The following is a 68906-nucleotide window of genomic DNA, read 5'->3' as shown; positions in this document are numbered from 1 at the left end:
TCAAGTTTGGGGGGAGTCAAAAGCTATACGTGGATTTTTAGGGGGCCTGGGTGGCTCAGTCGGTTGAGTTGTGCAGTCATTGTTTTCACCTTGGGTCCTGACTTCGAGGTCGTGGGATTGAGGCTCATGGTGAGCTCCTCGTTCAATGTGGGACCTGTTGTCTTTCTCCTTCTGCTCCTCCCCAAATGTTATTAAATAAATCCCCGCCCCCCCAAAAAAAAGACTTTCCAAAAAAGAAAAGGTACATAGATCTTCAACTACGTGGGGGTCAGGGCCCTAACCCCTACATTGTTCGAGAGTCATCTGTATTCCAGATATTAACCTCTTATACGATTTACAAATATGTTTTCCATTCTATATATTATCTTCTCACATTCTCACTAAGGTCCTTTGATGCACATGTTTAAGTTTTGATGAAGTCCAATATATTTTTTCTTGTGTTCTGCATGTTTTTGGCGTCATAATCTAAGAATCCATTTCCAAACCCACGGTCAAGAAGTATTGCCCCTATGTTTTCTTCCTAGAGTCTTATGGTTTTAGCTCTTGTGTGCAGGTCATCGATCCATTTTGAGTTGGTGCTTGTGGGCAGTGTGAGGTAGAGGGTCCCTCTAGCTGTGTCAGGCATTTCTTTTTGTTGTGGGAGTTGTTTGTTTGCATCTGGCCCACTTCCGTGAGGAACCCAAGGTGACCAGGCAGTAGTCATGTTGTCAAGATCAGTGACGTTTCCAACGTCCCCCTGTGGAAGAGTGTGTCCTCCACTCCCACCACCCTCGTCAACAACCAAGACGGCTAATTTGCCAGAGTGTGACCTGAGGTCATGAGGACAAACAGCACGGATTTCTCAAGTTGGTCCCTAAGATAGAAGTTGAGAGAAGCCACTCCAACATCCGCCCTTTGGTTCCCAGACCCATGTGTCTCAGCTGCTGGGAAGAGAAGACCAACCTGGGGTTTAGCACATGAACTACCGTCTACAGGATGGCCTCCCAGCTACCTGGGTTTTCCCTTCACGGCCTCCTAACAGGCCATTCCGATTTTCTATCAGGCCAGCTGCTTCTGGGTGAATCCTGTGGTCACAAGCCCATTGTCTACCTCCTTTCCTAGCAAACAGATCCCCAGGCTTGAGCCAATGGTTGAAACTCATGCCAATAAACCCGGCGTCTGTAAGTCCTCGGATGGTCACGCTGGTGAAGACACTACGGCAGGGAAGGAAATCTGTATCTAGAATAAGTGTTGATGCTGGCGAAGAATAACCACTGTCCCTCGCGGGCAGAAGGAATCTGATTAACTTCACACCGGTGGCTGGTCTCCTTAAGAAATGGCGTCACATGGAGGACCTGCATAGTGGTTTATGTTGCTGGAGAAAAGGTATTGAGCGGTCGCAGCAGCCAGACTATCTTTAGTAAGAAGGAACGCATGGTGTTGGGCCTGCCGATGGCCTGATCTTTGCCACCTTGGCCATGTCAATCAGGAAAGCGTTTATTGCCCAAGCAGTGAGGTGGCTGATGATAGAGCCGCAGGATGAATCATCTTATCTACCTCAGTGTCGAGAGTCTCCTCTGCAGGAGATGTTTTCTGACTAACCCTAACCCTAACCCTAACCCTAACCCCCAACCCGAACCCTAACCGCTAACCCTAACCGTTAACCCTAACTCTAAACCCTAACCTGAACCCTAACCCTAAACCCTAACCTGAACCCTAACCCCTAGCCCTAACCCCTAACCCTAACCCCTAACCCTAACCCTAACCCCTAACCCTAACCCTAACCCTAACGAGGGGCGGGGGGAAGGGTGAACCCTTAACATAAATCCAAAGATTGGTGCACGCGTTCCCATTCCCATAGATTAGTATCACTGATTTATCCTTTTGCCTCAAGCTTCAGTATAGCCCAGCACAGTGCTGTTACTGAGCCTGTGCTTATTGCAGTTTTTGGTATTTTACTCATCATGGGTGTTTTCGTATTAATTTTGACTTAAATGTTATAGTAACATTTATCTTCACTACTGATAAATTTTTCACCCAAGGTGTATCCCACCCTTGTCCCAGCCTGAGGGCAATAGTTTATTTTTACTTAACACCTACGTATGAGCCAGGTCCAAGTTTCCTCCTCCTCCATCAGCAGGACACAGGCACACGCGTCCTCCACCCTACCGGATGCCTACACGGCCCTATCTTAGTGCTTTCGGGCTGCTGTAACAAAACGTCGGGGACAAACATTTATTTCTCACAGTTCTGGAGGCTGGGAAGTCCAGGGTCACGACGCCAGTAGTTTCGGTGTCTCGTGACTGTCTCCTATGGGTTGCAGACCACCAACTTCTCCCTGTGTCCCTACCTGGTGGAAAGGGCTAGGGAGCCCTCTGGGGCCTCTTTTATAAGAGGACTAATCCCATTTGTGAGGACTCCATCCTCACGGCCTCCCAGAGCCCCCATCTACTAATACCACCACCTTTGGAGTTTAGGAATTCAAAATATGAACTAGAGGGGCAGGGAACACAAACATTCAAACCATAGAGGCTCTAAGTGTGAGCTGAGGGAGACCTGTCATTGCGTCAGAGACAGATGATGTAAGGGTCTAGGCCTCCTGTTCACACAACTTCTATGTTCCTACTAGACTTCTTTGGGCCTGATCCCAAATACACCATTTTCGTTGCATGATGGATTGCTGTGATTGCTATTGTGCCCTTCCAATCAGTGACTGGTTGAGTCTGGCCATTGCCAACTCATTGGTGTTAGTCCAACGGCACGGTCGCTGCTCTCCCTTTAGTCGGCGCTAAGTCTCTGGCCGACCCAGCTGCACAGCAGGAGCTGGTTTTCACACCAGAGTAGTTCTCTGCGGCAGAAGGAAGCGTCTTTCTCCAGAAAGCTGAAGGTCTCTACTAGGACGACTAGGACTCTCCCACTGGGGCTCGCCAGAGACAGCATGGAACCCTTCTCCGTCATAATGGATACTGAGTCTATCACCTTTGGTTCCTCTGGGTCACGCAACCTTAGTAGAAGAGCAGATTGCTGAAGAGCCTGCTCTTGCTCTGAACTCCCTCAAAACGGGCAGGCCTCCAAGTCATCTGAGTAATGGATTTGGAGAAATATGTCCAAGTGTGCCTCTCCTGGAATCCCAGGAGTGCACCCAGCTCTGTGCTTCTTTCTCCGTAGGAGATGATCCAGCATTGCCACTGCTCATGCTTTACCTTAGAAGGGAGTCCTGCCAACTGGCAGGCCAGTGGGACCTCTAAAAACCTCACCCATACGGCAGTGCCCTGAATACCCCCCACCTTCTGCCCTTGGCCTGCAAGTGTTGTCTTAGTAAGACATCCAGGGCTTGCCACCTGCTGCTCACCAGGTCCACTTGGCCTAACGCCATAATGGACACCATCGTGCTGTTCAGACCATATCGCGGTAGAGAATCCCGAGGTATCATTTTAAATTCATGGCATTCTGATTCTTAGTTTTATAAAATCATTTTGAGGACAGGGTCTATGTAGGATTCCTTTCTGGTTTCCAGCCCTTGCCCAGTCCCTGGCACATGGCGAAAGGGTCAGTAAAGGTTAGTTGCTTGGTTGGTTGCTTGGTTGCTTGGTTGGTCGGTTGGTTGGATGAATACATGAATGGATTTCCATCTCTTTGGAACTTCTCCCAAGACATCAGTAGGTTCCCACAAGGTCAAAAGAGCAACTTATGGTAAAATTTGAAGATCTATAGATTAGATAACACTATTATATCAGCAGTTATTTCCTGATTTTGACAATTGAACTGTGGTTGTATAAGACAATGTATCTGTTTTGAGAAAATATACCCAATAATACTTAAGAAAGGGGAAGTAGATCAGCAACTTATTCTCAAGTGTTTCGAGAAAGAAATGATACTATATTTCTATCAATTAAGAGAGAGTGATAAGATAGATGTGGCAACGTGAAAACACTTGGAGAAGCTGAGTGAGGGACAGATAGAAGTTCTTCGTTCTATTGTTGCAATTTTTAATGAAATTTGAGATAATTTCAAAATAAAAGTTGAGAATAAATACATTAACAATTTAAATTACCAATCTGATCAGTCATAAATTATCATGCTCATTAAAATCAAAAGCCAAAACAAACAATAAACCTGACTCCTTGGGACATATTTGTTCACTTAGAATTGGATGGAAAGCTTCAAACAGAAGCCGCTTAAAATGGACGCCTGGGGGGCTCAGCCGTTGAGTGTCTGCCTCCGGCCCAGGGCGTGACCCCAGGGTCCTGGGATCGAGTCCCACGTTGGGCTCCCCGTGCGGAGCCTGCTTCTCCCTCTGCCTGTGTCTCTGCCTCTCTCTCTGTGTCTCTCGTGGATAAATAAATAAAATCTTAAAAAGATAAAAAAAATAAATAAAAATGAGTAAAAAATATGATTTGGTTATTGCCCTCAAAATTGAACCTATCAACTATTTGAAAATAAGTTTGTTTTCAATAATTTACTAAATTAAACTAAAATCTAGGTTATTATGGCCACTATGCTCTAAATATTAGGGCAAAGGATGAATTGACTATTTCCTATTATAACTTTTATATTTTATATTATTTATTTCATTATATTTTATTTATAACTTTTGTATTGTTGTTCCTAACTGTCTTAGTTTTAGGGAGAGAAGGCTTTTCTGGCCGAAGCGCATGATGACATGCTGTGGCCCCCTTAGCTTACGACTTCTACAGGGTGATCACAAAAATATCATTCTTTTTAAAAACATGTGAGGTTTCAACTATTTGATATTTGAATCATTCTCCTTTGAACTCCTACAAGTCAACATTTTTGTCGATTTTCTTTCTTTTGATCCTTATCTGATCTAAGTTGGCCAGAGGCTCAGGGCTTTCCACATGATCCCAGAAACTCTCCAACAGCATTTTCATCAACTTTCACAAAGTCCTTGGTCTTTGTCAGGATTTTCAGCCCCATTCCACAGACAGTTTGCATCCCACCTCCTTTCTGTTGGTGGAAGTTTCGAACATGCTCCGGTCGGAGCCGGGTGCTGACGTGCCGGGCAGGGAGAGATTCTGGTGTCGAGACGAAAATGAAGTTGGGGTGATCCGTGTGCACACAGCGGCCTCTGCTTCCCTTGCCTGTGCCCCTGAAGCCACGGGGGTGAGGGGGGCCCTGCGCGCTCTCTAAGCGACGGAGCAGCCCCGACTTACCTTCTGAGGAGTTGGTAGGAAGCTTGGCACTCACCGGGCTTCCTAAATCTATGGAATCGGGGACCCCATGGGGTCTGCTGGAGACAGAGGGCGAGACAGAGACCAGCAGCTTTTCCAATCAGATGGTTCTAACCATGGATCAAAATCCTCCTTCCTGGTTCCTGGGAGTTCCTCAATCTTTTTTTTTTTTTTAAGATTTTATTAATTTGGGGCACCTGGGTGGCTCTGTGATCAGCTCAAGTGGTGATCCCGGGATCCAGGATCAAGTCCCCCATCGGGCTCCCTTCAGGGAGCCTGCTTCTCCCCATGCCAGTGTCTCTGCCTCTCTCTGTGTCTCTCATGAATAAATAAATAAAATCTTTTTTAAAAAAAGATTAATTTATTTGAGAGAAGGAGACAGCACAGAAGAAGAGGGAGGAGCAGACTCCCTATGGAGCAGACAGCCGGACACGGGGCTTGATCGTGCCTTCAGCTCCATCCCAGGCCTCCTGGGTCACGCCCTGAGCCCAAGGCAGAGGCTTAACCCACTGAGCCCCCCAGGGGCCCCGTGCGATCCTCAATTCTTAACACTCAAAATAAGTGTTAAGTGAAGGTTGGGGCCTTTCAAAAAGTGGTTTTGAAAAGGGAGGCCGGGGAGGGATGGACGGGTTAGGAGGGTGGAAATGCCCCCTGTACGGTGCCAGAGTAGGTGCAGGTCAGTGTACATTTGCCCAAACCTATCGAGTGAACAGCCCCAGGAGTGACCCCGAGACCGTGGACTCTGGGGACGACGACGTGTCAGCACAGCTTGGTTCACAGTGACAAATGCACCCCCGGGTGGGGGCGCGCTGACGGCGGGGGGTGGAGGGCGTAGGTGGGAAACCTTTACACCTTCCCCCAATTTTGTTGTGAACCTAAAACTGCCCTAAAGAGCTAAGTCTAACACAGAGGGGGATTTGTTTCAAGGTGATTCGGGACTTGGACTTGGGGGCCAGGATCGTCGCTGCCTCTGGTTTTCCCAGCCCTGGGCTGTGGGGTCGGCTCCCGGCCCCCCGTGTGCAGCTCCCTGACGGAAAAGCAGTTACCGCCTCTTACCAAGGACCCCCCAGCCCTGCCGTCCCCTTTCTCACCCCCTGGGGCCCTCAACCTCATCTTGGCCCCTGGGACCTATGGACCCTCTGAGGCCATCTGGGACCCTCTGCATCCATCCCAGGCCCCGCCCGTCCGTGCCCCTGGTCCTTGTCCTGGAGCCCGGGGCCGCGCTGAGCTCCTCGTTCTCCGGGGACTGCAGGGACGGGGGGCGGGCACAGGCCCCGTCCCGCGTCCCAGGCTCACTCCATGCCAGTCCCCCAGCCTCCCTGCTCAGGACACCCCAGCGTCCTCCACCTTTTCACCCAAGGTGGCACCCCTCGCCCACGTAGGCCTCCTTGGCTCCCCGGAACACAGCCCCGGCGGGCTTCCTGTGCTGGGCCCAGCAGGCTCCGAGGTGGGCCTGGGGGCCGGCCCCCTCCCCGCAGGCACCCCGTCTCTCCATGCGACCGACTCCTCAGGCTCCGCAGCGCACGCCTGAGCCCGGGGCTCCCTGCGCAGGGTCCGTGCCCCTCGGGAAGCAGGGCCACAACCGTGTCACGGACCTGGAGCCTGTCGTCTGTGCGGCCACCATCCTTTCTCCTGGACGCCGATGGCCCGAGGAGCCAGACCGTCCTTGCCTTTGGGGCAAGGGGCCCCCCAGTTAACAGGACGTTTGCTGCTTCTAATGCATCTCCCTGGGCTCCAGTGACACTGGGGACAGTCCCGGGCACGACAGCTGCAGCCACGTGGGCTCTGGGGGCGCCCTCCTCCGAGCCTCAGGGCTGACCAGGGCCCCCCTTTCACGGATGCGGCCCAGGGTGGCTGCAGGGGTCTTTCGCCCAGAGCCCTGCGGCTCCAGGCCCCCCGAGCGCTGTTGCAGGAGCTCTCAAGGGCCGGAGGGTCCTCGTGCAGCCACCTGTCACCCTTTACCGGCCGGGGGGGACGCGAAGCTCGGAGGGGGAGAGGATTTCCCATAGCGGCTCAGCTGGTCGCGTCGCTCAGCCGGTCCCCCACCTGCCCGTTGCCCCCGCCCGCTCACTCCTGGCAGGTGCCGGTCTGCACCCAGTCGCCACCCTGGGGTCCAGACTTCAAGGTGTCCGGCCGAGGGGCCGCTGTGCCGCCCAGGCCCGCCCCTGGGAGCCCCGCGGGGGACCCGGGCGTGTGCAGGCAAAGCCCAGGCTGTCCTCGGGCCACCTTCCCCAGCGCGACCTTTCAGTTAGGAGCAGAGGCTCCCTCTTGTCTTGCCTTGAGGGGCAAAGATCAAGTCTAGGCCACAAGGACTTGCTAGGAAGATGCCCTTTGATTGCGGTTGGGGCTGAGGTGCCCCCCGAACCCCCTTGCGCAGGTCCTCCCCGGGGACCCTGTGGCCCCCGCCGCCCCCGTTCAGGACGAGAGGGGCCCGCTGGCTCCTCACAGCCCGTGAGTGCAGGTTATTTGACGAGGTCCCGTCTCATTGCTCCTAAAGGCCCTGCCCACGGGACAGAGCCCCGGAGGGCCGGGGGATGCGGGGACTGTCCTCGCGACGTGGAAGCTGCCGGGCTGAGGGGCCGGCTCCCGGGGAGAACCAGGCCCTCGGTCCCTCACAGTCCAGCATCTCTGCTACGGCGGCTGCGCGAGTCTCTCCCGTCGTCTCTCATCTCCCCCGTGTCCTGAGGGTCGGGTGGGGGGGGTCAGGACGAGCTGCGGCAGGAGGGGCCGGCCGGGCCTGCGGGCCCCACTGGGTCATGGGGCTTTGTCCTGGATGCTGGGCTGCCAGGCGGGGTGGGGGCAGGCGGGGCCTGCGGGGGGAGCTGCCCCCAACAGGAGCAGGGGCTGGGGGTGGAGGAGCCTGGGGGGCTGGCCCCCACCCCATTCATATCTGAAGCCCTAACGCCCAGTGTGATGGTCTTAGGAGGTGGGGCCCTTGGGAGGTGCCCGGGGTAGCTGAGATCACAAGGGTGGGCCCCTCCTGACGGGATTAGTGTCCTTATCAGCGGGGAGCCCAGAGCTGGCCTCCCTCCCAGTGGGGCGGGTGCGGCCCGGAGCCCAGCTCTGCGCTTCTGCCTCCGAGGCTGTGGGGAAACACGGGCCCCCCGCCCCCCACCGACATCTCCGGGCGGCACCCGGGCTGGGCCAGGAGGGCCAGGAGGCGGGCTGGGGGCCCCGGCTGTGAACAGCTGGGGGGCCTGGGCGGAGGCAGCCGGGGGGCACGACACGCCTGCTGCTGTGGGCACAGAAGAGAAGGGGGTCAGGAGGGACCCCCAGGTGTCCGCTGGAGCCCCAGGGAGACGGGCTGCCCTGCTGTGGGGGGCGCCTGGAGGGCCGCAGGCGGAGGCGGAGTTACGGGGGGAGGGCCCGGTGGTGGGGCCGCTGGGGCTGCGCCCGGGAGCCGGGAGAGAGCTGTGCTGGGTTACGGGGCGCCCTGCTGCGGCCGCCCCCCGGACAAGCCATGCCCGTCCCCCGCCTCTGCACATTCAGGCTGTATCCGTCCTTCGAAGCCACCGTCTGTCTCCGCTTCTGTCCTGAGCTCCCCAGGCCCCACTCCCCTCTAACGTCCGACCCAAGGGCTGCGTGTGCGCCCCCGGGATGGGGGTGAGCTCCTCACCCGTGTCCGAGTCCTGGCAAACGGTCAGGTGCCGGGCAGACACACGAGGAGGGGCGTGGGCAGCTCCACGAACACCCGAGCTAGGGGGTCACGGTCGCCGGAGCATCTGCTGAGCCGGAGCACACCAGAGGGGTCCGCGGCACACGCAGGCGCACGGGAGGCACGCGGGCTAGGCACCCCTGCCGCGGGGAGGCCGCGGGCACAGCCCCAGGACAGCGCTCGCCGACCCCGGCCCCCCCTAAGAACGGGGCAAGAGGAAGGATCCGGACGGCGGGAGGATTCAGCGTCGTAATTCCAGAGGTTGGCACTTGGCTTAATCAGAAAATATTTGCCAACCTATTATGAATAACAATATTTGCAGCTTAAAATGCTTACCCTCCGCAGCCCCCGCGTGGGAAGATGAGCTTCCACCCGACAAAGACGTGCCCACCGCTGCCAGAGCAAATTGACACAGGGAGCTTACCGCCTAATTGTTGGCGTCGCTGCCGCACCTCCTCCCTCGGGGCCCTTGGCTCACCCGCCTGACACGCGGGGGGTGCAGCGGGGCCCCCGGGCCAGGGGCTCAGAGGGCCCCCAACCCCACCTCCTGCCAGCCCACGCACAGCCCTCGTGTCGTCGCGGGGTCCCGGGCCATCTTTCCCACGTGGCTTCAGGGACGTGGTGACCGGCACGTGCATGGCCTGCAAGGCCCCGTGGGTGTGTGGTCGGCGCCATCCGCCGACGTGGGTGGCCCGGCCCCCGGAGCTCTCAGGCCCCGAGTGTGTGCACACATCCCTGGAGGAGGGGCCTCTGTCCCCGGGGAATGGCCAAAGACCAGCCGGAGCCCCGGGGACACAGGGAGACGTGTCTGCGTGCCACTGGGCCGGGCGCAGGCACGGACCCATCAGGGGCCTCCCGGGAGCTCGTGGCAGGAGTTGCCGGGCCCCGTCCCCACCCTCGACCCGAGCGGTAGGCGCAGAGACAGGTCGCTGCCGTCACAGAGCCCACGTCCTGCTTGAGGGACGTGGCCGACGCACAGGACGAGCCAGATAACAGTGGAGGCTCCGGTCAGAGGCTGGGGAGCAGGGCACCTTGGCACGGGGGTCCGAGGAGACCTCCTGGATGTGACGCGGGGACTCGGGGAGCTGAGGAAGGGAGCTGCGCACAGGGACCGCCAGGGCCAGGGCCAGAGGACGGAGGTGCTCCCGGGGATGGTGGGGAGCCCAGGAGCCCTGTGCACTGGGCCTCGCCTGCGGGGCTCCCTGGGCCGCTGGGCACAAGGGCCCAAACCTGCTGTCCACGGGGAGGCGGAGGCGGAGGCTGGGCCAGCACCCCAGGGCCTCCCGAGACCCACACAAACAGACGATAAACCTCTGCAGGGCCGTCCCGTCGGGCGTCTTAGGCCTGAGTTCCCACCCGGAACGTCCCCTTTCGGTCCTCAGCGGGCCGGGCAGGACCTGGGGGTCTCGTCATTCTCCAACCTCAGGAGTGAGTACGGCCCCGGCCCTGGGGGAACAGGGACCACGGCCCGTCGTCTTGTCCGTCGTCGCTCGTTGTGACCCGTCAGGGGTTTGGATGCTCACGTTGGCAGACCCGACCCCGCCGAGGGCGCCCGCAGCACCATGGGAGGCCGGCCGCTCGGTGGCCCCACGGCCCCGGCACATGCGGCGGTGGCTGCGCTGAGGCGGCAGGTGCTCGGGGAGGCACCGCGGCAGGTCCGCAGGCCTCGACCCGGGCCGCCTGGAAGCAGCGTGGACGCTGCCCCCGTCCCCCCACCCCGGGCAGCGGCTGGGGCCCTCGGGGTGAGGCTGGGCGGCGGGGCCACTAGGCAGGTGGCCCGACACGGACGGCCCTCAGCAGGTCTCGCACTCGTGCAGCTGGGAGGCCGCCTGCGCCCTGCCGGCCTCGCTGCTGTCGCTCGGCATCGACGGGCGCACTTGAAACCCCTGCCGTGGGCCCGGCTCAAGGTCACGGGAGCAAAGTTTGGAAGGAAGAAGTTTCAAAGTAGAGCTCTGGCCTCCGCAGCACTTGGCAGCAGCCGGCTCGTGTCGCGGATGCACCCACCCCCCCGCCGTCAGCCGGTCCCCCCACCCGGGACCCGGAGCCCACCCTGGGGGCAGGGACCCAGCACGGATTGGAGGCGCGTCACCCCCACAGCCAGCACGGGGCCTGGCACACGCTTCCATAGTTCTTCCCTTGTAAAGGACGCTCCGTGTCACCAGGTACAGCTGGGCTCGCGGGTCAGGCCTGCTGCGTGGCAGCGGCGCTCCTGGGGACACCTGGCGCTGGGGACGGAGTGGAGGCTGTCACGGGCCTCCCGGTTCTGCGTGGGCAGAGGGACCCAATCAACGCGGGCCCAGCGGGTGGGTCACCTCCATCACCAGCCTCGGGCCTCCACTGGGCAGGACCTCAGGACCTCAGATTCTCTTCGGATTCGCAAGATTCTCCGAGACTCACCCCGTCCCCTGTCCTGAAAGACGCATCCCGGGTGCCCGGCCTTGCACGCTCGTCCCCGGCCAGCTCTAGACCACGGCCACTCCCTCAGCTCCCAGCCCCGTCCCCCACGGCCCCCTCCCTGCAAGGCCACTGTCCCCCGGCCGCCAGTCCAGGCCCTTGAACAAGGACGGAGAAGGAGCAGGGCCCAGGGCACAGTGAGCGGCGGGGCTGGGCCTCCTGCAGGCGGGTTTGGGCAGCGGGGCCAGACGCAGGGAGCGGGGAGCGGGCCTGTCCCCGGCCGTGCCCGGCCGACGGGTCCTGCACTGCACAGCGGGGCCCGCGGGCCGCAGCTCTGTTCCGTACGTTTGCATTCTGATTATTTCATACCCGGCCTTCTGATGGACTCATTTACTGGGAAGCTAAAGATACTCTTAAATGCCTAAAAATAACCCCGATCTGCTAAAAATTCAGCATTTCTCTCCCTCGCCTCCACCAGCTGGGCCTGTCTGCTTTCACTCCAACACCATCAGGAGCTACAAACAAGATTTACAAAAGCGAGCAAGTTTACACGGGCCTGATTAGCAGATTCTCTTTTCTCTTCAATTTGCCAAAACATTTTGGGGATGTTATTATTGAGACACTTTCTTTTCTTTCTCTCTCTCTCTCTCTCTCTCCTTCCTTTTTTTTTTTTTTTTTTTTTTTTAAATCATCTCAGGTTTTGAGACTTGTGCGCCTTTACTGTAGCGTTCGGGAGGACTTTGGTCAAGAAAGCAGGCTTCCGAAGTTCTCGCCCGCTGGCCGGTAGTTTCTCCCCCTTCGATTATTTCAGGAACTCTCCTGGGTCCCCGTGGGCACCGCGCGGGTCTGCCTGAAGGCCAGTTAAGAATAAACCTGCTAAACCGATAAATTACATTCACCCTCATTTCCAGAGGAACCCTTTTACATAAATATCCGCCACGGAAATAAATCAGATAAATTAATAAGAACTCTCTCCTCCCCCCTCCCCCCCAAACCAAACACTGAACAGTAATGGTTATCAGACCAGTTAAAAGAATAAACCTATTAAATAAATAAATTTGCTCTACACCAATTTATGTCACCGATGTACTTAAGGGGAAACCTTTTAAAGGAGGAGATTTACGGTGCGCACACACAGATCTCCACTGGGTATGTGTAATTACGCATAAGAAAGGCATTACTTTTAAAGTGGATGGATGGGCGATACTTTTTTGATTTACTGTTAGAAACAGAAAAAAAATGGTAATGGCATGAAATAAGCGTTTGCAAACCCATTTCGGAAGACGGGAAATGCTTGATTTACCTCGGGCACCCATCATGTTCTGTATCTCAGATCGAAGTAGATAAATGGCAAAGGCAAATGGATATTTGGGGGGAAATCTATAGCCTTTCTGTCAACTGTGCGAGTTAAATGTTTGGAATAAAAACGCAGAGAGCGTCTGTGGGAGGGGAAGCCGTGGTCCAGCAGCAGCCCGGCCCCCGGGACGGCGGGCTTCCCCGTGGGCCCGGCCCGGCCCCTGCCCTGGCGCCGACTCTGCCTTCACCCGTGTCAGCGGGGTCGCAGATGCCGCATTTCGCACCACGCAGAGATCAGTACGTGGAACTGGCCACGGTGTCAGGAGCCACGTCTACACCCAAAGAGAGCATTGAAGCCAGCCCAAACCTCGTTCTCCTAAACCGCTGCCCGAGTCGCTCCGGGTACCGCCCCCTCTGCGTGTTTTCCCTTCCGCTCACGCGGCCGCGAGGGGAGCGCCAGGCGGGACCCGACGGCCGCCTGCATCTCGGGGTCTCAGGCCCGGCCGGGGGTCACTGGCTGGGCCACTTGGTGCCTCTGAATTCCCGTGTGCGCATCTCCAAACGAGTGTAGGCACCCCGAGCCCGCGGCTATTAAATGGGGTCACGAATACAGGGACCGACCGTGCGCAGCGGGCAGAGAATAGGGACAATCGCTGCGCTGTCGTCACCACCAGGGACTCGCTGACCCGGCGACACTGGGCTGTGTGTCAGCCCTGTCCTAGGCGACCCCGGGGCCAAGACGCTGCAGCTCGGCCTCCAGATGACGCGTGTTCCTGGGTGCGACAGAGAAGGAAGAAATGTTCGGGGGTCTCTGTGTATCCACACAGGCAGGGGAGGCGGAGGGGCGAGCCGCGTCCACGGGGCAGGATCGTGGAGAAGGCAGGAGGGCCTGTGGAGGTGAGGCCGGGGGGTGGCAGGCCGTGGGCGTCGGGCCAGGAGGGTCTCGGGCGGCCTCCAGGAGGGGCTCCCTCCCTCCCCGCAGCCCCCCAGGCAGGCTCCCTACGGCGCCCCCAGTCCCCACCCGTCCTCGGAGCCCCCAGCAGCCCCGGGAAGGGTCCCCATGGGGCCAGGGCCCTGGGGCCGGGCGGGGCCGTGCCGTGAGCTCCCACGCAGGCCGCAGGTTCCAGGCGGTGGCAGATTTACGCAGTCGGATGCGCTACCATCCTTCGACCGGGTGAAGAATAAATCCGGCCGCGCAAAACGTCGTTTTTATGGGTATTTACAACCAAGACACTTTGTAGACTAAGAACTAATATTTCCCGGGGGGGATTCCGGCTCTCGATTCTTGATAACCGATTGGAAATCGGCTGCAGCCCCGGGTCAGAGGCTCCCGGGCGACCGCTGCGGGGCCTGAGTCCCGGCCCCAGGGATGCGACGGGACAGGCCGGCCGCCCCGGGGTCAGCCCGCAAGCAGCACCGCCGCCCCGGACGCAGGATGAGGAAACCCGGGCGGAAGGTTCCAGCAGTTCTGGGAAGGGCAGCGGGGCTGACCGGGCCTCCAGCTCCGCGACACTGGCAGGACCGCCGCCTGTCACAGGTGGGAAGGCCCAGGCGACACGGACATCCGAGCCGTCAGAGAAGCACGTTGGCGCAGGTCATAAGGAGGTGCAGGGCTCCTGTCCCCGTGCCCGGCCACCCTCACCCCTGCCCACCGTCCCCCAACCTGAAACTCCCCTCCCGTTCAAACAAAGAGGGGACAGGAGGTGAGGAGCTCGTGGCCCCTGGGGCCGCCACACGTCACAGGAGGGGAAGGACCCATAGAGGAGCCGCGACCCCAGGAGGCCGCCCGTACCCCCAGCCGCCGGTCACCTCCAGCGTGGGGACAGGTCGGGGCCCCGCAGCGCTGGCTGCTCCCCTGATGGCAGGGAGGACCATAGCTGCCGCCCGCGGCCCCGGGGTCTGGGGAGGGCCGGCAGGTGGTCCCGAGGCCACCGTACCCCGGCATGCAGGCCCCGGGCACACGCCTGATTACCTGGTTAGGGTCCCCAGCCTCTCACCTGCTGGAATCATGACGCGTCTTAGGATCGCTGGGCGCCTGGTCCTACTTCTTTGATTCCCCCAAACCCGGTGTCACCCAGGCTGTTGTACAAGCAACGACACAAAGGGTCCCTGAAGCCAGCTGGCACTAGGCGGGGGCCCGGGGTTCTCACATAGCCAGAAAGCAGGGGCCGTGTTGAGGCACCGTGAGGAAGGGGCTCGGCCTGCAGGGGCTGGGGACCGGGGAGCCGGGGGGCCGGGGAGCCGGGGTCAGTGGGCAAGGAGGAAGGGCGCCAGCCCCGCTCTGCACCCGTGGCACCCTGGTCCCGAGGCCCAGACGGGAGGGCGGGCTGTAGGCCGGGGCCGGGTTTGGGGTCTGCAGGTTCCAGGAGCGCGGCCACCACACCACACAGTCGTTGGCACGGGCGCTCCCCCCCCTCCAGTGGTTCTGGGAGCAACAATCCAGCAGATGCACGGACTCGGCCAACGCACGACTCTGACAGCTTGAGCCTGAAACCACTTTAAGACTCACAAATGTTGCCTCAAAGCAGAGCCCTCTCCACCCAGTGCGGGGGCTCCCTGGGCCCCCGGTGGGGCCGCAGCAGGCCCGGGGGCCACCCCCCAACCAGCCAGGTGGGGCTGGGGCCCACACAAGGGGTCCTGGTCCCGGGGTCGGGGAGGGGGTGTCCTTGCACAGACCGTGGCTGGTGCCCTGGGTTGGGGTGGAGGAGGAGGCGGTCAGGGAGGCAGGGGGCTGGGCCGCGGCCACAGGGCGCCCAGGAGGAGCCCGGCCGGGACGCCACCGCTGGGCTGAGAGGCAGGGCTCCGGGAGGGCCTCGACACAGTCCTCGGGCCGATCCTGATGGACGGTGAGGGGGACCCACACCCCGGATACAGAGGCCGCCTGGACGTGGACGGGGGAGGAGTCACGGATGCTGCCCAGCGCTCGGGGCGCAGAAACAGGACAACTGTACGTCCAGGACAGGGCCCAGTCCCTCCAAGCGACGAGGACACATTGAGAGACCAGCCGCGTGTCTCGGGGGACGTGGTTGGGGGCTGAGGTCGGACGAGGCAGCGGGGCGCAGGCGGGACCAGCCGTCCCCAGCGCTGCTAAGTTGTATTTATCTGAGACAGAGAATGAGCATGAGCGGGGAGGGGGGGGAGAGGGAGATGCTGAGCGCGGAGCCTGACCCGGGGCTCGAGTCTGCAACCCTGACAGCCTGACCCGAGCTGGAACCGAGGGGCAGAAGGTCGACCGGCCGAGCCACCCGGGCGCCCCCAGGTCTCCCCGTGTTCCAGGGTCACTATGAAGACACGGATTCCCGCCTTGCTCGCGCGTCTCGAGTCACTGCAGCCGCCATCCCTGCCGCTCCCATCGTGCTCTAGCCTCGGCCCCTAGGAAGCCAACCCTCCCAAAGTCCCCTCCCTCAAGACGCCAGGGACACGGCAGGCCCGATGGGCTATTTTTCTCTAGGCACCCGTGCAAAGCACTTGGAACTATTAAAATATAAGCATCGTTCGCCCGTGTGTTGCCAAGACTTACCCTGAGCACCCAAGAGGCGGCCGCGCACCACCCGGGGCTGCAGGCAAGGGGGACTTCAGGGAGGAGGGAGCCGCGGACTCCCCGGGATCGGGGTTACCTGCTGGGGGAGGGGGGCGGGGAGGGAGGGGTTCGGCCTCATTCTGGAAGCAGGTTGAACGGGTCAGGGCCGGCCACGAGGGAGGCAGTGGCCCCCGTGGGCTCCCGTCACCGTGCGTGAGTGAAGGGCGGCCTTCATCGGGCCTGTCCCTCCCCGCGAGGTTGGAATCCCACCTGGCCGAGGGGACGCGCCCACACAGACACGGCCCCGTCCCCGACCACGCTGGGCACCTAACAACCTGGAACGTCCTGCCCGAACAGCCCCAGGCCTGCTCCTGGGCCCCGAGCCGACCTCAGGACTGTGTTCCTCTGGGTCGGCGGGGGCCGTGACTGCCTCCCGGGGCCCTTCGGCCGTGTCTGCACACGTTTGGTGTTTGCAGCTGGAGGAGGGGTGCTCCTGGCATCTGGTGGGCAGAGGCCGAGGGTGTAGGGTGTTTACACCCTGCGGTGCCCAGGGTGGCCCCTGAGAAGGACTCATCGGCCCCAAAGTGTCAGCGGTGTCCAGATGGAGAAGCTGTGCCCTGGGCCCCAGGGGCGGCTGAGGGGTGGCGTCGGGGGAAGAGAGCCAGCATCCCGCGGGCGGCGGCGCCCCTGCACGAGGGGGACAGCACAGCCCGGACAGGGGTGGGGGCCCAGGAGGCCGGGTGGGAGGCCGGGCCCGACTGCTGAGTCAGAACCTGGCTTTCGGGGTGGTCGTGCTGTTGGACCCGTGGCGGCAGGTGGAACACGGAATGTGTGGAGCTTTGGTTCCAACCAAGCCGCAGCCGGCAGCGCGCAGCCTCCGCCTCTGCCCTCGCTCCCGCTGAGGACCTGTGAGGTCCCATGAGGGCCCCAGAGAGCTGGGGAGGGGCGAGGGGGGCCGCACTGGGGGCCCCGGGCCGGGGTGACCTCTGGGACCCGGTTGCTCATTGGGCGACTGCTTGCTGATGCCCAGCTGGGTGCAGGGGCCGTGGCAGTCCAGGGCGAGAGGCCAGGGTCAGCACGAAGCCACCAGCGACAGCCCGCGGGGGGGCGGGAAGGACACAGCGGGCACCTGGAGAGCCAGGCCCCGGGCCGAGTGCACGTGGGCACCCTTACCCCGTGTCCACAGCTGGGGGGTCTCCCTGTAGACCACGCTTGGCACTGCCAGGGTCACCCTGAGGGCAAGTGGTCACTGGAATCCGGGTCCAGACACACAAGGCCGTAATCTCCGAGATCGCCCATGTGCCCATTACAGAGATAAGGAAACCAAGGCTCCGACTTGCACGGGGCCAGGCACAGGGGGCGTGGCGGGGCCCGGCCGAGCCAGATCAGCCAGTTTCCATAGCATTCCTGCCGCTGCCACAGGCCTCCCCACCCAGGCTGCCCCGGGCGCGGGGGGAGGGAGCCTCCACAGATACCGGTGTTCTTGTGTCTTTGAGAGCCGGTCCTGCTTCTGTTTCACTAGACTAAAGAGCACCCACTAGGGTCGCCCTGCCCCAGCTGGGCCTGTGTTATGAGCCAGCATGGAGCCCAGGACGAGGGCCTGAGGGATGAGCAGGGGGCTCGGGGTGAGCCTGTCGGGGCCTGACTCTGCAGCGGGCATCCCGGGGCGACCATGAGGAAGGGCAGGTGCCCGCCTCTGCACCCACCATCCTCGCCCACTGGAAGGCCCTTCTCTGCCTGGTGCCCGCCCCAGACCCCGGTTTCCGGGACCCTGGCCCACTAGTTCAGTGAGGCGGGCTGAACTACCACCACGGGTCCTCCGAGGGCCCGGTCGGGAGACCCGCTCAGGAGGCTCCTTTTCCTGGAGCGCTGGCCCAAAGCATCTTCCAGAAGAAAGCAGCCCGGCTGGACCCCAGGGCCGGGGACAGCATCCACACACACACACACGGGCCCCATGGGAGCTTTGAGACCAGGCTTTCCGCCGTCGCCCCTGCTACGTGTCCTACCTCCCTGACCAGCTCCCCACCTCGTGTGCTGCTTTGCAAAAATTAAAAGCAAATTCCTCACGGGGAGCCGTGTTTCAAGCTACAAAGACCCACGAACCTCTGCTCTGCCCCCTGGGGCCCTGCGGGGAGTTCTGAGAAGTCAGGAGTCCCCCCGACCCCCACCCCCCGCCCCTGGGATAAGAACATGAGCTGGGCATGAAGCCCACGGACGAGAGGGTCTTGCGGGCCAGGTTGGGAGTAGGAGGGAGCAGCAGAGCTTTGCTGCAAAAGGTAGAGGCTGGGCAGCCCGGGGGGCTCAGTGGTTGAGCGTCTGCCTTCAGCCCAGGGCGTGACCCTGAGGTCCCGGGATCAAGTCCCGCGTCGGGTCCCTGCATGGAGCCTGCTTCTCCCTCTGCCTGGGTCTCTGCCTCTCTCTGTGTCTATCATGAATCAATAAAATCTTAAAAAAAAAAAAAAAAAAAAGCTAGAGGCTGACTCTGGATCCCCTCGGCCGGGACTCAACCCTGTTTTCAGCTGCGTGGCCCTGGGCAAGTCACTAACCGCTGTGCCTCAGTTTCCCCCTCGTACAGAATGAGGGCGCTAGGAGTGCTTGTCAGGGAGTTCGGCAGGACGTCACGGGAGCGAGTGCTGGGCCTGCAGGTCCGCGTGGACGCGCTCTGGGCGCTCAGCGTGACGCTGGGGCCGGGCCTCCGCCTCCGTGGAAGGGCTCGGCAACCTGGCCGCAGGGGGCGGGGTGCGGCCTCCACCCGGGCACGCGGCGGGCTGAGCATCTCAGAGCAGAGGGCCAGGGCTCAAGCTGCAGAATGCGGGGCTCTCCAGGGCAGAGGGGGCAAAGGAGGCGGGGGGCCGCCCCGCACCCCCACCCGCGCCCAGCACCACTTCTCTGCCTTCTTTTCTTTTCCTCTCCTTTTTTAAGAAGAAAACTCGTCTTGCTACAGTCTGCGGCAGCCCGTAAAAGCACGTTAATCTTTAACGTGTTAGCAAAACAGCCTCCAATTTGAATACCGGCTCTTCCTCCCATCTGTGGTCGCTCGCACAGATTTCCCCCCCGAGTGGCAGGATGCCTCATCCACGCGCCAGCCGGCGGCGGGCTCCCTCCACCGCCGCAGAGCCTCCCCCGAGGTGAGGACCCCTCTCCCAGATGCCCGCCTGGCCCCACCCGCAGCCTCCGCGCAGCACCGAGCCTGGCAGGGGGCTCGGGCCCCACCCAAGTTCGCGGCCGTGGGCCCCCGGGGCTGCGCAGCGCACACGGGACAGCTTCTCCCCCAAACCGACTGCAGGGCTCCCGGCTTTGCCAAGGAAAGCTATTGGAGAGGGGGGGAAAAAGAAAAAAATAAAATAAAACAAACCCAAAAGCTATCATCCAAAGTCGTCTTCAGTTCACCTACGAGAGGAAGGGAAAGAGGATTTAAGAATTTAAGAATAAAAGTTCTTTAAACTGAGCAAATCCAGCTTTATGAAGACCCTCCCTCCCGGCCCCTGTTGTTTCCATTTTTCTCCTTTGCACTTAAAAATCACCGTTGGGGAATCTGCAGGTCTGCGGCGGGGGCGGCGGTGAGCGCAGCAGGGTGGGAGCGCCCGGCTGGCCGTGACCCCCAGGCCCGTGGGCCGCTGCCCCCCGTCTGCGGCCCCCTCGGCACAACCACGGCGGAAGATGTGGTCCTCGGGAAGCATACGCTGCTCCAGAGCTTGTCAAGTGGCAAAGAATCAAGGAGGGAATAAATAGCAATATTTTATAAGTTTCAAAATGCTATTTTAGCACAACTACCAGAGCAACTATAGCATAAATCAACAGAGACACCCAAAAGTATGTTTGTACAAGAAATGTAATAAGCTGGTATGAAAAACAGTGTCAACTGGTGCAGATGGCAGAAAAAGCCAATATTCAAATGTATGCTGTTTTACTAACACATTAAAGATCAACATTTTGCTACCTGCTGCTCATGATGGCAGGATTAAAAAAAAAAAACACACACAACACACACATATAGTCGCGCGCGATACCCTAACCCGGAGAGCGAGAGAGTCTTAAAGAAATCGTCAGGCACTTTCTATACTTCATCTGGTGGTTTTAAAGCTTCTGTGGTTCGGAGAAAAATTTACATCTGAAAATGCAGCTTTCCCCCCTCTGCCTGATGTTTGAGAAAATTAGCCAAGGCGGGCGAGAAAGTGTCAGCGCACCCCCCGGAGGTCCCGGGGAGCCGGAGCCACAGCGGCGGGAGTGGTGCCACCCTGCACGCGGGCTGCTGCGCCCCGGCCTGTGCGCCGCCCCGGGGCCCTTTCTGGCAAGTCGCCTCGGGGTGCCCCACCGGGCGGGGCGCAGCAGCCCCGCACTGCAGACGGGCCAACCGAGGCCCAGGCACGGCAGACAGATGGCCGAGGCTCGAAGGCCTCCGGGGGGGTCCGGGGGGGTGGCGGATGGAGCCGTAAGGCAGCCAGCAGGTTGCAAGGGGCCTATGGTGTTTGCTCTGAAGCCCTTCAGCTGGGGGTAGGGGAGCAGCCCGGGCTCAAACTCCAGCTCCGCCCGACCTGACCTTGGGCAGGTGACCTCATCTGGAAGGGCGCCCCACCTAGGCTGGGGTGAGAACAGCGAGACCCTTCCCACAGGGGTGAGGCCTGCAGAGCGGGGAGCCGCCCGAGCCAGCGAGCGAGCGCGTAGGGCGCACAGGGCAAAGCGGCCACTGACAGAGGGGGTCAACGACCCGTTATTTGGGGCTTCAAAACGTCCTGAGGCCAGGAGACGGTTCACCTAAAGATCCAGGGTGTTTCCTGCCTTGGTAGTCGCACTCAGAAGCTCTGGGAACCCAGAGCCGGATCCGAAGGCTCCGCAGAGATCACCCTGGGCCCCCCGACGGGCCCGCAGCCGTGGCAGGTGCACTCGCGGGACGGGACGGGCGACCAGGAGGAGGCGGGAATGCAGACGGGCCCAGAGACTGGAGCGCCGGCAGCGGGACAAGGCAGGGACGGGGCGCAGGCTTGCTCTGGGACTTCGGCCTCCAGAACCCAGACAGAGAACGCAGTTCCGTGGGTTCAGCCACCCAGGGGCGCCGGGGCGGCTCGGGCAGCCGAGGGTCTGCCTTCGGTCCAGGGTCAAACCCCCAGCGGGCCCCCTGCTCGGCGGGGAGCCTGCTTCTCCCTCTCCCTCTGCTGCTCCCCCTGCTTGTGCGCTCTCTCTCTCTCTCTGTCAAATAAATAAATTAATTGAATTAAGAGAAAAAGCCACCCAGTTTTCACCGAGGGTGCTCTGTTAGGGCAGCCTCGGAAAGCGCATCCATGGGAGGCAGCTCAGACGCCCGCGGCCCCGCTGTTCCGTGAAGTCCCCTTGGCTCAGACTCTTAGGGGCTCCCGTGGCCACGTCCTCAGGACCCGGCCCGGCCGCCAGGGTCCCTAAGCCCCGCCTGCCCTGCCGGCCCCGGGACCCCTGCGCTGGCTCCACGGGCCGGGCCCTCTGCTGCCTCGGCCTGGACGCTCTCTCCTCCCCACCGCACCTCCTCCGGGCAGCGGCCCCGACCTGGAGTCTGACCTCGACCTCTGCTGCCCTGACCCCACGGCCCCAGCACCCAGCAGAGGTGCTCAACCAGAGCCGAGTGCACACACAAATTCACGCGCAGACACCGGTGAACGCAACAAGGGGATGCCGCGTTTACACACGAGGTTGGCAAAAATGGGAAAGTAGGATAATAGCAAGTGTTGGCGAGGGTCCTGGGCAAGTACGCCAAGGACGGGAGTGTAAATGGGGACTTTCTGGTGCACTTTTCAGTGTATTGAACCATTTTAAACAAATGTGCTCTAGGATACAGCAGTTCCACTCTTCATATCTACCCTGGACTATCTTAGAGAATAAAGAATGACATGCACACGACAAGACTCTATTCCTATTTTTACTTATTTTTGTTTTTTTGGCAAAATCGTCCGACAAAGTAATATTACCCATCATCTGGGCCGTGGCTCTGTGATGCTGTGATCTATAATGAGAAATAAGTATTTGGTCTCTGTCCCTGTCCCAGAGAGAGCGCCTAAACCCTGGGAATTTCCCAGGTGATGAGAGCTTTAAAGGTGTCTTTATGTTCCTGAGGTGACCTGGGGAAGGCCCCCAGGTCACCCAAGGATGGGAGCTGGTCGCCAAGGGGAACCAACCTTGTGATTTCAAGGCTGCGACTTTCAGCCCCACCCCCCTGACCTCCTGAGGTTGAGCCAATTCCAGTGGCGGGTGATTCAATCCATCATAACTATGCCTTGAAGCCTCCATAAAAACCCAAAGAGCTTGCAGGCTGGCGGACACGTGGCGGTTTGGGGGCCGTGGTGGGCTGGGAGAAGACGGGAGCCCTGAGCCCCTTCCCCGTACCTCTCCCTAAGCACCTCCTCCATCCGGCTGCTCCTGAGTTCTATCCTTTTATAATATACCCGTGATCGAGGGAGTAAAATGCTTCTCTGAGTTCTGCCAGCCGCTCTAGCAAGTGGATCCAACCCAAGGAGGAGGCCGAGGGACCTCCGCTGGGGCACAAGTGCAGGAGACAACCCAGACATGGGCTGATGTCTAAGTACAAGGGGACGGCCGGCTCTGTGGGATCTGCCCCGGGGCTTCCAGTAGGTAGCGTCAGAACTAGGCTGAACGGGAGGGCACCCAGCTGGCGTCAGAGCGTTGCTTGATGCTGTGGGACATCCCCCCCCCAACACGCACACGCACACGCACACGCACACACATTGACATTGGGAATTGGGTACAGAACCGGTTAGGTCCACAGCAGAGTGGTATTGCCCCCCACCACCACCACCACTACCACCGGCCATGTAACAACGTCGGGGGGTATTTTGGTTGTCACCACTAGGCAGGGGGTGTGACCGGCACCCAGGTGGAAGCCAGCATGTCATCGTCCCACAGAGCTCAGGACGGTCCCCACAACACAGAATCATCCAGCCCCAAGAGTCAGTAGTGCCAAGGTTGAACCACCCTGCTCTAAAGGAGGAATAAAACTGGAAACACACAAGTTAACCCGGTGACGGAGGTAGCAGCCTCTGGGGAGTTGGGGTGCGGGTCAAGAAGAACTTTAACCCTGTGGGTGACGCCTTCCCTTTATTTCCTAGGATACATATGTACGCTGTCGTATAAATGAAGGACAGGGGCAGAAGGAAGGAGGGAGGGTCAGAGGGGACCACGGCGGCCCCAGGCCTGGGCTGCCCCTCCACGACCCAGGGCAGCAGAGGCACGACAGGGGTGTCCCCACCCTCCAGTCCAGAGGCCTTGGCTCGGGGCAGCTGGAAGCACCCAGGCCCTCCTCCCCTGCCGTGACGGCCACGCCAGCAACATATTAGGGTTTCAAGTCCTTATAATGAAAGTGACTTTTAGCAACTTGGCTACGTGTTTTTAAAAACAGCCTCTTTCACTGAAGCATCGTCACCAGCAAATTTGTCACAGCTTCCACACCAACCTCCCGTCAGCTCACGGCTACAAAGCGCCGCCATCCTCATGGGCCCCTGTGGGATTCCCCTGACAACTGGCGGGGAAGGGGTGACATTGGTGGGGCCATTTGAACACTTGGCAGAGACGCGGCTTTCCTCTCTGATCCAGCAGGGACTGAGACCTGGGCCGGGGACGGCGCTCGATGTTTTATTACCGTTTAAGCACTTGCTTGAGACCTGAATCTGGCCTCCTCTCAGGACTGATGGGGCACGGCAGTAAGGCCAGCGTCCCTTTGACCCCGTGCGCCCCACACCGCTCCAGTCTTACCCAGCTGGTGGGGGGGTCACTGCTGGATTTTTATCCTGTGTGTGTACATAGGTGTATGTACTTGGTCGATACAGGTGATGGGTTGTCAGCTCAGAGGGATACCTAGTCAGAGAGGGGTGGGCCGCAGACACAGGTGGATCCAGGTGAGAGAGAGGGAACAGGCGGCAGATAGATCGATAGACACATAGACTTGCAGCAACTTTCCTGGGGCTTCCCTCTCATCGGTGGCACCACATTGTTCCTCAACTTGCCTTTTCCCCCCAGCACGAGCCTTGGAGGTCTTCCCGTGGCCGTGGCCGCAGGCGTGCTGTCAGTCACGTGTCCTGAGGCAGGCCAAGGGCGAGTGGGGGCTGAATTCAGCCTTGCTCTCTGGCCTAGAGGCGGGGGCACCTCTTTGTAATGCACCTGCTCGGGGGAAGCTCCTTTCCAGGAGCCACACAGGTGTCGCGGGCTGGCCAGCATGTGAGGGCTGCCTGGTACCCAACAACAAGTGGGGGCTTCCACTTTGAGTGGGTGACCATTTAGGGTCTTCCTAATGGATTGTCATAAAGGATTCCACCACAAGCACACTTGTCCTTGCCTCCTGGGATGCATGTGCCTCTGCTTCGAGGTCCCAAAGCAGCCACAAATGCCATGTTTTTTGAGCCTCCCCTACCCCATGAGGAAGGCAGCCTGAGGACTGCAACTCATGGACAATGAAGGAAGAACCTGAGCCCCGAGGAGCAGAGCCTTTCCTGAAGTCGCCTGGTGAGGGAGAAGAAGCACTGGACCAGCCCCAGGCACCAAGTTTGGGCCACCTCCTCTGCTCTGGGAGGCAGCCAGAGCCACAGGCCCAAGCCTGGGACCCCTGCACCAGCCTGCCATGGTGACTATCTCAACCTAGCTGGCCCTTCCACTGCCCAGGACCAGCTCCATCCATGTCTCCTTCCCTCTTACCTCTCCTCCCATCTGTTCATCCATCCCTATCTATGCACTTGTCTATCCATCTAACTGCTCATCCATCTATCTATCCACCCATAGCCCATCCATCCATCCCTATCCATCCATCTATGATCCATCCATCCATCCATCCATCCCTAACCATCCCTATCCATCATCCATGATCCATCCATCCCTATCCATCCATCCTTATCCTCCATCCATGATTCATCCCTCCCTCCCTCCATCCATCCATGATCCAACTCTCTATGACCCATCCATCCATTCATCCCTCCAGCCATGATCCATCCATCCATCCATCCATACCTAAACATCCCTATCCATCATCCATGATCCATCCATCTACACATCCCTATCCATCCATCCCTATCCATCCATCCCTATCCATCCATCCCTATTCTCCAACTATGATTCATCCATCCGCCCCTCCCTCCCTCCCTCCATCTATCCATGATCCAACCATCCATCATCCATCCATCCATCCATTCATCCCTCCATCCATGATCCAACCATCCCATCTATCCATCCCTAACCATCCCTAGCCATCATCCATGATCCATCCATCCACCCATCCATCCTTATCCAACAATCCGCTAAGCGTAATTCACAGAACACATAATTACTGAGTACCTACCGTGTAGAAGGCACTATTCTAGGCACTGGGGCTAGAGCAGTGAACAAATAGTCCATGATCCCTGAGTTCAACAAGCTGATATTCCCAGGACAGGAAGGTCACAATAAGCAAGATACAAGAGCAGTAGGTCCCATGCAGAGGAGACAGTAAGTGTCACAACAGATGGGGAAGGCAGGGAGCTCAGGGAAGCACGTTCTGGGGAGGGATGCCTCCTGCAGGGGGAGGAGGGGCCAGTCATGCGACACTCTGGAGGAAGGCTGTCCCACGGAGAGGAACAGCAAGTGCAAGGGCTGGGGTTGGGACGTACTCGGTGCGGGCTGGTAAAGGTGTGCAAGCTCTGTGACTGAGCCGTGATGGGGAGGGCAGTGGGCTGGTGGGTCCAGGGCCCATGGCGCTCAGCAGCAGCCACACCTGGAGCAACCTGGGAGATGACACCAGGTGTTGCCCCCGAGGGCCCTCCCACAGCCTCCGGAGTCCTGGGCCCACTGATCCCGCTTCACCCCCAGCCCCAAGTGGTGCGGCAGATGGGGGAGCATCGTGGGTCCCTGTCCCTGGGGCCCTACAGGGCCCAGAGAGGTCAGGACCTGTCCCACCCCTCACCCTCCAGCCCTGTGTCCTATCCACTGGGCTGTTGCTCTGAACACACAACAATGGCAACAGGACATGTGCAATCAGGGCCCCAAAGACCTTCCCCCAAACAGACCCCTATCCTCACCCTTTGCACGCCCATTGCTAACGAACCGGGTGGCTGGTGGGTGGGTCAGCTGACATGTCAGACCCAGCTGTCACCCGCCCCCAGGGTGGCCCCCATCCAGCCACCCCCCTCTCCCACCTCAGATCCCTCCTGGGTGCAGGATGGAAGCTCCTGAGGGGGAGGCTGGGGTCTCGGGCTCTCAGTCCCCGTGCTCCCCAGAAACCCGTTCTGAAGCAGGAGTGGCCTCCCACCAGCACCCCCTGAGTCCCAGGCCTGGCTTGAATTCCTCCCCCAGGGGCTCAAACCCCGTCAGGGTTGCCTCTGCTTGGCGCACTTTTTTTTTTTTTTTTTTTTTTTGCTTTTGAAACAGGGTTTTAAGTGACTTTGAAATCATTGCCAATGTTTAAAAATTGGGAGGAATGACATTAAAAAACGAAAGATTCCCTGCTTTTCTGAGAAAATAAAGACCTGGTGGCGCTGGCCCTGCTGAAGCGCGCCGGCCGCCGTGACACCTGGCAGGGTTGAGGGGTGTCCGCCCAGTGCCCTCTGGGGTCTGCACCCGCCCCCGCTCACCCCTGGCCCCGGGCACGGGGACCGGAGGGGGCACGTTCCCAAGCCTGGCGTGTCGGACAAGCTCCCTGCACCCAGATGGGACCAGGCAGCAGAAACTCTTGGATGGGCACATTCTTGGTTCGAGCGTCCACACCATCTTGCCCCTGCAGCTGGGAAGGAAAGGCGTCAAAGTCACCAGAATGTGCACTGACGTGTCTGAGAGTCCCCACGTGCCCTTCGGGATCAGGCTGGCACCTCCGCAGGGCGGTCACCGTGAGCCGGCCGGGCCCGTGCTGCCGGCCGTCACACTCCCTGTGGATGCCGTGTGGCCTCTAAGGCGGTTTCCAGGCAGAAACCGGGAGGGGTGCGCCCCCTTTCCCGCCCAAGCTGCAGGTCCCGGCCTTCCTGCCTGTCAGGTGGCCCTGCTCGGGGCCTGGAGCCTGGCCAGGTGAGGAAAGCAGGGGTCCAACGTCCCGGGCCCGACCGTGCCCGCGGCTGGCTGGGCGCTCCTCCCGGCCCTGCTCGCCGCCCTCACCGCGCCTCTGGGGCCGGGGCTCCCTGGGGCGGGGAGCTGGCCCTCGGGGCTATTTCTGGGCCCCCAGGACGCGCTAGATACAGGAGAGGGCAGCCTGAGCTGGGCGTCGCCTGTGGCTCATGAAGACACTCTGCAGGCAAAGCAGCCCGAGGGTGCTAGAGGGGGCTGCGGACCCTGCCGCCCCCCAGCCCACCGGTGCTGCACCCGGGCATGTGGCCGGGCCTGCCTCCGCGGGCACACGCGGCTAGGCCCGCACCCCGCACCCCGCACCCCGCGATCCCAGAGCCTGCTCCTCCCTGCCCCTGCCCCTAAGGTTCCGCGGGCCTTACGGGCGGAGGCTGCCCCACGTGGAGCATGTTTCCCGTGTAGCGGGTCCTGCTTCCTGGGGTTCAAGGGCAGTGGTGGCATGACTCTGTCCACCGGTGTGGGACGGGCTGGAGGCCTTCTGCTCCCTCCCCAGGGGAAAGCCCCTTGCACCCGAGGAGCCGAGGCAGTTCTCAGCCCAAGGACCCCAGCACGGGGTGGGAAGCGCCCGAGTCAGAGAAAGGGCCCGGGCCCTGGCTCACCCCTTGCTGGGGGCCTCCGGGTGGGGCCTGTCTGCCCTCCCCTCCCTCCCCCTCCCTCCTTCTCCCTCCCTCTCCCTCCCCCACTCCCCCCACACAACCCCCCCCAGCCCGTCCCATTCTAGGACAAGCTCCAGGCACCCACAGCAACATCTCAGCCGCGGTTCTGCTGGGCCCCCAGGCCTGAGGGAGGAGGGCTGGTGGACGTGGAGCCCACGCCCCGGGGGCGTCGGGTGGGTGCTCGTAAAGGCCCCTGCTGACCTTCTGTCAGGGGCAGAGGAAACGTCTGGTGGGCGCAGCCTACGCCACGAGTACGCCTTGGACCGAGGAGGCCCGGGGAGAAGCCCTGCTCCGGCCACCGAGGTGGAAAGCGGGGAGGTGTCTCTGTGCCCCGAAGAGCAGGGCGCGCACCACGTTGGAGGGCTGAGGCGCCAGCCTGGGGCTGGGGCTGTGCGGGGCCGCGGGTCTTCTGTCGGGTGGAAACCAGGGGCGCGCGGGGCCAGCTGGTGGGGGGCGGGGGGCCCAGCTACTGCTCAGGCTAGGGCTGAGGCGACGCCAGGGGCTCTGCCGAGGGGCTCCCAGGGGCAAGTGGACCCGGAAGGAGCCGCCGAGGACACGGCTGCCCCCCAGGGTGCCAGAGTCGCGCCCCTGCCCGAGGCTCGGTCCCCTCCACTCAGCGGGCAGCCACCGAGCTGGGGTCTGAGGGCGCAGCCGCCCCTGCTGCCACCCGGCCGCCCCTGGATGCCCGGGGACAGTGGCCCACACACGCGGAGCCTGGGAAGCAGGCGGAAAGGACGGGGGGCGCTGAGGACAAAGCGGGGTGGCCGCCGGGCTCGCCCCAACAGGTGCAGGCGGCTACGTTCAATCAGGAGGGGCTCTTGGGGGGAGGGGTCACGCGACCCCCGGGCCACGCGCCCCTGCCAGCGGGCCCCGATGCAGCCCCCTGGGGTGGCGTGGGTGCGGCACATTCCAGAAGGCCAGTTTGCAGGGGCCGCAGCCTGGCGGCGCAGGGGCAGCGGGGCCGGGCAGCTCCCGGGACCAAGCCGGAGTGTCGCCGGGGAGCATGAGGACCTGCCGCGGGCTGGCCGGAGGGCAGGACGCGCCGCGGCCACAGAGGGGTCGGGACAGGCTCCCGCGGCCACAGAGCAGCGTCCTGCCCCCGGCCCTGGGCAGCGGCGCGGGGACAGCTGCTGCATTGTCGGCGCAGTTGGACGCCGTTCAACACGCTGCTCAGCCTGTAATTTCCGCGGGCTCATCCAGTTCCGCCCACGGGCGGGTGTCGCGGGGGCTGCGGGCGGGGGGCGTCCTGTCCTGCTGCGGCTCCCGGGGCAGGGGCGGGTGCCCAGGCGGCCTCCCCGGAGGGGCCACCTTCCTGGCGTGAAGCGTCGAGTCGCGGCGGAGGCCGGGTGCACTGGGCGGGCCAAGGGCGCAGACGCAGGGCCCAGGGCACGAGCGAGAGGCGGGCGATGGGCACGAGCTCGCGCAGCACAGCACCCCTGGGCCCGGCCAGGGCCCGAGCCCCAGCACCCGAGGCTGTGGGTCAGTCCTGGACTCCGACAGCACGGCCATCGCCAACGTCCCAGCTGAGGTCGCAGTGACCCCAAGCGGTCCCCAGGGTCAGGAGCGTTGGGGCCAGACCCTCCACGGCGGGGACAGTCCTCACAGGGGCACCGCCCAGCCCGGCCCCTGGTCACGGGCTGAGAAGGGCTGATCACAGCCCCGGGAGGTCTCAGGAAGATTCCGGGGACTCTTCTCAATGTTTTTGGTGTGTTTGGTTTTGGTTGGGTTTTGTCCCAGCCCGTCTGGATGGGGAGAGGGGAAGCGGGGACTCGGGGCTGTTGGGGCGGGAGAGGGGCCCTTCCCACCCCGACCCACCCCTGCACGCCCCCCGCGGGCTCCAGGGCTGCCCACAGTCCTTGCGTGAGCATCACTTCCAGAGCCCGGCAGCGCAGTCTCAGCCCCTCCGTGTCCCACGGAAGGCCCTCAGCCGAGCAGACACGCGCGGGCCGGTGCGCAGCCCAAGGGAGCAGCACTGCCCCCCTGGCATTTCTGACCCCTCCGTCCCACGAGGGAAGCAAGCACGGACCCTGGGGGCCCCTCTATGGTCAGCACCCACGGAGGACCCCATCCCTCCTCTGGCTGCGCTTCAGGACAGCCCGGGGAACAGCTCGGAGGGTGCGGTGGGGTCCTGTGCCCTCCTGGGGCCAGTCCACTGCTGCAGGGGCAGGTGGGGGCGGGGAAGGGGCTTGTGGCCAGACCCACGGGACTACAGCAAGGGAGGAGTCAGTCCCCAAAAGAGCGAGTGTGCGGGCAGGGGCGGGTGGGGGCAGGGCGTAGTGTTTCTAGAAGGCAGGTGGGGAGCAAGGTGGGAGGGAGGCAGGTGCCCTCTGCAGGGGCTTCAGATGCTGGGCACCACCCGGCACAGGGAGGCGGGAGCACCAGCAGGAAGCAGCCCAGATGTGCGGGCAGGGGCTAGAAGAGGGTGCGGCAGCAGGGTGGGGGTACGGGGGGCCCCGCACAACAGAGCCCCGTCTCTGAGGGCTGGCCTGGTGCCCTTTGGAAAAGCTGCCGTCCTGAGCTGGTGCACAGCATGGTAAATGGAGCGCAGCATGGGATCGTGCAGTGTGCAACGTGCACAACTATGTGTAGCAGCCCTGATTAGAAGATCGGGACTACGTGGGGGGGCCTCATTGGCCCACCTGAGGCCTGGAGCCGAGTAGTGTTGTGCAGGCGTGCCCGTGTGTGCCCGCGTGTGTCCAGGACCCAGCCTCCTAGGGCGACAAGGTGCAAGTGGAAACACGGACACAGCCCCTGCACCCCGGGGCGGGCAGCCCCACCTGCGCACCTGCCGAGAGTGAGCGCCCTCAGCAGCCTGGGAGCAGGAGCCCAGGAGGCGCCTCCTCCGCGGAGGGGCCCACGTGGCTGCCGCCGACCGGAGCCAAGGACTTGGCTTCCGAGGGGTTCTCTGGCCGCGCAGGAGCGAGGGGCGCGTGTCTCCAGATGGCCGGAGCCAGTTCCCGCAGGACCTCTGCCCAGTGGGACGCAGGACCTGTCGCACCCGATGACCAGCACAGCCAGATACCCGCTGAGTCGCTCCTTAGTCCCCACAGTGGCCCTATGGGTATCCCCGCTTCACTGAGGGGGAGATTAAGGCACAGAAAGGTGAGGGGAGCCATCCAGGGTCACACAGGTAGCGCACGGTGAGCGTGCTGGTCTGAGTCAAGAGGGCACAGAAGCTTCTTTGTATCTTGAGGGCGGAGCGGGTCAGGGGCTGGGGTTGGCGGCTCAAGGACCTCCCTGCCGTAAACGTCCTGTACCATGGCAGCATGCCGGCCGGGCCAGGACGCGGTCCCAGGGCCAGCTCCCCAGGGCCAGCTCCCCAGGCGGGGTGTGTGTGCAGGGCCCACGAGCTGCGCCGCCAGGCCCTCGGTGCCGCCGGGGTCACCGACGGGGGGCCGCTGGGGGCAGGGACCGCGGGGTGGCCTCCAGGCCCAGTCAGAGGCTCCCGCCCAGCATGCCAGGGAGAGGACGCAGAGCAGAAGGACCCCCTCCCACAAGGAGCCTCGTTTGGGCAAAGACCTTTCCTCAGCCCACAGGAGGTCAACAGCACCGGTCTCACCGCTGGGGCCCCTTCTGCCGCAGAGGAAAGCAGAGGCAAAGCAAGAAAGCCCCCCGTCGATACGGTCTCAGCCCCTGGATCCAGCTGTGCCTGAAGCCCCGAGACCTTGACAGCGGGGCCCAGTTCTTGGTCTGTGCTCCCCCAGCCCTCTGGAGCCTGCTGCCTGCTCAGGTTTCGTCATCTCCATTTGAATGGACCTGGACAACCACGGCCCACCCCCAACAAGCCCCTGGAGATCCCCATGGAGAGGAGTCCCCCTCTGGCCTGGAGACGCAGGAGGCCCACAGCCCCGCAGTGTCAGCGGGAAGGGCCCCCTCCGCAGCTCGGACTGCAGGCACCTGCCCCGGCCCCACGGTGCACCGGGCAAGTGGGTGGCCTCATCCCTGCCTCATGGGCCCCCGTCCACCCTGCGTTGGGGACAGTCCTGCGCTGGAGGCCGCGGCAGGGCAGGGCGGCTGGCTGCCGGCAGGGCCCCGGAATGAGTGGCTTCTGCAAGAGCACAGAGACCGAGGGCCTGTGGCGTCGGTGATGCCCCGGCCCCTCCCGTGCGGCGTCCCTGCAGAGGCCGCCCAGCTCTCAGGACCTCGGCCCTGCCTGGCCCTCCGCGCCCCTGCTCCCCCAGGCCCTCCCCTCATCCGGCGCGGGAAGCATCTCGAATTCCGGAGGGCTCCGCAGCCTGCAGCTCCTCCGCGGGCAAATTCGGCCCAGGTGCCAACTGTGAGTGCACTCGCCCGGCGCCCACTTCCGCAGCTCAGCACCTGCAGAGCCCCCGGCACGGTCCTGCCAGCGGGAGGGGGGCTGCGGCTGTGCGTGCGAGCGGGGCGCGGGCCCACGTGCTGGGCTGCTGGTGCCTGCGGGAAGCCACGGGGGAAATTTCCAGCACAAAGACCGTATGCCTGAGAGCGAGGGGAATTGCTCAGCAAACTTCAGAAGCGATCAAAATGTCCTTTCCATAAAGTCCCGGCTTAAAAAATGTTAGCAGGTGCGTATACAATAGCGAGTCAGTTGGGATGGATTACTATAGAATACCATTTCCGCTCATTCCAGATTATGAATTCAGGGCATAATTTTCTGTAAATTGTCATTCTTGTCTGGTAAGGAAAAGCTAATTTTTTCTCATATGGGAAAAAAAGCACCCCACCGCTACCCTGGGCCGCCGCTCTCTGGAAGGGGACCTGCTGGAGCCGCACCTCCCTCGGCGAGGCCGGGATGGGAGTGGCTGTGGCCTCAGAGCCTGCAGGGGTGGGGCCCTCTGGGGTGGTCGGGGCGGGGTGGGGGGGCTGCCGGAGGGGTGGCTCGTGGGGAAATGGGCGAGCCCTGCTCTGGGAGGAGGGGCACGGAGGGTGGGCCGCGCTGCATGCGTGCGCGGTGAAGGTGCCGTGCGGGGCCAGGAGCCGGGAGGCTGTCAGCCGGCACTGGAGGCTGTGTCCGTCGGTCGGTCGTTCAGCCAACAAGGGTGCGCGGAGTGCCCGAGGTGCAGGGCCCCTTCTGTGGCCCGAGGTCACGGCGACGCTAAGATCCTGGGGTCCAGGGGAGACCAGCAGCCACCACTGCTGCAAAGGCAGGAAGTCCCAGTGATGGTGGGGTCCCGGGAGGCCCCAGGGGAGCTGGCGGGCGGCGGAGCAGACGTGAGGCCAGCGGCCCTCCCACGGCGCTGAGCCACAGCCAGGCGCAGGCCGGGGGCGCGCACGGGGACAGGAGGCCGGCGAGGCCGGAGGCTGCAGAGGCTGCGCGGGCGTCGGGGACGGGCTAATGCCTGAGAACCGGGGAGCTTCTAGGGAGGGAGACGTGGCTGGTTTGGGTCAGAAGCTCCTCAGGCTGCTGGCGGAGGTGCCGTGGTGGGAGGGGGGCCTCTGGGCGTCACTGGACTCAGGGTCCTTAACCCCAGCTCCCGGGGCCTGGTGGGGGCTCCGTGCCAGCCGCCACTGCTCCTGGTGGGACACACGGCAGGACCGTCCCTGCACCATGGGCAAAGAGGCTCCCTGCAGTGCGGTGGCCGGACACTCCTCGAGGCGCCGAGGGCAGCGACGTGGGGACCTGAGAAGCTGGATCCAGAAACACGCACTGAAGGTCTCTGCGGCCGAACATTTCAGAATACCTCAACTGACAGCAAGAAGGAGCGGCTGAGCAGCAGCAGGGAGAAAGGAGGAGACGCGCTTCCGTGAAGAGGAAGCTCCAGGATAAGTAAGTAAGTTTAAAATAGAATAAGATGCGATACTTGCCGTGTAATTGTACTTTTTTAAGACCCTCTTTTAAGATTTGTCTGTTTATTTACGGGGGAGGGGCACAGGAAGAGCAGCAGACTCCCCACAGAGCCCACCGGAGGGCTGCAGCTCACAGCCCGGACACCACCACCTGAGCTGAAATCGAGTCGGATGCTTGTCCAGTCGAGCCACTCAGGTGCCCCAACTCTTCTTGCAATCCCGCGAGATGACTGGGCCACGTACCGTGATTGGGTGCAGCCCCAGCCACGCGCCCACGCGCTCGTACACACAGAGAAATGCCCAGAGGAAGCCGTGGAAGGGAACGTCCCCACCATCAACCACGTCCACCTGCGGGGCGAGGGGGAGCTGGGGAGAAAGGGTAGGTTCGCCTGCCTGCCAGGCTCGCATTCCTCCCACGGCAAGACGGGTTCAGCATATGCTTCTGTAATTAAAAGTTAGGAATCGTTGTAAAATGAGTGAAATGCACAATAAGCTGGTCCCTGCCCTCACTTTCCCCATCAGAGTCTGAGGCGGGACGACCCACCAACCTGGACCACCTGGAAGCCCTGCTTATCCGTCTCACTCACTCGTTCATCCATTCAGTATGTCCCACTCTCCTGTCATTTGTCCACCCGACGAGGATTCCTGAGCACCTCCTCCAGGTTCTGGGCCGCAGCAGAGAACAAATAGAGAAGGTCCCTGCCCGGGAGTTCAATCCATGTGCACGTGTCTGCCCCACAGTCCCGCGGGGCAGCTGGGCAGAGGGGAGAGGAGCAGGGGCAGTTGTCGTCCCTCACCCTTGAGTTGAAAGATGGGGGAAGAAGAAAGGGGACAGTCACTAGGCTGAGAGCACGTGAAAATCACGCACTGGCACGGGATGGCATCAGGCTGTTCCCTCTCCTTGCAAAGTGCCTTCCGTGAGTCCTGGGCTCACGGACTCTGCTCAGCCTTCAGGCTTTCGAACGCCTCCTCTTCTTGGCAGCCCTGCCCAGCCCCCTCAGCTAAGATTCCTGCTGGAAGCTCCAGGTCAGATTCACAGACTGGCAGCCAGCAGCCATCAGCAGGCAGAAGGGGATATTTTGTTGTATCAGCCTGGTGGGTTGAGAGGTTCCACGCCACTGCGGGCACCGTGCCTGGTGTTTCCTCCTGCCAACACTTGAGCATGTAGTTCCCAGGTAACATTACATCTGTGGGTGCATTGTCTTATTCCTCCACCCACCACCCAGCACATTCATTTAGGGCCAGTCCATGCCCAGTGGGTGGGTGGGTGGATGGATGGATGAGTGAAAAGATAGGTGGACAGGTGAATGGAGAGATGGACAGATGGGTGAACACACAGATAAATGGACGGATGCATGGATAGATGGATGGACAGATGGACAAATGGATACCTAGAATTTAGATGCATGGATGGATGGATGGATAGAAAAGTGGACACATCATCAGACAGATGGGTGGGGGATGCCTAAGTGACCCGGTGGTTGAGCCTCTGCCTTCGGCTCAGGTCATGATCCTAGGGTCCTTGGATCAAGTCCTGCATCAGAGTCCCCACAGGACTGAAGGGCCAGGTCACCAAGGGTGGACACACCCTGCTGAGAACGGACTTCCTCCAAGGGGCAAGGGGGCACCAACCAGGGTTGAATTAGGATGGGATCTGCTTGGGTGTTGGAGAGACCCCTCCTGGCTGTGGCAGACAGAACGAACCCCGGTTGGCCGTGGGAAGGAGAGAAGCAGGGGTCAGTTCCTGCTGAGAACACAGAGCAGGTGCGAGAAGCACCCAGGAGGGAGGTAAACACGCTACTGACCCGAGTGGGGCGCTGAGGGCGGGCAAGGAGTCGGGGAGAATCATCTCAGGGTTCCTGCGGTTTGGCCTGCCCAGTGCCCATCTCCCTTGGGAAGCACCCCTGCCCCCCATCCATGACAACACCCCAATCTCAATGAAACCACGACATGGGCCTGACCAATCCTAGCCGGCTGCTCCCTGAGCACGTGACCCAAACCTGCCCCCTGGACCCCAGCCCGGGGCCCCTGCCACCACCCAAGAGGCTGCTGACAGCAGGACCAAGACGTGGGCACAGCCATGACACAGGGGACCTGGACCTGGCCGTACCTGACACCCCTAGGCTTTCAGGAACATGCACCCTGGATCCTTAGGCCAGTCTGAGCTCAGGTTCTGGCGCTGGTGACCAAAATCGTTCTGAGCAAATCAATAAAGATGGCAGAGGCGAGCAGGACTCAGGCCCTGCCCTCGAGGAGAACCCTTGTGTCTGTTGGGACCAGAAGTCACTGCCCTGGTCACTCTGCACACACACGGTAGGATGCCAGGTCAGCGTGAGGGAGGCACAGAGGCACCGCGACCCACACCTTCAGAGGAGGGCAGAGAAGGAGAGGCGGCGACACTTGGCCAGGCCTCGAACCTGAGGCTGACAGCTGAAGACGGGCAGATGTGCAAGGCAGGAGAGAAGACAGGAGAAGATGAGGGGAGCATCCCAGAGGGATCTGGCTCCCAGGCAGCACGGGCGCTGGCAGGGTGGGCAGGAGACTTGGGCTGCGGAGAGGCCATCCCGGGGTAAACCGCTGCCTGCCTAGCCTCACCTGGTCACACGGAGCCAACTCCACAGCCTGCAGAGCCAGGAAGGCCCCCTAGCTCCAACGGGGGCTCTGGTCCCGGAGGAGGGACTGCAGTGTAGACAGGCTGGCCGAGGCTGCAAGGGGCAAGGGCCGCGCTGGGCCGGCCTCCTCCAGCCAGCCTCCAGGCTGGGGGTGGGGCTGCACCCCGGCCTGGCCACTTCCAGAGAAGCCCAGTTTCCCACAGCATCAGCAGCTCCTGCGACGGGGAACAGAAGCACCCAAGGGCGGAGAGTCCTGGGTGTCGTGTAGCGCGGAGGCCACTCCTATGGGGCACTCACTCTGGGGAAAGTCCCCTTCCCACCACCTTCCCCAGGGCCACGTGCTGCAGCTCGCAGGACGGCAGCCTGTGCACTCGGTGGCAGGCCCGGGAGCCCCGGCTGGTCTCTGGCACCAGCTCCCCGGAGCCACCTTCACCTGCTGGAGGCAGCTCTGGCCTGGCTGCTTCCTGGGGATCCTCAGGTGCTAGGAAACCCGGTAGGAAAGTGCAGGAGCTGGCACCCCCAAATAAGAAAACAGTGCCGTCCGGTCTGGTCCTATGTGCCATTTGCATCCTTCGCCGTCTGGGTCTGGGAGGTCTGCTGGGGTGAGGCTGCGACTCGGGAGGCCGGGCAGAGAGAGAAGCCTCCACTGCGGGACACCGAGGAAAACGGCCTCGGACAGATGACGACGAGCACGGGCCGCGGAGAGCTCAGCCTCACGTGCTGCCCACAGGACTGGAAGATGTTTCCGCGGCTCTGAGCGGCAGCCCGACAATTAAACAAAGTCACCCAGCAATTCAGCTCCCAGGTGTCTACCCAAGAGAGATGAAAACCCGGGTCCCCACGAGCACCTGCACCCAAATGTGCAGAGCAGCACATTCGTACTAACCAGAGGGGAGACGGCCCCGATGACCCCCGGTGGACGAGTGGATAAACAAATGTGGCGCGTCCACACCGTGGAGTACCCTTCAGTCGTGAAAAGAAACGCGGCCACGTGAACAAACTTTGAAAACGTGACGCTAAGAGAAGGAAGCCACGTACCAAAGGCAGCAAAGCACACGAGTCCCTTCTATGAAAAGCCAGACCGGGAAAACCCAGAGACGGAAGGTGGATGAGCGGCCGCGTCGAGCTGCGGAGAGGGACTGAGCTGGGAAACAGCTACTCGGGTTCTTTTCGAGGTGATGACGATGTAATAGAAGCAACTACGGTGATGGCCACACGCATCTGGGAAGAGACTAAAGGCCACTGAACTGTTCACTCACACGGGCGAGCTAGGTTACGGGCGTCACATCCCAACAGAGCAGAAGCAGCAGCAGCAGCAGAACCGCAACCGTCAGACAAGCCAGAGTCCACGACGTCCTGCGAGAAGCTGCCCAAGAGCCGGGCCACAGGAAGAAACGGGTTGCGGTGGGGACGGGGCTGCTCTACGTGGAAGGAGACCAAAGAGCAGACCCCACGACCAAGAGCAAGGACTTCGACTGAACACAGAAACCTGGGGCAAGGGGGAGCCTGACCAGGATCACTCATCAAACGGTGTCACGGGATAACCGCGCCTGTTCCAGGACGGTGAGGTTCTGAGGAGTGAAAACGCGACCTTGCTCACTGGGGAGACTGTCTTCATGTTTAAGGGGTACAAACGTTTAGGATGAGGTGTGGTGATGCCTGCAATTGCACAGCAGACACGTGCGTGGCGGACATGTGTGTGTGCACGTGAGTCCGAGTGCGCATCCGTGTGCGAACGTGCGCGAGTGGAGAGGACGGGCAAGCAGATACGGCAAAGCACCGACCACTCGTGACGAAGATGGCCGTGAGCAGGTACTCGTCGTACCATCCACTCCTTCAAGGTTCTGGCGTTTGACCTCCGAGAGAGCTGGTAAGGGTCACTTCCGCCTCCGTGGCCCTGCCCAGGACCCGAACATGCCAGTGTCTGCACCGCGCGAAGGGTCTCCCTGGTGGCCAGCTCTGTGGGCCACGATCTCTGGGTCTCTGGCCCCTGCCCCGACCCTTGTCCCCGTCGCAAGTCCGCTTGAGCCAAGCGGATCTCACTGCCAACAGCGCTGGACACGGCCGCTCCCCGCCTCCTCGCCCTTGGCCGCCCCCCACGACGACAGCCCCACACAGGGCTCCTCGGGGCCACTCGGGTCCCTCCACGGCGCACCTCGCTGGCCTCCCGCGGCTCTTGGGACGAGGCAGGAGCCCCCGCCTGTGCACCCCACACCTGCCACCTCCCAGCCCCTCGAGCCGTGGCTCAGCTCGCCCGTCCTCCGGCTCCATCGCCTCATCTGTCCATCGTCAGTCCCCATCTCCTGCCCACGGCTCAAGCATCGACTCCTCCGGGGCAGCCATTCTGCACCTTGCCCCGTCCACACCCGGTCCCCGCTCTCCGAGCACACACAGGCCTCCACTGTGTCCTCACGGGCGGCCCTAAGGGCTGCCGTGCCCCCTCGATGGCCACGTCCCCATCTGAAGGGAGCCAACGGCAGCACCAGGTGGTGGAGGATGGCGCGGGCCTAGTCCTCGTCCTCCTGGAGACGCACATTAACAGGCCACGTTGGCCGTCACCCGTACTGACGACGTGGTCCTCAGGGGGTCCCCGCCCCCACCAGCATGCTCCGACCCCGAGCCTGGGGACTGCACCAGGGCAGGATGCCTGGGGCTCTCTGCCCGTCCAGCCTGAGCACCGGACACGCGGTGCGGGCCTGTGAAGAACATCACCGGACCAAGTGGCACCAACACGGGGCTGTCACCAGTGGCCCGGCCGGCTGTGGACCAAGGGCACCGGGCTGTCCCCTTTGGCTGGTGGCCTGTAAGCAGAGCCCCTCCCGAGTCTCCAACCTGCCTGCTCAGGGACTTAGACCTTTGGCTCTTCCCTCTTTAGGAAAAGGACGGTGTCGCCTGAGCTCTGCCCCAGTGGCTGCTTTATAACCCAGTAGCATCTGCATTCGTGTACCACACTGTCGCGGGCTAGGAGGTGCCTCGCCCCTGCAGCCGGGAGCAGAGCCAGCACTCGGCCTGCAGCCACCAGTGCCCCCGGACGGCCTCTGCCTTGGGCCTCCAGGGCCCCATGTGGCCCCACGGCACCCGACGGAGGCAGACGGAACCCGACCCGAAGCGGGGCAGCCCCGTGGGCCGCGGGCCTCCACGCTCAGGGCCTGTGCCCACGCGTGCTTCTGCTCAGCCCGCCCGCCTGCAGGTGCCAGCCTCTCAGGCCTGCCCGCCCACTGCCCCACACACAGCCCTGCCTCCCCTGCCGCGGAGGTAATGGGCCCCCAGGACAGCAGGAAGCCCCGCCGCGGGGACCGAGCAGGGCCGTCATCCTTGATGGGGCACCCACCAGGGTCCTCTGCCAGCAGGGACGCGGGACAGTCAGGTGGACCCTGGGCGGGCTTCTGGCAGCCCAAGGACACGGGTCGCCCATGTCCGTGTGGTCCTGGGCACTGCCTTTCTCTCCCCAGATGCCCACCTGCAAAACGACAGCCGCTGTGCTTAGGACCGTGCAGGGGAGGGGACGCGGGAGCAAAACTACAGCTCTGCACACTCAGCAGGCCCTGGGCAGCCGCCCTCCCTCTGTTGGCAACCACATGTGACCACCTCCACCGCCCCCACCCTGGCCAGGCCGCCACCTGCGGCACCAGGAGACGCCCTCTTCCCATCCACGCTGCCCTTAGCAGCCGAGCAACCGTAACCGTGACTCCCCTACTACGGACTCCCCAAGGTCTCCTGCAAGCCCCAGAGCCCCAGAAGCCCTGCCCTCTCCCACCCGCCTCGCCCCACTCTCCCTTGCTCGCTGCTCTCCGGCCTTCCTGCGGTTCCGCTACTAACAACATTAAATCCATCCCCACCTCAGGGCCTTTGCACCCACTGTTCCCTCCGCCAGGGATACTTTCTCCCAACAATTCTTGCCACATTTCCCCAGGCTTCAGAGCTTAGCTGTGCTGCCTCCGCCTGTTCAGAAAGGCCCTCCTGAAGCACCTGAGCCTTAGTGACCAGCCTCTGCTCCACCTACGGGCGCCAAGCATCCTCTCCCTCTCCTGTGCTTTACTCACTCATGTCCTGACCCCTCCCCCACCCAGAGACAGACCTCTCTGTCCTGGTTCCTCTATCCTGGTGAGGGGACAGTTCTTGGCATGGGACAGGAATTCAAGGAACATGCAATGGACGGAGGGACGGACGGATGGGAGCTGGCCGGCCTGGGCCAGAGCAGGCAGGCGGGAGGAGCCCGTGGCCCTGGCGAGCGCAGGAGCTCCTCAGACGGAGGCAGGGACGACGCAATTCTTCTGCCTCCTGTCCCACGCCTTGGCCATATGGCGTGCTGCACACTGGGCTGAGCTGCAGATGCTCTAACTTGGAGCTCCCTTGCTTTTGTGTGTTAATCACACAAGGATGGAACGGGCTCACCACACGTCTCGTGTTTGCTAACTATCTACATGTACATAAAACAGACTGCGGCGTTACCAGCCAACCCACTTGTGAAGTGGAAGGAAAACAGAGCAATTAGCAGGAGGGAGGAGGCGGTGCCGCCTGAGACGGTGGCCAAGCCCCGCACTCTGTCCCCGAAGAGGGTGGGCTCTCCCGCGGGTCCGGGACGGGCCTGGGCAGAGAGACCTTCTGGCTCCTCGGCCCTCAGGACAGGGCACGGGGGTGCCCCGTGAGCCTCGGGGCCCCCTCCACCTCGTTCAGGCCCAGACACACCCGACACCTGCCCTTGCCCTGCCAGGACGTGCCGCTCGAACTCTAGCCCTGAGCCCTCTGCTCTGCTCACTGCACCTCTGACACGCGCTCGCCCTCCCGGCTTCGTTCTCGCATCTTCCACTCAAACGTGAGTACTGAGCGCCTCCCATGTGCCCTCGCGTAGCTGCCTCCTGAAGCAGGCCCCAGACAGCAAACAAACGCACAATTACAAAATGTCTCAAGTGCGATGAAGAATAAAAATACGGGGCTTAATTAAAAAGACAGAATTAAGCATTGATGCCACCCTAGGAGCTGCATTTCAGGACAACCAAGTAGCCCCAATTGATATGGAAGATTTCTTTCCAGAAGACTCCAGTGGGTAGAACCTGAACAGCCGTGCACTGCAGCAGGGAGGAGGCAGGAGCCCCGGGCCCCGTGAGGAGCAGCAGTTCCTTCAGGGACACTGGTTACAATGGCAAGGCTGTGGCAATTACACAAGCAGAGGACTTGTCCTTTCTTTCTCGTTCTAAGTTCTTTTTTTTTTAATTTTTTTTTTATTTATTTGTGATAGTCACAGAGAGAGAGAGAGAGAGAGAGAGAGAGAGAGAGAGAGAGAATGAGGCAGAGACACAGGCAGAGGAAGAAGCAGGCTCCATACACCGGGAGCCTGACGTGGGATTCGATCCCGGGTCTCCAGGATCGCGCCCTGGGCCAAAGGCAGGCACCAAACCGCTGCGCCACCCAGGGATCCCTCTTTCTAAGTTCTTTACAGGTAATGCACCTGCTCTTGCCGGCATCAGGGTGGAGTGCTCCCGCGTACCATCCCTCTGGGTATGTAGGCCTCTAATTAGGAAAGTGATGAAGGAAATAGAAAATCACCATTTTGCAAACCCTAATCACATAACTGATTCAGGAACCAATTATGAATGGATGAAACTATTAGGTGAGGCCTCACGGGGGCTGGTACTCTGGCTGGAGGAGGCTGTCACCACCTGACCCCACTGATCGATCTCAGCGTCACGAAAGTGGACGGCCAGGCACACGGGCCTCTGGAGGGGTGACGCACAGCGCCCACAGCATCACCGGCAGACACGAGCTTAATTGGCTACGAGAGCCGGCGTCCGTGTCCGGGGAAGCCAGGGGAGAGCGGAACGAGTCAAACGACTCCATGGAGAAGCAAAAGGGACAAATGCAGAAAGTGAGGTGAAGGAGACTGACCTGGATTACGCGGCAAATGTGGAACACAAGAGGCTACTAGGCTACTCCCCAGTGGAGAGCAAAGGACACGGGAACCACACGTGGTGTGCGGATCACACACACCGATGGTTAAAAGACACATTTGAGACAACTGGAAAATGTGACTGTAGACGGAGTATTAAATTCTACCAAGAACCGTTCAGTTTGGTAGGCGTCTTACTGGCACTGTGGTTATGGAAGAAAGCGGCCGTGCTTTAGAGATGCATACTCAGGCACGTCCAAGTGAAACGACAATGTTTGGAACCTGCCTGGAAGTATGTTAGCAAAGAAAAAAGAAAAAAGCCGCCGCAGGGTCGATGAAACAAATACGACAAAGTCTTAATTATTAAACCTACAGGACAAGTATACAAGGTGTACAATCACTTCTCTACTTGTATGTTTGAAATACTTGTAATTAAAAAACAAAACAGGATGCTGAGAGAAAGCGGCGAGTGGCGCACCCTGAGACAGAGAGAACCTGATGGAGGCAGGTGGCTGGCGAGGCCTCCTCCGGGAGGGGCTGCTGGAGCCTGAGCTGGCCCCTGGGGGTGGGGGTGGGCAGGGAGCAGGCAGCAGGCCAACAGGTGCACACGCACCACAGAAGCGGAGCCCAGTGAGGGCCGGGTACAGGCCCAGGACCCCAGGACCCCAGGACCCGAGCGCAGCAGCAGAAGCCGAGCCTGGCGGGGCCTGGCTCTTGTGCAATCGACTATTTTGTGATCAGCACAAGGCTGTCAAATGCGGCAGAAGGGGCAAGTTTCACTGATTCACAGAAGTCAGTTATTTTTTAGGAAAAAGATGATTTGGGCTGTTTGGTGACAAAGGCATTTCCGTGGGGAAGAGACAGCGACACAGTGGGAAAGAAGTTCAGGACGGGGTTCGGCTGCCCAGAGAGCAGACCGTGGCTCCCTCCAGGATGGGACGGAGACAGGTCAAGAGACAGACTGGAAATATTTGGGGTGGGTGCACAGGGAGCCACTGGGGCTTGCCGGTGCCTGCAGTGAAAGCTGTTCTGAGCCTTGAGTGAGTGGTGGCAGCAGGTGGTGCTGCAGGCAGGGCAGGATGGGGAACCCAGAGTCCACCCTGGGCGTTGTACCCCGAGGGGCAGTGGAGATGTCACGATGTCAAGTAGGCAGAAAGAAAAGAGCAAGCAGGGAGGGGACATGTGGAGTCAGTCCTTCACTGCAATGTCCCGAGGGGGGGGCGGGGGGAGGTAGAGCAACCAGGAGCGCGCAGCTGTGTCCTCACAAATACCCCCGACACGGCTGGGAGATGCACCTGGGAGTCGATGAGGTGGAGGGTGTGGGTGAGCTGGCAAAGCCACCCGCAGTGACCTGCAGTGACTCTCCCCTCCCCAGCCCTCTCCTCCCCCGAGCAGGATGAGGCCTCCACTGCCAGGTTCCCCAACCCCTGCAGTTTGGGGAGGACCACAGGCGGCTCTTCCACTGGATCTGAGCATCTTGAGGATGGGATGCTTGCTTCACACTTCATACTCCCAGGACAGAAGTCATCCCTGTAACCATTTAACAGACACTTAATGAGCGTCAACTGGATGCAGTTCCCTCGTGAGCCCAGTGACACGGTACAACCACCACGTCCTCTCGTCTGGCATCTGGAAGGATGTGAACACAGGGAACCTGGTCAAATGTCCCACGGGAACTGAGTTCACAGATCCGTGAAAACCTAGGGGACTCTTGAGGAGATCCAGGAACAGGGCCCCAAAAGACGGCCACCCAGGACCCCTAGACCATGCGCACTGAGCCCGCCCACGTACTTTGCCAGGCCAAGCTCAGGTCAGCCTCACCGCAGCCTCTTCATCACCCTGTGGGCCGGTGACGTGCCTTCCCCAGGATCACACGGATGGAGCCCGGCAGCTGGGATCTGCAGCTCCCACTTCCCTTTCCTGTAGTGTGGCCGGGGCACCTGCCACAACTGCCCCACGGCCTCCTCCTGCAGCACGGGGGCCAGATCCCTCCTCGGCCTGCCTACACCTCTGCACCTTCGTCATCCCCTTTCCTCCTCTGACCACAGTGTGACATATTAATTTTAAGTAACAGCACATCCACATCATTCAGGGAGTGAGTCATTGCCTTTCAATTCTCTTTCACGTGTTCTGCTTCATCAAGGACAAAGCCTCATCTGGAAGCGGAGGGGGCTGACACCTCTCTCACGTTCGTTCATCTCCTTTTCTAAAACACTGTGCTGAGAAACACACAACACAAATTTACCATCTTACCTACTTTTAAGAGCTGAACCAGGGATCCCTGGGTGGCGCAGCGGTTTAGCGCCTGCCTTTGGCCCAGGGCGCGGTCCTGGAGACCCGGGATCGAATCCCACGTCGGGCTCCCGGTGCATGGAGCCTGCTTCTCCCTCTGCCTGTGTCTCTGCCTCTCTCTCTCTCTCTCTGTGTGTGTGACTATCATAAATAAATAAAAATTAAAAAAAAAAAAAAAAAGAACTGAACCAGTGTCGTGTCTACATTCACCTAGTGGCACGCCCTTCCCTACGCTCTGTCCTCAGAACTTCCATCTTGCAAACTGAAACCCACTAAAAACTCCCCGTGGCCCTCTCCCTCCCCGGCCCTGGCAACCACCCTTCTGCTTCCTGCCTCTAGAATCCGAGGGCCCCAGGACCTCCTGTACCTGGAATCACCACCTCACTTCTTGATTTAAGTAGGAGATCAGGCCTCGAGGCCATGACCTGCCTCTGGCCTGCAGTTATAAACACTCACCGCTTCCCTCTGCTTTGTGGTGTCGCGTGCGGGGGGGGGGGGGGGGACGGGGGACGACACGTGGGGGACAAGTAGGTCTTTCTTTTCAAACAGATTTAAGGAAATACAACGTGCAGGGAGAGGCTGGGGGTGGAGAGGCTCTGAGACAGCGGCCCAGGGCGGGAGGTGGGGAGGTGGGGAAGCCCCAGCCTGCAGCGCGGAGGCCCCGTGACCTCCAGACCAGCCGCACCTGGGCCTCAGCACCCTCAGCACAAGGATGTGCCCCACGTGGCACACCGGCCTGCCGGGCGGCCGTCACCATCCGGGAAGCACTCTGGGCGCCTCTCACCTTTGCCCCCATCCGCTCACCCACCTGCTCAGCCAAACTTGCCGTCCAGACGCTGTGCAGCCACCGGGGATGCTCGGGCCTCTGGGCCTGGGTTACTCCCAGTCCACCCACTCCTTGCTGCCTCCTCCTCTCCTTCCTGTTTAGGGAATGGGGACCCACCCTCACCCGACACCCCAGCGAATTCGGGGGCGGGGGGGGGTCCTCTGGGTCAGACAACCACAGTGGCCAGGTTGACCCCTAAAGGAGGACACGGGGCGAGGCTGTCCTCCCCACCCGGTGGGCCACCGCGTCGGTAGCGACCTCTATTCGCCCCCTGTTGGCAGGGAGTCCTGCTCACTTCCTGTCTACCTGCCCCCCCGAGGGGGAGGTGTCCCGGGAGCTCCCGCAGGGCGGGGGACGCGGGGTCGGATCGGGGTCAGGGTCAGGGGCTGCGCCATGCAAGCAGGTGACAGAGGGCGCGGCCAGGGGCGTCAGGATCCGGGGGATGGAGACGAGAGCGTGTCCCGCTCCCAGAGGCTCCCAGGTGGGCACGCACCTGCGGAGCCGCAGCCATGGCCCGACCGCGCATGCGCGAAGCCCAGCCGCGGGAGACCCAGCCTCCGCGGCCTGATACATACACCGGCACAACGGCTCCGGCATCTGGAAGGTTCTAGGGGCCTGGTCTTGGGCTGGGCTGCGCCCAGGAGCTCAGTGACCGACAGCTGCCTCCCCTTCCTCCGCCTCTGCGCCCCTCGACCCCCGGGGACCCACGTCTCTAAGGCTCGGCACCTCGAGCGGCAAGATGGCCTCCGCGTAACAGACCCACTTCCGGTCAGCATAGTGACCCCCCCCGGGAGGTTCTTATTGGCCCAGCGGGGGGTCACGTGCCACCCCCTGAGCCAATCACACGGTCGGAAATGGGCGATGCCCATTGGCCAAGCCTCCCGCACCTGCAAAGCACAAAGCCTGGTGCTGCGAGGAAAACATCCCGCGAGGGAGGCGCGCAGGTGGGGAGGGCCGCGTGGGACCCTGGGGACCCTGGGGACCCTCGGGACGGAGCGCTTGGGCCCCCCCCAGGGCGGGCGGGCGGGGTGGGAGGAGCTGGTGCGCTGCCTGCGCGTCCTTCCAGCGTCTTCCACCAGCCGTGCGCCCCGGGGACCCTGAGCTCAGCACGGAGTCCGGAGTGTGAGCCGCCGCCACTGCGCTGCCGCGTATAAAGCGTAAACGGCAATTTGAATTTTCATTGGAATGTTTTAACTGATCACAGCCTTCCGCCTGAAGACGTGGGACTGCACTTGCTCCCCCGCGAAGGGAGGGCCAGGCCGCGCCGGGACCACCCATCGGCTGGCCAGCGTGCCCCCCACGGAGCCCATAGCCCCGTGACGTTGATGGGAAGCCCGACCTGCGGAGCAGCCGCGGGGGCCCGGACGTGGGCTGACCTGGCAGGCCCGGGCTTGAGAGAGGACAGGGGCCAAGCCCCCGGGGCCTTCCCACCCTCCGGTTCCCTGGCACCGGGTCCTGCTCCTCCTGCCTGGCCCCGGCCTCACTGCTCACACCGGTGCAGCCAGTCTGACCTCTCTTCTTCTGGGATTCCCGTGCTTAGCGCACAAGATGCCCCCTTCCCGCCGCCACCGCCCCTCTTGGCTCAGCCAAGCGGCTCTAGGTGCCCAGCTCTGCCTGAGAGCAAGGCCCGGGCCAGCCAGGCTTCCAGCACAGCCCACACCTTCCCTGGTCAACCGGGGGTCAACAACCCCAGCCCCCAGCACTCTGTAACTTTCCATACGTGCCTCTGTGGGACTGCTGACCGTTCTGCAGCAGGGGTTCCTGGGCCACTGAAGGCCATCTGGTGGCCCCAGGTTAAGGGGTCCTCTCTGGGAAGGACTTCCCAGAAGGACTAACTTCTTAGTCCTTCTAACCTGGCTACTGTTCTTACCATGTATTAAGCTCCTCAGATGCCCTTTATACTTTATAAGCAATAATGATTGTTAATACAGGACACTTACTATGTGCTAGATACTATTGCAAATGCATTGTGGGTATTAATCCACTTACTCCTCACAGCATCCCTGGAGGTTAAGGTGATTAGAATCTCCCCCCATTTTACAGATGAAATTGAGGTCCAAAGAGGTTAAGGAGCTTTTCCAAAGTCTCATTGTGGACTGATACCCTCTCTAGCCAGCAGCTGGTTTTCTAGTTCAATCTCCAGGCTCCCTCAAGGCCTGAATCCAGAGCTTGGATGCTCTGACCCTGATCCAGGCAGCCATAGAATGAAATGAAACCAAACAGCCGAAGGCGAGCTACCCCAGACAAGTGGCCAGCAGTAACTTCCGGGGACCCCAAGCCTTGCTGCAGCCTGTTTCCACAGATGTCTTTTCTATTGCCTCTGCCAAACCCATTCGTCCTTCTGACCTAGGTGTTGCTTCCTCCATGGAGCCTTCTTGGCATCCACGAGTAGGCTGGATGCCCTTTCCTGCCACCACTCCATGTGGAGTGCTGGCTCCATGTGGAGTGCTGGCTCCTAGAAGTTTCCCGTCCCAGCCCTTATCACTCAGCCCTTATCACTACAACTACCAATCTACATAGCTGCCTCCCTTCCAGACTGGATGTTCCCAAGTGGGCAGGGATCATTAAAGTCTTACTTTGTTTTAAATGATTTTTTTGAAAAACAATTATTTTTATTTTTGAAATGAACATACACTCAGGAAGGTACATAAATCCTAAATGTAGAGCTCGATGAATTTTTACATACGCAACCACGCATTCAGATCAAAGCAGAACACATGGGAAGTGCCCAGGAGGTTCCCTCGGTCCCCTCCCGGTTATTAACCCCACCCCAGGAGTAACTGCTGGTTTCACACTGTCGCTATAGTTCTGCCTTTTCTGAGACTTCAAATAAATGGAATCACACAGTAATACTTTTCTGTGTCTGGCTTCTCGTGCTCACGGTTACGTCTGTGAGATTTCTTTCTTTTTTTTTTTTTTTTTTTTGTGAGATTTCTTCATGTTGCTGAATGCCCCAGTGGTCTGTCCTTTTTACTGCTGTGCAGTATTCCACTGAATGAATATACCACATTTCTGTGTCGACCATATTGTTGATGAGCGCGTCAGCTAGGAAAAAGAACATCTGGAACTCTCATTCTCGCTAGTGGGACAGTAAGTTGCTACCATCACTAAGGAAAAGTCTGTGTCTATCATCGATAACAATGATATATATTGATATCTGTAATACTAACATATGTTGTATTTATCATTGTCCTATATCTCTCATTTACTAAGCACTGAGTGTGCACCAAGCCCTGTAAGCTGTGTTACCCCAATCCTCATAATCACCCTAAGAAGTAGATAGTTGCCTTCTTTGAAATAGCAGTATGGTAGCAGCAACATGATGGGATTATCATGAAGTTGAACACTCTGACGGACTGAGTCCAAAGCTGACGTTTTGGAAATGCTGTTCGTGGTACCTCTTATTGTTATTACTGAAGGACACCGGGCCAGGAGCTCAGGAGCCTGCATTCATGTCTCCCTGAGATAACCTGAGTGAGTCATCTCAGCAGCCTTCAGCTCCAGGCCCCTGGAAGGCCGACATCTGCTAGCAGGGACTTCCGGGGATGACACAGGGCACACTCTTCAATCAGACCCAGGCTCTCACTTCAAGAAGATCCTTATGCTTGGGGGGGGGGGGGGGGGGGGGGGGCGGAACAGTGCATCAGGAAGGGTCTTGGGAGTGTTTGGGAGCCCTCTGCGACATGGGGACCTGCGACATGGGGACCTGCCGCTTCTGCCAAGTTTAGTTCACAAGGTACTTTCAGGTGATGGTCTCGTTGTCCTGGAAGGTCCACAAGGACTTGGCGGCTGTATGCTTCTCAACAACTCACCCACAGAGATGAGCAAGTGTCTCCCTCCCCCACCCGCACCCCCACCCGCACCCGCACCCCGGGACTCTGCCAAGAGCTGGGGGCTGCAGCCCGGAACTCCCGGGAGGGAGAGGGACAGCGAGCGACCAGGGAAACCCAGGAGCACGAGGCTTCTGGCGGCAAGTTGGGTGAAGGACACACAGCGGGGCAGGAGGTGGAGAGGAAGTGCGGGGGGCGGGGTGCTCCAGACTCCGTGTTCACCGGAGACCCTGAAGTTCTAGGGAGGGAAGAGCAGCCCCGAGGGCGAGTGCGCAGCGCAGGGCAGCTCCCGCCGAGGTGAGGGAGGACGTGGGGGAGGACGTGGGGCAGCGGCTGCGAGGGCACCGGGTGGGGCGGGGGTCCGCGGGCGACGGAGCTCCAGGGGAGCCCTGCAGCCCGGCCCGGGAGCCCGACGGGAGCCACCGGGAGGGCTTTCAGCCAGAGGGGCGGCCCGGGCCCCGAGGCCCCAGCCGCGGAGGTGGCGGGAGGGGCCCACGGGGGAGGCGCCGGGAGGTCAGCTCAACGAGTGGCTGCAGGGCGAATGCGCGCTCGGAAGGGCGGGCGGGCGCGCGCAGGGCAGCCGGCGCCCCACGGACGCCCCGGACCCGCGGCTGCCGGCCCAGGTCGTAGGCCCGCGACCAGGCGCGGTGACCTTGGGCACAGGCCCGCCCCGGCTCCCGGCCCGGAACCCTGCGTCTCGGGGGCGGGGAGGACGTGCCGGGAGGGGCAGCGCGCGCGGCGGGGCGACGGCCGGCGGGACCCCCGCTCCCCGCTCCCCGCCAGCCCCCGCGGCCCGGCCCGCACCCTGCCGCGCGCCGTGTTTACATCCCCGCGGGCCGGCCACGCGGCCTCCCGCCGCCCCCGCCGCCCCCCGAGCCCCGGCCCCGGCCCCGGCCCCGCCCCCCGCCGCGCGCGCGCCAGCCGGCCTCCCGCGTCCCGCGCCGCGCCGCACCTCGCGCCGCGCAGGCCCCGTGGCTTGGCCCCGCCCCGCAGGCCCCGCCCCGCCCCGCAGGCCCCGCCCCGGCCCTCCGGCGCGCAGGCCCAGTCCGCTGGCCCCGCCCTGCAGGCCCCTGCCCCCGCAGGCCCCGCCCCCGCAGGCCCCGCCCCCCCGTCCGTAGCGCCTCTGCCCGTCTGCGCGCGTCGGCGGCCTGCAGGCGGCTTCGGGGCCGGGCCCGGGCACTGGGGCGCGGCCGCTGGAGGGCCCTCGGACCGACCGGGGCGGGGCGGAGGCTGGGCGGGAGGGTGCGAGGGCGGGCCGGGGGCCGGTTTCCGGCGCGCAGGGATTTTTAATGTCGCCGCTCTCGGCCGGGCGCGGAGCAGCCGGATCGGCGCCCGCGCGGTGTAGGGGGCAGCGCGGATCCCGCCCCGCCGCGCGCTCGTCGCCGCTCCCGCCTCCCGCCTCCCGCGCCGCCTCCCGCCGCCCGCCGCCCGCCTGCGGACAGGGCTCGGTGATGGCCGGGCCGTGCTCCGGGGCTCCGTGGGGGGGGGGCGAGCCGGGCCAGGGCGCGGCGGGGTCGCGGGGTGGCTCCGGGCCGGGCCGGGGGGCGGCGGGGCGGGGGGCGGCGGGGCCCCGGGCGCGCGGCGGACCCGGCGCGGCGGGTGACAGGCCCCCCGGGCCCATCGGCCATTTTCCCGGCCGGCCCGAGCCTCCCGCCGCCGCCGCCGCCGCCCGCGCGGGGGGAGGGGTGTCCGGGGCGCGCGGCCGGCCCTGCCCCCCCCCGCGCCCGCGCCCCCGCCCGCGCCCTGACCCCCGCCCGGCTTGTGCCCCCAGGGCCCGAGGTCGGCCCCGCGTGCCGCGCCAGCCATGCCGAGGGAGAGGAGGGAGAGGTGAGTGCCCCGTGGCTGCGCGGCGGGGGGAGGGGAGCCCAGGCTGCCAGCGCCCGCCCTGACCTCGGTGCCACCCGGCGGCCCGCAGGGATGCGCAGGACCGGGACCCCATGAAGGACGACGCTGGCACCGACGTGTCCGTGCGCTCCAGGAAGAGGAAGGCAAATGTGGCCGTTGTGAGTACAAAGGAGACAGGTGGGGGAGGAGACCCCCTCCCGGGCCTTACCTGGCGGGGCTCCCCCCCCCACCCCGGGGGCCCTGCCTCCTTGTACTGATTGGGGTGCCCGCAGCCTAACCACCTTTCTCTCTCTCCTCTCTCTGTGTTTTTTGTCTTTGGGCCGTCTGGTGTGTTTCCTTGGGGGCTGGGGGTCGCCCTCCCTTAGTTTTTGCAGGATCCGGATGAAGAAGTTGCAAAAATTGACAGGACTGCGAGAGGCCAGTGCGGCGGACAGGTAGGTTCACGTGCCCACCGGGCCTGGGCGGAGGGCCTGCTGCGCCTTGTGCTTTAGATGGACGCTCGGTCCCCGCTGCCTCCTGCTGGAGCCGTTCCTCTACCGGGGGCCATGGTGCTCATCCATGGGCCGAGGCCTGGCCGGTCGGTGGCATTGGCCTCGGCCAGCCGTGGGACCCCAGGAAGGCGTTGGGTTCCTCACCCGCACCTCCGAGGTTACAGATAACGCGCTGATGTCCCGAAGAACCAGAGTGGACATCAAATAACTCAGTCCTCTCCTTTTGCCCTTGAGGAAACTCAGACTCAGGGCAAGAAAGTGACCCAGAGTCCTGTGCAAGCCAAGGGCGGAGTCCATCCCGGAGCCCTGTCTCCAGGCGGGGGAACTGGGGGAGGGCTCCTGACACAGAGCTCTCCTGCGACTGTGATGCGGGGGTTTGTGTGTGTCCATAGCGACCCAGATTCTCCCCGTCCCCGCTTCTGTCTTTCGGTCCTGGTGCTAAGGACCTCCCTTCCCCCCACCACACGGTGAGCAGCAGGTATGTAACTTCCCCCCTTCTGGAGGTCCTCAGCCTGTCCTGCAGTTACCTACGGTGATGAGGACTGCCGTCCGGGGCTCTGCCTGGCCTCAGCCAGAGTATCAGTGGAACATTCTCTGTCACGATACCTGTGTCTCAACACATTTTTTAAATTGACTAGTCCATTTCTCTTGTCTCTCCGTCATGGAGTTGCCGCCAAATTTCCTGCGTGCTCGTGATATCGTTACAATATCAGCAGTTCCTAGCAGAAAAACCTTGCGTTATCTTCCTACCTCCAGAAATGGCTGGAGACTGTAGTTATGGCTCCAGTAGGGGAAGCAGCCTATCTCCAAACTAGCGGGTCAGGCCTTCTGACCCTATCACGGAGAAAAGCTTGAGTGGGAATAGTATCTGAGCAGAGGGCTCTGGTCCCAACTAGGTTAGCAGTGGGCAGCACGTCGCTGTGTTGGGCACTGAGCAACAGCTGTGGCAGCTGGTTCTGGCAGAGTGAAGGGCTTTGAAGCAGTGGGTGTGCAGGAATAGTTGTCGTCCCTGCACGTAGACCCTAGAAATTAGCAATTCTGGGGAGATCGACCTAATATCGAACAAGGGGTTGATGATTTCTTTCTCATTAGATGAAGAAATACTTTCCTTTAGGGAAGGAAATAAGACATTCCTTTCTTTTCTTTTCTTCTCCTTGAAAAAACAAAAAGCAAACAAACTTTAAGCAGGTTGATTTTTATGAGCCGTGGTAAAATGGCTCTCCACTTTGTGAAACTCGGGATTGCTTATTTTCCCAGCTGTTTTGGGAATTGAAATTTCTGAGAGTGAAGCGAAGGCATCCATATCCACTTGTTGGAGTAGTTTGTTCTCGAGGAGGACCGGAGCAGTGCTAGGGTGCCTAAAATCGGGCTGTGGGCCTGTCCCCAAAGTGTGCACATTGATAGCCGTGGTATTTAAATACTCCTATCATTTCCCACTAACGAGAAGGAATTTTCCTGGTTGTTCAGAGATTAAGGACAACAGGTTTCTGTACGTTTTGTAGAGCAGATAGCTTGAAGATTGCCCATCTATCTATGGAGCACTCGTTCTGGTTTTCCCCTGTGTAGATTCATGAAGCTAGAAGTTTGGGGTAACACAATTATCACACGGAATTTTTGTCAGGAGTTCTAGTTCAGCCCAGTACAGTGGCCTGGAGCTACTTGTGGCGCATTGTGCTAAACTCCTTATAACTCCTTCCTCAGGACACAGAGAACCTTTGAGTGTTACCTTAGGCCTTTCCTAATCAAAAGACTACCCTTTTATCTGAAATCCATTCAGCATATCCGTTTTGTTGTTTAACTTTTTGCAGGAGACCCACCTTTTTAATTGAAGTGAAATCCTGGACTTTGTAGTAGTTACTTCTCAGCACCTGATTCTACATAGGTAGTTCTGTTCTTAGTTAAAAGTGGCATGAGGGGTCGGGGGTGTTTAGAAATAGTCAAAATTGGTGTCTTGCTCTTATCCCGGTCCTTCCTAAAGTCAGATGGATCTGGCCTCTTTGAAACCCAGCGTACACTCGAGACTTCGACTTCATTATTGTGCCTCACGTGCTGGATCCTAAAGGGTCCAGGTTTCCGAACCACTTGTGGCTTGTGGGTCATCCAGTCTGTCTATGCACTGTGGTTTAGGAACTGCTGCCATTTTATCCTCAAAGGCTGCTCTCAGCCCTTTCAGCCATCTGGCTGTAGAGGGTGGCACCCAGCTTCTGCCTTCACAGCTAGAATTCATTCTCGAATGAAGAGCAGCTTGAAGCAGTTGTAATGTGACTCGTTTTGAGTCAAGGAAATGCTACCAGCACATGAGACTAGAGCTGGAAGGGGAGGTTGCCCTTCTGGAACAGCTGTTGGCAGGAGTTGTCATGGTTAATTTGCATGCCCAATTCTTTGCACCCTGGGTGGAGAAGAGCTTTATCCTGCTTTGCTCTCCTCAGCACACTGAAAGTGCTCTGGCCGCCTCTGAAAGTGGCCGGTGTGCTGTGCGCGCCCCACTACCGTATCCTCCAGGCAGCACCTGGAGCCCACATCCCATGCTCATTTCTAATTGTCCCATTTCTTCTCTGGTCAGCCTTAATGAACTGTCTGCTTTAAAACAAAAGGCCAAGAGTCTCAGACTTCCACAGGACTTCCGTGCTGGCGGGATTGTTACTTGCCGCACTGTCCACAAAACCACTCTTACGACTCAAAAAAAAAAAAAAAAAAAAAAAAAAACAGAGCAGCTTGACAAAGAAAACTTTGTAAATGGCAAAAGGACCTTCTTATTTTCCAAATACTGAAAATCGAATAAAATTAAGTACCTAGAATCTTTGAAAGGAAAGCATATTGTTTGCGTTTTTAATGATGGTTTATTCCCTTATCAGTTCTTGGATCCTCATTCCATGCAAGACTTTGGGGGCAGGATTCAAAGGTCTTCAGGGGTATCTGGCTTCTATCTCCACGGACTTCTTAGTATATCCTGTGACCATTCCTGGATTTGGTTTTAACTAGGCAGATATTCTTTTTGTTTTGTTTTGAGTTAAGGAAAACAAAAGGTCCTCGTTATGTAATATATTAGGTAGTCTTGCAACCAGGAGATGTCACATTTGATGGTTTTACGTCTTAAGATGGGGACACTAAATACAGATGGTAATTTACATTTTTGGTCTTTACGCTTGTGAATGTGCGGTGCGCATGTAAATATACTTTTATTGGAATTCTTTCACTTTTAAGAAGTTTTGGTAGATTAGTTGTACCTGTTAAAAAAAAACAAATCTTTGAGTTGTGACCAAATAATCCCACAGCATACCTCAGAGGTTATGCCCAGTTTCTTACCGAGCTGCAGGTGGATTTGTATAGGTGGTGGTGGTGTCGGTTTTTGTACTCCTAAGAGCTGTTTGCATTTTGTCTTAATCCCTCCTGGGTCCATCTTCCTGCTCAGGTACTGGTTTGACGGCGACAGTGTGGAGGATAAAATGCTACTGACTTTGTAGTCGTCTTAGATACTTACTGCATAGACTCCTAAGCCAGTGGCAAGTGAAACGAAAGCTTGGAGTCCTTACTGTGGCTTTTACTTACTCGTTCCATCTTCATCCTCATTTAGGCCAGAATAGGTATTTAGGCCTGGAGATTGCTCTCTAGTGTGAAGATATTTTCTGTTTTACTGGCTGTTCTACAAATCATGAATGTACACATAGCTGGTTCCTATCAAACATTTAAGAATGTGTGTTTTCTTCTACAGCCTTGGGACAATAATCCCGCATGTGAAAACCCCTGCTCCTTGATTCCCACACCTGACAAAGAAGAGGATGAGCCAGCATACCCAAGTTCCGTGTGTGGACCGCAGAGCTTCATGCCCTCCAGAGCCTCGCCGCTGCCTCTACTGAAGTAAGTTGCCTGCCACGTGCCTTCCAGGTCTTTTGCTCCTTGTGCACAATCTCACCAAGTCAGTGTGGACGCATACTGACGCCTACTTCTTGTCTTTCGCTTGGTTTTGTTTCTTGTAGCTGGGCAAATAGAGACGAGGTCTGGAAAATTATGCTAAATAAGGAAAAGACATACTTACGGGATAAGCACTTTATGCAGCGGCACCCCCTCCTGCAGCCCAAGATGCGAGCAATTCTTCTGGATTGGTTGATGGAGGTGAGCTTGAGTCTTCCTGTCGACTGGAAGCATTGACCACTTCTAGAACCTTTGACGACCTCTTTGTGTGTCTTATACCCCATTGACACTTTTCTGTGTCTCCAAAGTACCACTCTTTTGCTTGGGTTCTTCCGTAGAAGAATTTCTGAAGTCTCTTTACCTCTTAGATATTTTGAGGTTGGCATTTAATTTTTTTTCTTCCAAGTTCAAATAATTACAAAAGTTCTCTTTTCCACTGAACTGTAAATATTGATATTTGGTCTTTAATTAAATTGCTTTTGAATCTATCCGGTGGAATGCAGATAACAGCTGTTTGATAGCCACTATCATAAGTTTTAAAAATACATGAACAGGTTTATCTTTAACAGTCAGAAAGCTTACATTGTTCTTTTTTAACTCCTTGGAGTCCATTTGTCTTTCGCCACGGAATAGCATCGTAAGAAAATAATGTATTCAAATCTTTTATTTCTCTGCAACAACTGGTCAAAAGGACAAGTATGACAAATTGTGATGGATAATTGTTAGACATCAAAAGCTATTGTATGGGCAGTGTGCCTCTCCTGGGAGGACGCGTGTGTGACCCAATAGTGCCTGCAGGGGCACCGGGAGGCACCGGGAGCCTTGGGTGGTGGGATGTGGGCTTTCTTCTGTGATGCTGAAGGACTTCTCAGCCAGCTCCGTCTTATGAAAAAGGAAGGACATAAGGAAGTTGAGTGTCTGAGTATTCCCTAAAAACAAACACGGTGAGGTACTGTTTGGAAAGCCTCTACTCCCAGGCTCTGTGCACCCCCGTTAATGCTCATCGTAGGCTCAGATCCCCTGCTGCCAACTCGCTGGGTATGGGTCTTTGTCAGGCAAGTCATTTAACCTAGAATCTTGGTTTTCTCATCTGTAATATTTTCTAGCAGTATTTTCCTTACAGAGGTAAGGACGTGGTATGTGTGAACTGCAGCGTATGTGGTTGGCGAGAAAAGATGGCTCTTCTCACCGTTACTAATTTGCTTGTCTTTCGTTATTGAAAAGCTAACATTTTCTGTACTGAGCTCTTTGGCAGGCCTGCCTACTTGAGACTCCAGGCCTCACACGTGCCCTTCTGGGCCCCCCGAGACATTTTATAATCCCTCGAAACATTAGATGGAGGATGCTTCACTCTCCTAGGTGGCAACTCATTGGACATTGTGACTGAGAAGTTCTACTTTATATACCGCAGTTGATGCTGTATACTTTAAGGAAGGTTTTTCTCAGAAAGTCAACCAAAGAAAGTCATGTAATACCACTGAGAGGATAGGCCAGGGGGTAACCTTCGGGTGCTCGGTGGGACGAAGCTGCAGGCGTGTCGACCATGAGCCAGGCGACGGGTCTGAGAGCTTGTCCCTGAGCGGACGGATGCTCCAGCTTCACTCCCAACCTCAAAGATGCCTCAGCTTGGACCTTAGAAATACTCTTTAGTGATTGATGGCATTTTCTGTGAAGGTTCTGTTTGCTGTTTCTCTGGGGCCTTTTCTCCCTATTCACCCCATGAGATGCAGCGGCACACGGGAAGGCCTGTAGGAGTGGCAGTTTTCCGAGCGCAGTCAGACGTTCGATGGTGGTGAGGAGTTGGGGCCCAGTGTTTCCTTGTCCTCAGCTCCCTCGCGTGCACCCCCCACCCCATCTCCGCAGTCCTGTGAGGTGGGCCGGGCAGGCACAGTCCTGGAGTTAGGGTTTGAGACCATCGTTCAGTCTTCCCATGAAATGCTCCTTCAGCCTATGAACACGTGCTCTTACTGGCATATCGATCACAGAACGTTTAATCCTTCTATCTGAGCTCCATCCAGGTTTTCGCCCCTGCTTGTGCTCGCGGACAAGCAAGGTAACAGTCCTTTCAGAAAAGCAAAGTTCCTCTCTCTCGATTGGGTTCTCTGGTCCTTCACGAAAGCTCGCTGCAAATTTTGTTTGTTGGTTTGTTTTTGTCTCTGTTCCTCAAGTAATTGTTCTAAAACTCACTAAATATTTTTTCAGGTGTGTGAAGTCTATAAACTTCACAGAGAGACATTTTACTTGGCACAGGATTTCTTTGATCGGTATATGGCAACGCAACAAAACATTGTAAAAACACTTTTACAGCTTATTGGGATTTCATCTTTATTTATTGCTGCCAAACTTGAGGTAAATCATTTTCAAATATTTGTTACGTGGCACACTTTGTTTCTTGAGATCTCCTGAGGTGACCGGAAGAGGCCAAATGCTTGTCTGCGTTTTTCTAATTCGAGGTCGTCTGAAGTATAAAGATACGTGCAGAAAGGGCTAGAAATTAACCAAGAAGTGAGAGAAATAGTGAGTGTATGAATCGCTTAGGTTAGTGTAGTTCCTGGTAGCCCAAAAATTGAACTTTGACCCAAGAGGACTACAGTTTTGGTGTGATTAGAAGGGTGGATGGGCCCAACTTTCAAACGTGTTGCTAAAGGTATTTAAAAGGTGACCATTTCAAAAATATCTCCACCGAGTAAAAGCTGTATTTATGTCTATTTATTGGTAACAGTGGGTGTTTCGTTTCTTTCACAATAAATGCACTTTGATCAGTGGAGGAGCTCCTGTATTTACTCCATGGATGTTCCCTGTCTCTTTCCAGGCTAGTGTACTAAAAACAGTAACTTTGGAAGTACATTGTAAGTTAAAACTATTAGAGATTTTTGCTAATTGTTTCTCCCTTTTATTTCCTTTTAGGAAATCTATCCTCCAAAGCTGCACCAGTTTGCTTATGTTACAGATGGGGCATGTTCAGGAGAGGAGATTCTTAGCATGGAATTAATCATTATGAAGGTAGGTTACAAGTTAATTTTTCAGTCCTTTTTTTAAAATGCATACATAATATCTTTTCCACATTCCGTGTGAGTGCATCTGAGAGGAGGTCTCCCGCTGGACACATTGTGGCATGCAATGTGGCTGCGTTTTGAACTCCTTTAGAGGCCTTCGGGGAGCAGAAATGTCTTTTTCTTCTCTCAGCCATTGGTCTCCTTTCTCTCGGTTTTCCCTTAGGCTCTTAAGTGGCACTTAAGCCCCCTGACCATTGTATCCTGGCTGAATGTATATATGCAGGTTGCATATCTAAATGACTTATATGAAGTGCTCCTGCCACAGTATCCCCAGCAAATCTTCATACAGATCGCAGAGGTAAGCGGTTCCGCTCCCTTGGGGGCTACCTACCCCACTGTGAGCCTGAGGAGCCCTAGAAGGGATGGATGGTGGCCGTCCGTGTGCTTCAGCCTCTTTTCTGCTCCACAGCTTTTGGATCTTTGTGTCCTGGATGTTGGCTGCTTAGAATTTCCCTACGGCGTACTTGCTGCTTCTGCCTTGTATCATTTCTCTTCGTCTGAATTGATGCAAAAGGTTTCAGGTACGTTGGCTTTCCGGTCCATTCACAAGGTGGATTAAACTTACAAACCGATTGAGCCTAAAAGTTACTTTCTTTGCAGGGTATCAGTGGTGTGATATAGAGAAGTGTGTCAAGTGGATGGTGCCGTTTGCCATGGTCATTAGGGAGACGGGAAGTTCAAAACTGAAGCACTTCAGGGGAGTTCCCGCTGAAGACGCACACAACATCCAGACCCATATAAACAGCTTGGATTTGCTGGTCAGTAGTGTTCCTTCGTTCCCAGATAAACTCATAAAACTGCCTAACCAGCCTCCGCACGCCTCTGCAGGCAGGCGTCAGATAGGCTAGAAAGACCCCAGTTCTTTTAGTTCCTTGAAAAAGAAAACTTGCACTCAATAGATGCGATGCCTAAGTAGCACGGAGACCAGAGACCTTGTCCATCGCTCCCGGCCGTTTGTTTCCCCCGCTGCCACAGAGGGCACGCTCAGCACGCCGACCCCAAAGGACCGGGTCTTCCATTTTCACGTTTCTCGCTTTTATTCCCAACAGGACAAAGCCCAAGCAAAGAAAGCCATATTGTCTGAACAGAATCGGATTTCTCCTCCCCCCACCGGGGTCCTCACTCCCCCGCAGAGCAGCAAGAAGCAGAGTAGTGGGCAGGACACGGCGTGAGCACACCAGCACTCTCCACCAAAGACCGTTGGGCGGGCGCGCCGCTCCGAGTTCTCTGCCGCGCCGTGGCTGAGGCGCGCGTTAGCTTTTACACATATTTAAGTGGAAGAGCGCGTCTCTTCTGCAACCGAAGTGTTTCCTTGGATGGCATTGGACAGGGAGAAGTGTTTTTTATTAAATGCTTAGGTTTTTTTAAATAAGTGGGTCGAGTACACCAGCCACCTCCAGAACACCAGTGAGTGCTCCAGATGCTGCTAAGGAGGGTGATACTTGACTTGATTGACTATTCACGCAGATAACAAAGGCTTGAAGTTGCAGAGCGCCGTGTTGCTCTTGGTCTCCCCTTGTGTGTGCTGGGTTGTGTGCTGTTGAGCGGGGCTGGTAGTTGTGAGCGTTGTGATGTGGAGCCCACACCCAGCGGTGCTGGGGGCCTGCCCTTTTCACACTATCCGTTGACAATGTATAATGCCTTTGATGAACTGTTGTTTTGTAAGTGCTGCTATGTCTATCCGTTTTTTTAATAAAGATAACACTGTCTTTGAGACAGCTGGTTTTATGAGCTATGTCTGATCATTCAGTTAGAAGTCATCTTCGAGTGTGGCTCTATCGAAGTCTCTTTTTTAATTTCATGCTTCTGAAAGCTCACACCTTTCAAGCAAATATATTTAAAAGAAGACTTCTGAAGTGAGCCTTAGGTACAGCCTCCAATTTGGCCTTTCTTCCGCATTGCCCTGCGCAGAGGCTGCTCAGGTGGGGTTCGCGGGCGGGCCGTGGCGGCTTGAGAAGCAGTGTCTGCATCCAAGGGGATTCTTAGGTATCATCTCTGCCCTGCAACAGGCCCAAGGTCATACAGCATCTGTAACTGGTGTTAGTACTGTCTTTGTCCTTACCCATGTCTTAACCTAAAGGACTTCTGTTTGGAGAATTTGTTAACAATGTAGGAGGCTTAAAACTCATACTCCAAAGACGAAAATGTAAAATAGAATCCTATGCAGCTCAAGGCCAGACGTCGCCGTGTGGTCTGATCCCTGACCGCTGATGGAGTCCCCAAGTGCCTTGTTAACAAGGAGGTCCCCGTTCAGCTCACACTGCATTTTGTCGAACATTCGCACAGCGGTCTTGTCAGGTTTTGTGTCTCACTTCCTTGCAATGGTTTGGTGTATGTACGGGTTCATAAGAAGGGAGGGTGAATGAGCAAATAAATCCCACTTATTTTCAACTTGGTATTTTATCTCATTTTGCAAAACTCTAAAGGGGAAAAACAGCCATTTTAAATCATTTATGTGAGGTTGGAGAGAGACCCTACTCCTTTACATTGTGATGTTACAGTTTGGCAAGTTTTATTTTTTTATGTATTTTTTATTTTTATTTTTTAAATTTTTATTTTTTAAGATTTATTCATGAGAGACACAGAGAGAGAGAGAGAGGCAGAGCCACAGGCAGAGGGAGAAGCAGGCTCCCTGCGGGGAGCCCACACAAGACTCCATCCCAGGACCCAAGATTACGCCCTGGGCTGAAGGCAGACGCTCAACCCCTGAGCCACCTGGGCATCCCCCTGGCAAGTTTTAATACAGTGTCCTAATAAATGCATTCAATATAAATCTACATGTAATGGTATTTAGTCAAATGTTACTCCAAGCTAATTATTTCCTCATTGGAGGCAGAGATGCTCCCACCTTAAAAAGCAGGGAATTTTTAATGGTGACCGTGTGTAAGGACTTTCTGGAAAGATCCTAAAAAGTGGTTAATTTACATTTGGCATTTTGTGTGCAAAATTATGGCACTGAGAACATTTCGGTTTCCAAAGCCTTGGATTAGTTTCAGGGCTTGACACACGAGGGGACGTGGTCTGAACGCAGGTCTGGGGTAGCACTTCAAACACGCTTTGGCCCTTGTGTCGCAGAGCGTGGCCGGACCTGCTGAAACGATTATGCAAACCTGAGAGTGCTGCATTTCTGGACATCAGGGCTCTTTGTTTTTGTTTTAGTAATGGCAGTGTTGCCACGGGCAGCTCTTTTAATCATCGGTGCTAATACAGGATCCGGCCTGGGTGGATGAGTGAATTCATAGTAATGCGTCCTGTGGCTCTGCCAGGAACCCTGACAGCCACTAGGAAGGAACACCAAGTTTCCGTGCTTCAAGGAGCTCTTCCTTTTGCCTTGTGCTTTTTCCTTTAGTCGTCAGCACAAACGTTGGTCCCTCGCTGGTCGGCTCTGCATACGCATTTGCTAAGTCACTATCTTTGTTCTGCAATTCAGCTAAGCCCAGCTGAGGCCAGGTGATGCCAAACCGACGACATCAGGGTGAAAATGGGAGCTCTGGTCAACCTGGGTGAGCAGAGATGGTGAGCAGAAAGGCCCCAGAGAAGGGGGTGGCTTGGCCCCTGAGTGCGACTTCCTTGTGTTAGGGGAGAAAGAGCAAGTTATTGAACCGACGGTGAAGGCTGACTGGATTGCGGTCGAGCAAACCACATCCTCGTGTCACGCCCCGGCCCACAGGTCCCTCGCCAGACCTCCCACAGGTGCTCCGTGTCTCTGTCCTCTGGCCGGAGAGTGAGAACACCGGTCCTCGGGTAGTGGGTGTTGACGGCCTCCCAATGCCATGCTCCCCGGGGACCTGCACGGCTCATGGGTGCGTGGATTTCACACCACGTGGCTACGTGGTGCTAAGGTTCACGCGGACGTTCAGCAGAGGAGTAAAGCTGCTGAGCCCTTTGAGATTTGGAGCAAGATGTACCCCCGGCCTCTCCGACACAAACGAGATTGGAGTTTATTCGGGCAAAATGAGGCTCTAGCTCAGAGCAGGGTTGCAAAGAGAAATCAAATCTGATAATGTCTAGTCATATTTACCCAACCGTGCATTTTCCTACCACATGCTCAACATTTTGAAATTCAAATCACATTTATACCTTGGACATTGTTAGGAGACTATTTTTATCCGTGCTGTAATCATCTAATTGGCTGATTACAGGTCTCAAATTGCCACAGAGAACTCAATTTTTGAAAGAATTGTCCTGTTTGATCAAATATGTTATTCAAGCAAAGCAGTCATTGTTGCACAAGGTTACCTGCCAGCCGGAGCTAACCAGGAGTAATAGCATTAGCAGCCTACACTTAAAATCAAGCATTAGCTAATCTGCCGGGGACAATGGAGTCTTAAATATAATTTGCCGCGGATACTTCAGTCCCCGCGCTGACAGACAATTGCATTTCGTATTCAATGAGCACAGATTTTTCCTACCTCATCCCGATCCCTAACGTGACTCCCGGAGCCTGCGCCGCGCTCGGCTGCCCGGGCCCCCAGGGACCGTCCCCCGGGAGTCGGGGGAGGGCGGCGCCGTCCCCTGTCCAGCCCGCGCCCCCTCCGCACCCGGCCCGCCCTGCCGCCTGCCCGGCCGACACCAAGTCCCCAGAAGGGGCGGCACGGACCGCAGCGGGCTCAGCTGCTGGGGGCGGCCGGGCTGCGAGCGGGTGCCCTCCCTTGGGAGCACCCCCCCACCGCGGGGCACCCCAGCTCTGGAGGTGAAAGACTGCGGGGTGCAGCCGCGGGGTCAGGGGGCCAGGGCCGGGCTCCTGCTGTGTCTCCCCCTTCCCCCCCCACCCCCGGCCCCTGAGTCAGCCGAGGAAGCAGGCGATGAGGCGGGGAGGTGACCCCGCGGCCCTGGCGGCAGGGAGCTGGGGGCCGCGGCTCCGGGCACCGGGGACCCGCCACATGCAGCCGCCCTTCTTCCCGGCCCGCCTCTGCACCCACCACGGAGACTTCTGTCCCGCACCTCTGCCTGTAGCCCGCCCGCAGCCTCGAGGCCCTCACCGCCACCGCCACCAGGGACCGCCTCTGTCCCGGTCCTCCTGTCTCCCGCTGTGGGCTTCTGTCCCCAGGCCGCACAGCGCCCTGCCTGAGGCCACCCGAGGCCAGCTGAAGCCAGCTAAGGCCACTAGAGGCCACCTGAGGCCGCCTAAGGCCACCTGAGGCCACCTGAAGCCAGCTAAGGCTGCTAGAGGCCACCTGAGGCTGCCCAAGGCCACCCGAGGGAAACCCTGGGGCATCCTGGCCACACCCAGCGCAGGCTGACTGCCCCTTCCCTCAGCAACTCCTGCCCTGTCCCCTCCCTCCAGCCACACGCCAAGTCACCAAGTCTCGTCCCTTCCAGGCCTGACCCGCCGCCCCCACGGTCCAGGCCAGCTCGCCACGGGCCGGCCGCCTCCCAGGCCCACTGCCCACTGTGCAGCTCCCGCTGGTCGGCCTCCGCCTGCCGGCGCCCCAGGGACCGCGTCCTTGGCCGTCCCCGGGGGGATCCCTTACTCCACGTCCATTGTTCACGCCCAGGGAACTGGGCCAGCAACATGCGACACACACGGGGACCCAGTCGGCTCACCGGCCACCGGGGACCGTGGAACTGCACAGTGGGGTCGGTTCACATGCACCGGCGGGCGCCAAAGTTCAAGTGCAGAAAACACCACGACTCACCTGAAGACCCAGCGCCGGCTTCACGTCACTTTTCAAGCAACGCGACGTTAAAGACGCCACGGAAGGGCCGCCTGCTCTCATGTCCCCGCCCCCTCCCACCGCCTTCCTTGCTCCTCAGAGGAAGCAATCACCCCAAGGCTTGTGTGCATGGTTCCCACACGTATTTTTTAGACTTTTGTCATTTATATTTGGCTCCATAAGCCACAGACTTACAGGGACACTACTCTGGGTGTCCTAAAAGCTCACACAAGTAGAATCACACCGTACCGACCATCACACCACTTCCTGTTCTCTTTCAACCTTATCTTCAGGACGTACCCACATGGACACGGGCAGGGGCGGAATTTTTAAATCTTTTATTTATTTTTTTAAAAGATTTGTTGTTGTTATTCATGAGAGACACAGAGAGAGGCAGAGACACGGCAGAGGGAGAAGCAGGCTCCATGCAGGGAGCCCAACGCGGGACTCGATCCCAGGTCTCCAGGATCACGCCCTGGGCCGAAGGCGGCACTAAACAGCTGTGCCACCCAGGGATCCCTTTTTTTCTTAAATTTTTAACTGTGGTGAGGTTTCCCCTTGTGTGAATGCCCCGCGGTGTACATGTTCCCTCCCAGGCTGGCCCACAAGCCGGCCACCGCCGCCGCGAGCACCCTGTGCGCATGCGTGCCGTGGGTGTGTACCCCTCCAGGGCACGTCCCCGGGTCCAGAGTGGCCGTGTCAGAGGGCAGGTGCTCCCGCGGCTTCACCCGACGTGGTCGGCCAATTCCCCAAATGGCGCCCGTTTCCACTCCCAGCCGCGGGCATCACAGTCCCTGCCTTCCCACGGCTGCCCCCGCGCGCGTGCCGTCTCTTGACCCCGTGAGCGCTGCTGTTACTGAGCTTTCTTGGGTTTTCTCTGACTACAGGAGAAGCAGCACGTGTTGGATATGATAAATTAGACTTCCGCCGACACGTACAACGTCGAAAGTGAAAAACCCCCGGAGGTGCCATTCCTAACAGTTTTGGCTTTGAAACAGCTCCAGAATCTTTCCTGTGCGTACACTAACCCACGAAGGCGCAAAATATTTACCGAGTATTTGGTCCACGACAATTGCATCCGATCATACCTCCGAAGTCATTTAAAACGCACCTGGCCTCACAAACCCAGCCCGTCGGGCTCTTTCCTTTTCAGTGACCTGTGGCTTAGCCCAGGATTTCAGGGCCCGGCACCTGCGGGCTCGCCGGAGACTCCCCCTCCCTGAATGAACAGGGCGATGTGTGGGTTCTTACCCGTGGAGTCACCTTCGTTCAACCTCCTGCGCTCCCACGCGCGGGGAGTACTCGCCATCTTCCACTTGCAAAGGCCCAGCATTCACGTGGAAAAGCCGGACTCCGCGGAGAGGAGGCAGGCCCCTGCTGCCGTTCCTAGTGTTTCCTCCGGGCCAAGGAGCCACACGCCATCGAATTCCAATTCCCGGAAGGGTCACGGGAGTGGGCTGACTTACCAAGGCCCAGACTCCAGCGCATCATCAGACAGAGAGCTAGGTGGACAAGCCCATCCCTCCCGTCATCCAGAAAGTTCTCCGTGTCCCTCTTGCTAAGCACCTAACCAAGTCATTGCACCTGGTTGTAGACAAGGAGCACTCCATGGTGGGAGATGCCGCAGCGGCCTGAGGCACCCCCCCCAATCCTGGGTCCTCTGTCCCTCCCCTGCCCTGGGGGTAGGAGAGGCTGCTGCCCGCCGGCGTCTGCTGTGTTTGGGCTGCATAGATGGTACTGAAATGTTTGAGCCGACACGTGAAACTTGGGCGAGCCCAGATCATGTGGTGGGCCCGGCCCCCGGCGGCCCGGCCTGCAGGGCCCACTGAGCCCCAGGGCCCCCCGCACCCCTGCCCTGGCCCGGGGCACCCTGCCCCTCATCACCACCTACACGCCGCCACTCTTCTGGAGAAGACGGATAGCCCGTACCCCAACTCTATCAAAAGCAAGGAAACACAGATGGGGAGAGTAGAAGGGTGCAAGCTAAGCGGCAGAGAGAGCATATCCCTCCCTGGACGTGCAGAGCTTTTGCGCGTGTTTAAGGTCAGGGCAAAGCATCTTGGGTCCTTGTCACCCGCCTGCCTCCACTGGCATTTGAGTGTCCAGATTCCTGGGTCTGGGTCCTCCCCGGCTCTCACCCCAAGGGCTGTGGGGCTTTCAGCTCCTCTCTTACCTGCCTCAGGCCTCGGGCGGGCTGCCCGGTGGGCGGCACCTTCTCCCAGCGGGAGCCCTGCCCCCCAGGAGGGAAGAGTGGCTTTCTGTTTCTCTTCAAACGCTAGTCTTCCAGGTGCTGATGAAAGACGGGGCTGGGGTGTTTTTAGGTTTGCAGTACACTTCAGGGAACTTGCCTGCTTCCTGTCATGCAAACGAGGTTTCGTTTCTCTAGACGTGGAGGGTGGGTGGGGGGTCAGGGCAACAGTGCGCAGGGCAGAGAGCAGGCCTGCACGCAGGTGGGCTGAGGGCTGCCCACCTCCCCCTGGTCCTGCAGGCTGCCTGGTGACCTCGGGGTGACCTCTGACACTCAGCCCATCTAGGGCATGTCAAGGCCAGAGGTGGGGCAAGTGTGATTCCAGGGCTGCGTCCACAAGACGCCCCCACTCACCCCCCACCCCCCAATGATCCAAAGGTTGGTGCCTGAAAGGGAACCGGCCCTGCAGGGTGGCCCTCGACAGGGTCCTAGGTGGGAGGACCTTGGGCCCGGCTTGGCTTTGTTCTTCCTTGAATGGAACCTCTTGCGTCACTGCTGGAAAATGCTCTAATTCTGCCCTGGGAGGGAGAGAACGGAGGCATCACAAGACAAATTGCAGCAGAAAAAGATGAGTTTCCAGATCCTGGGAGTGATTTTTCTGCACCGTTCATTTTAGCGACGTCCAGGGAGTGGGAGGAGAGGGCTCATCTGTGGCCGAGATAGATGCAGATGCCAATATAGAATTCACGGGAGCACAAAAGGCGGGCTGGGCGGGTTTTATTAATTATATTTCTTTTATCCTCATAACAATGGCATGTCAGCAATCTACACTGAATGTGCCCAATTGATGCTAATGACTTCATCCTTTTGTTTCTGTGTTGTTTTTTTTTTTTTTTAAAAAAAAGGTCTGTCTGCCCCGGCTACTCAGCCCGAATGAGCCCGGAGCCCCGCAGGGCCCTGGAGGCCGTCCTCTGGGCCCCCGCCCCGTCCTTTCTGTGCCCGGGCAATGCCAACAGCAGTCCTGGCTGGAGGTGGCCTTTTGCCGTGTCCCCAGGCCCTGCGGCCCTCCATCCCGCGGTGCCATAATCCCGGTACGGGTCCCCTCCGACCCGGGCATGGAGTCCTCCGGGAGGGGCGACAGGAAGGTGCGTGTGGGACTGGGTGTGGAGCAGTATCTCAGAGCCGCAGACCCCTCTTAGTGCACCTCAAATCCCATCCCGCACCCAAGGGTTCTTTTTGAAGCACGAGAGATGAATAGGTTATGGGTTGCTCTCTCCCCACCACCCCTATCGGTATTAGATTTCATGATTTGGCCTAAGTTAGGGAAGGGGGCCTGTGCTGGAACACCGCGATGACTGAAGAACCACAGCATTTGCCCACGTCCGTCATCGCCCTCCCGCCCCGGAGCCCACAGGGAGTGGTCAGGAATGGCATCGAAGTTTCCAAATGGAGGTGCGCTGAACCTGTGTCCTCCCCTTCTGCCCGGAACCACCCCATGAGGGGCTGCCGCACACCTGACCCAGGATAGGCCCACGGGAGGCATCCAGGCCGAAAACAAGGTTTCCTGTGACAAATCGACGCTTCTGCTGTTGTTTGGAGACTAACTTCACAAGCACGAGACGCGTGGGCTGGGGCACAGCCTGCGGGCAGCCGGGAGTCAAGGGAGAGCCCCGGACTAGAGATCTCACCTGGAACGCCCGGAGAGGGCTTTCAGAATGGGGTTTGGAGGACCCCCTGCGGGGGCATCACGGTGTCCTGCGGCCGACGATGGGGACCAGGGCCATCACCGAGGCTGGGTGCGCTGGCGCAGGCTCAGGGAGGTCGTTTGGGAGCAACAGGCCACAGCTGAGGGGCGCGGAGCTCCTCCTCCACCCGGCCTCCTACTCTCCCGACGGCCTCTGGGCAGGCAGCGGGGCCGGTTTGCGGGGCTGGTGCCTGGCAGCCTTGGTGGCACCAGGGCTGAGAAGACCGACCACCGAGCGGGGGCTGATGCCCCGCGGGGGGGGCGCCCGCTCACCCCGAACAGCTGCTGGCCCCGGGTGCGCGCCGACTACGGAAGCTCCAGCGGCGCCGCCCCAGCCCGGGAAGCCTCGGCGGCCAGCCTGCGAAGTCGGCCTCCGTTCCCTGCCCCCGCGAGCCCCGGCTCCTGCAGACGAGCTCACACCTGCAGATGGCCCCTCACACCAAAAGCAGAACCAGCAAAGCTTGCGATCCCGGGGCCTTCCCTCTTCGGATGGACGGGCCGCTGCATGTCGGGGCCTGGCCCTCCCCGGGGCTCCTCGGGCTGTGCTCCCCGAGGCAGTTCTGGGTGCCTGAGCCTCTGGAGTGGCGCACGGGGCTACGGGGTAAGCGAGTCAGCACGAAAACCCACCCCTCACTCCGCTGCCCCCAGCCGGGCCCGGAAGAACCGAGGGCGTGGAGCAAGGCCTCAGGTAACTCGGGAGGAAGAGCGGGGCCACAAGGCTGTGGTGGGGGCCAGGGGCACGGGGCGGGGAGGGAGAGAGGACACTCCAGAGCCCCCGAGCCCCTCCGCACCCCGGCTAAGCACAGCGGTTGGGAGGACTCCTTAAGTCTCTCACCAGGGTCCGCAGGAGGGGCTCTGGCCCTGGGGCCCAGGAAGCACTGGCCCAGGGAACACGCAGCCAGGGGCCGCGGGTCAGGAAGGCCAGCACGGGGCCCTGACAGGGCCCCCCAGAGACGCTCTCCAGAGAGCTGCGGGTCAGATCCACCCGCGAGGAGTCCTGTGGCCCGGAGCCCCCAAGTCTCCGGCCAGACAACATAAAGAGGATTAGCTGCAAGT

General features: G+C 59.3%; 1 protein-coding gene and 3 long non-coding RNA genes across 6 annotated transcripts; 1 reads left to right on the top strand and 3 right to left on the bottom strand.

The window, feature by feature from the left end:
* Positions 1 to 33030: 33030 nt before the first annotated feature.
* LOC111098422 lies at positions 33031 to 39226 on the bottom strand. 2 transcript variants are annotated; one of them, XR_005354819.1, is made up of 3 exons: positions 36556 to 39226; positions 34098 to 36337; positions 33031 to 33952 (listed from the first exon to the last, which is right to left on the bottom strand). It is a non-coding gene; the product is annotated as an uncharacterized LOC111098422 (long non-coding RNA). The 2 variants fall into 2 exon arrangements; XR_005354820.1 differs by having other exon boundaries at positions 33034 to 33952; positions 34098 to 35940; positions 36106 to 39220.
* A 3168-nt stretch (positions 39227 to 42394) lies between these two features.
* LOC111098428 lies at positions 42395 to 44323 on the bottom strand. The gene is made up of 2 exons (XR_005354822.1): positions 44263 to 44323; positions 42395 to 43539 (listed from the first exon to the last, which is right to left on the bottom strand). It is a non-coding gene; the product is annotated as an uncharacterized LOC111098428 (long non-coding RNA).
* Positions 44324 to 44384: 61 nt separating this feature from the next.
* LOC102153276 lies at positions 44385 to 45847 on the bottom strand. The gene is made up of 3 exons (XR_005354821.1): positions 45703 to 45847; positions 45110 to 45221; positions 44385 to 44442 (listed from the first exon to the last, which is right to left on the bottom strand). It is a non-coding gene; the product is annotated as an uncharacterized LOC102153276 (long non-coding RNA).
* Positions 45848 to 49181: 3334 nt separating this feature from the next.
* On the top strand, positions 49182 to 59989 carry CCNE1 (cyclin E1). Of its 2 annotated transcripts, none has more exons than XM_038529534.1 (12): positions 49182 to 49254; positions 50729 to 50784; positions 50873 to 50960; positions 51168 to 51236; positions 55006 to 55151; positions 55271 to 55406; positions 57408 to 57554; positions 58113 to 58208; positions 58425 to 58559; positions 58671 to 58782; positions 58862 to 59019; positions 59311 to 59989. In XM_038529534.1, exons 2-12 carry the CDS (start codon positions 50762 to 50764, stop codon positions 59431 to 59433), a joined length of 1233 nt encoding a protein of 410 aa, XP_038385462.1. In that variant the 5' UTR covers positions 49182 to 49254; positions 50729 to 50761; the 3' UTR covers positions 59434 to 59989. The 2 variants fall into 2 exon arrangements, with proteins under 2 accessions (XP_038385462.1, XP_038385463.1); XM_038529535.1 differs by lacking the exon at positions 49182 to 49254 and adding an exon at positions 50389 to 50405.
* Positions 59990 to 68906: the final 8917 nt, after the last annotated feature.

Source organism: Canis lupus, chromosome 1, assembly GCF_011100685.1.
Source record: "Canis lupus familiaris isolate Mischka breed German Shepherd chromosome 1, alternate assembly UU_Cfam_GSD_1.0, whole genome shotgun sequence".
Lineage (NCBI taxonomy): Eukaryota > Metazoa > Chordata > Mammalia > Carnivora > Canidae > Canis > Canis lupus.
Note: the sequence above shows the minus strand (reverse complement) of the source record. Positions and strands in the feature narration are given on the sequence as shown.

Coding starts and splice junctions, on each gene's coding strand:
- CCNE1 (XM_038529534.1), top strand. CDS start 50,762: ATGCCGAGGGAGAGGAGGGAGAG. Junction 57,555..58,112: donor TTATTGCTGCCAAACTTGAG/GTAAATCATTTT, acceptor ATTTCCTTTTAG/GAAATCTATCCTCCAAAGCT. Junction 58,560..58,670: donor TCTTCATACAGATCGCAGAG/GTAAGCGGTTCC, acceptor TCTGCTCCACAG/CTTTTGGATCTTTGTGTCCT.